We start from the raw sequence: 71,411 nt of genomic DNA, 5'->3' as shown, positions 1-71,411 counted from the left end.
AAAGCAGGCTAGTCTAGCTGCAGCCAAGAACAATCTTGGTGCTGGTGATACTACTGGTCGACCTGGAAAGCTCGAAGGTTCCCCATCTCCTCACTATTATGATTCTGATGATGCAACCTCTATGGACACTCCTGCAGGGCACACTCCAGTTAGATTTTCTAACAACAGCTTTGGTGTTGGAGCTAATAATAGAGAGGTTAATGGTGGTTTATCCTTAGTCAGCCACCTTAATATGGAATTTGAGCAGCGGAAGCAGAATTTTGATGATGAAGCCATGGCAATTGTTCAATTGAAGCCAGGGCAGTTACATTCTACTAATCCTGCAGATGAGTATCGGAGATTGAAACGGAGGTTTGAGGAATGGAAAAAAGATTACAAGATCCGGTTAAAGGAGACAAAGACAAAAGTACACAAGCTCGGTCATTCTAAAGCAGGGAAGACTCGTAGGAAATGGTGGGGTAAGAAGAGCAAGTGATGTTAGCTTCTCATTTTCTTCTTTAGGGTGTTAAAATGTATAGGTGAATCGAATTTCCCCAACTATCGTTGGTAATGTAGCAGAGTTGGTGGTGATTGGGAAATAGTATGTGTGCTTTGTTACGGATCCTCTGTGATCCCTTGGCTAGATAGTTAAGAGCTTGTTTGTGAATAGGCTGTTGTAAACAATGCTAGGTTTTGGAAGTACATCAGATAGCTTGCAAAAGAATGGGACTAGTTTTCTCTGTCCACATGCTAAGCATTAGCAAATGTTGTAATTAGTTGTTATGAAAGATGGTGATCAATTGCAGAAAAGTTATTACTTGATTGTTCACCACTCCACAATGAGTAGCCAAATGTGATGGTGTTTTGCTTATGAGCATTCTTCTTGTTTCTCCTTTCAACTCTTTTCACCAATGTTGACCTACTTTTATTATGTATGACTCTCTCCTTCGCTTTAAAAAGTGTTAAATCTTTGTGATGTCAGTACGTTTACTTCAAGTCCAATGTTTTTAATGAGTCTTTTAGTCATGTATGAGACTTTTAATGCTAGTAAAATATATAGAATATTTTGCGCTTTTATTTTTATTTTATGTAATATTCAATTGAGATGAGCTTGAATGGAGTGATAGATAGTGAAGGTTCATATGATTGCTTGCGATTGAAGCATATCTGTTGTTGTCGTAATAGTCAAATGAAATGCTAGTGGTTCTGAAACTAGTGGTTCAAGTGTATGTATCGCGCGGTAAAATAGTTTTCATCTGCCAAATATTTGCATTATGAATGATTTAAGTGGTACAAGCCTCTTATGGAGGAAGTTAAAATGTTAAATCTAAGATCCAGGAGCAAACTTAGTAGCAAAAACCCAGGCATTGTTGGCAACAGGGTTGTCAAGGTGATCCAAGAGGTTCTCGAGCGGGCCTTTTCCAGTTACAATAGCTTGAACGAAGAATCCAAACATAGAGAACATAGCCAATCTTCCATTCTTGATCTCCTTAACCTTGAGCTCGGCGAAAGTAGTTGGGTCATCTGCTAAGCCCAATGGGTCAAAGTATTGGCCACCTGGGTAGAGATTGTTGCCTTCACCAACTCCAGGTAGCCCATTAATTCTAAAACCTTCTACAAGGCCCATTAGAACTACTTGGAAGCCCAATACTGCTAGAATGCTTTGAGCATGGACAAGGTTTGGGTTGCCCAAATAGTCCAGTCCTCCATCACTGAAGATTTGGGCTCCAGCTTTGAACCATACTGGTTCCTTGAAGTCCACTTTCACCCATTTCTCAAGAACTTCTGGTGTAATGCAACCCAAAGCTCCAAGCATGGCCCATCTCCCATGGATGACCTAGAATTGTACAGTTTTATTCAGCATCAATCAATCAATTGCGTCTCATCCTATATTAGTCGTCAACAATTATATGGGTCTTATGCAACATTTAGAAAAGATCCATTATACTTGTACTCCTTCGGTCACATTTTATGTAGCACATTTCATTTTTTAGTCTGTCCCGAGAACATGACATATTTCTATGTTTAGAATAAGAATAATTTTAAACTTTCTATTTTATTCTCTATAAAATGATTATAGCCATACAAATGTCTACAGGTTATTTCAGATCATAAGTTTCAAAAATCTTTAATTTATTTTGTTTTAAACTTCGGTCACATAAAACGAAACTGAGGAAATACATTTCTACATGATTGTTCGATAGCCTTTTTCTTTTATCCGGACTTCGAATTTACTACTTATAAAAGAAATAGAAAGTACCTCAAGAGCTCTGTTCTTGGCAAACGCCTCAGGATCAGCAGATAAACCAGCTGTGTCCCATCCATAATCACCGGGGAATTCTCCGGTCAAGTATGAAGGAGTTTGAGCAGAAAATGGTCCCAAGTACTTGACACGGTCGGGTCCATACCATAGGTCATTACTCTTAACAACATTAAAAAAGAAAAACAAACAAGACAAACAACTTAGCAAAGACGAATACAATATAGTTCCAAGTTCCAACAGGTTCAACTGAATTCAGTATTTTATAATATATTTATGTAACATAAACATAGAGGTAAAATATCACTAAAACATTTACCATGGTGAATTTGGCAGAGCCCATGGAAACAACATCTCTAAGAGGGTTGACATATTTGGTCTGGCCCAAGAATGGAGTTGCTCTAACAACTGTGGCGGAGCTGCCGGTTGCTGCCATTTTCTCTCTTTCTTAATTTCTTTCTTGGACCTGATGACATTTGACTATGTTTCTTGAACAATATATATATAACTGCTGGAGATATCTGGAGGGGCCCACCCAACAACACTGGTTCTTGTGTTTAGAAAGTGACCAATATTACGTGGGTGGCTAAGTTTGCCAGGCTATGAAATTGTGGTGTGAGATACATTTGAAGTTGTGCATCAACCAATGAGAAGTGTTTAGTAGATTTTTGAGTATCTCCATGTCATATCCTCCTATCCAGAGTTTTATCTTGCTAGAGAAAACTGTTAATAACATGGTACAAAACAGAATTATAGTTGTTGTCCAAGCTTTTCGGATTTCTTTTTCTATAATCGTGGTGTTTGGATCAATTTGTGTGCATCTTTGTTAATTTCACTGAGTACGTGTGAGCTCCCATGCACCAGCATAGATACCAGGCAACTTTATTTATCAAGACATGGACAGATGGAAATCACCAAGTGTTTTTACCGCTATTGAATTTGAACTTGAAACTTCCTGGTTCTCAACTTACTACCTGAAACTTCCTGGTTCTCAACTTACTTTATTATCTATTTGTGACTAGACCACATCCTTATGTACAACTTTTCACTGATTTTAATAAGTTTAACATTATTGACCAAATTTCTGGAAAAGGATACTTTTGAGTATGAGCAGAAGCTACTTTTTCAACGTGGAAAATAAACCGAAAAAAATAGCTTCTCATGGCTTCCCCATACAAGTACAAACTATTCAACATGGACTTGGTTAGACAGGTAATGTTTTTTTAATACTAAAATGGCTAGGTTTTCTAAGTTATTTCCATTTTGATTGGTTAATATTTTATTTAAAGGGACGGGATAGTAACATTATATAGGGTCTCTATGAGCTAGACTGGCTTAACGTTCTTTTTACATATCAGGTGCCTTTTGTTTAATTCAGCAAATGGACAATTAATTTGGTATAACATATATATGTGGCCATGTGTAGTCCCTGATCTTCACCAAGAGAGAAACTGCAAGTTCTATCTAAACCAAAACAATTGATCTGCATTAGGCGATATAGTACATATATATCTAATCAAAATGCTTAATCAATCCAGGAGTTGAATCCATAATTTTCAGACCACTGCTACAAGTGCATTGCTCCATTTATATACATATGTGACGCAACATATTTTCTATACATATGTTTTTTAACAAGAAACTAAAGAGAAGCGCAAGCGAAATATTTTTCACCAAGATATATGGAGATCGAACCTAGAAAGCTCTTGCCATTCAATTGGCTTGGTGTGACAGAAATCATTTTCTATTTCGTGGAGTGAAAAAGAAAGTAGTAACTCATTACAATGAGGTTTCCCTCTTTTTTCCCCTTCCTATGTTACACGTATAATTCTAGAAGCCTTTAATTTTGTGCTATTATTACTAGTATGTATTATGTCTCTTGAATTGTGAAGAAATATTATTCAGAATAAAAGTCGGAAACAAAAATAAGACACTCAATACCTAGTAAAAATGATTTAAACAAAATGCTACTTGTAAAACAAACATCAAATCATTAGAAGTTCCTTGAGTTGACTAAATGCAACACAACCTCGAGTCAGAGGCGGATTCAGGATTTAAATTTTATGAGTTCAATCTTAAGATTTTTAGCATTGAACCCATTATATTTTTAAAGTTAGGGGTTCATATCTACTATATATTGCAATTTTAATAATATTTTACACATAAATTTAGGCTCCGTGTCGAAAGTTTGGGGTTCAATTGAACCCCTAACTTGTAGGCTAGATACGCCTCGGCGGCTCGAGTTATCTTTGTTTGTATTCTTATAAGATTTACATGCAGAAATGACAAAGATAATGAAATGTATAGTTTAGAATCAAGCACGTCAATCAAACACAAAATGATCGCCGCAATATATAATGATGATGAGGAAAATTTCCAAAAATAGAAAAATTTGGCCTCTACTAATTATAATGAGTAACAATGAATCTCAAATCACTCAGTAAAGAAAGGGAGCTCATTAGATCATAAGCCATGTAACCCAGCACTTTGGACAGCCTATTTTTTTCCTTTACCGATTATCGAGTTATTCTCAAGCAAGAACTTAGGCCTTGCAAAATACGATTAGAAAATTCAGTTCTGAACCACGTTTGGTTTTCGGTAGATTATTACGAAAAAATGGTTGGACATAGCCCTTTACAACTTCAATAAAAGATATGATCTAGCAAAGATTTCTAATGTATGATTTCAGATTTTTATGTATCAAAAAGATAATAAAGCAAAAAATGAAATTTCTAAAGAATTACAAAACCAATTGACTCGTACAATAACAAGTACCACACAATTGATTCTCAACATTCTTCTTGTTCAAACTCCAAATAAGGATGAAAAATATTACTCATCAAAGAATTGTAACATAGAATAGTCAACAAAAATTAAATTGATCGACGACCAGATCGAATTGACATATACATAACTCAAATAAGTTAAGAGACAAATGGAAAATAAATGTGAAATTATGGAACTTCCTAATTGTTTTTTTCATCTTTTCCTAATTAATATTGTACATGTAAAATGGAGAAGTGAGTTCAGGCGATTTCCTGTAGAGCTGAGAAACGATCAGCGTTAGCCTGAGCTTTGGGATCCTCGACAGCAGCAGAGCCCTTGAAGAGCAATATAGCAAGGCTCCCTATATAAAAATGGATAAAACAACCATAACAATGTGTTACAAATGAACCAAAATCTGTCCCTACTATGCATTGCCATCCTGGTCCATACATTGTATCAAATTCCTGCATCCAACATAACCAAAATCCAAACTCTTTTATTAATTGTGGTATGTTTAGTAATTAGCATATACATATTCATGACTAGGAGCCCCACATCATCAAATTGAAAAAAAAGGGGTTTGTTGGGGGGGGGGGGGGGGGTTGGTATTAAGTGAACGGGTTCATAAATCATCTGAGGCGATGGTTCGAAGGGTGTTTTATTAAATAGTGGTGAAGCCACATACAAGGGAATTCAATTGAATTGTCTTTGTCACGAAGTTACACCGAGATTCAAGTAAAAAAATAATGACAATTTCTTTTATATATATATTTGAATTCCTTAACATAAAGAGAAATACAGGTTCAAATCGCAGATATGACATTTTTGAATCCTTATGAATCCGCCAATCGAAATTAGTGGCTTCTCCGCGGTAATTAATTCCTTCCACTTAAAAAATTATACTTTGAATATGAGTAAATTATTTTCGTGTGTGTATCCCCTAGCCACACGAAAACTTTCTAGTGCAGTAGTAAAGATAACTCAAAAACTGTAGGTTGTAGGTTCGAATTCTAGTTGCGAAATTCTCTATTGTATTTGGATCCCATTATTAGAATTTTGATCCGCCAGAGTGAATGGCAAATATAGCTAACAGGGTATGGATTCAACTGAACCCAAGTTTTCGACACTGAACTTATACATGTAAATATAAATTATTATTTTTTGGCAATAAAATGTGAATTATTACCATACCAACAAACATTACACCTAAGGAGCACTCATAATCTCAACCACCTACTATATGTAAATATAAAATTATTAAATTTTTGATTAAGATATACTATATTTTAAATTCACAATAATTAAAATGCAATCAATAAGAACAAAAACATTGATCCAAATCCTAAAGTTGCTTCTAGCTACTATAAACCCTAGTCTAAGAAATTACAGAACAAGAAAAAAAAAATGATCTATCATTTACCTTCTTAAGGAAGCGGGCAATTTCAGTAGCCTCAGTTACATCGAAGATGTCAAGTGCCTTTGCAGCTAAATCTAAGGCATCTTGTTGCATAGTTGCAAGCATGTCTGTGTCTCCAATTACTGCTTTCCCTTCCAACATCTTGAATATTCAATCAAATATTGCTATCTAGCTATGATCAAAAAGAGAGAACGCAGTTTTTTTTTAAAAAAATAAAATAAAATTGCTAGTGGATGTGAACTACTATTTCTTTTTCACTTTCTCCCTTTTTGTGTTATCACTTTTTCTCTTTTCTGTTGTCTTATATAAGGATAGAGAGAAGATGGTAATTGAGCTGGTACATAGATGAGGATCCTGAATGTGTGGAGGTCAATTAGACTCATAGGGAAAGTTATGCAGTAGCATATAATTCCAAATGACCACTTGCTGACTTGCAGTAAAAAAGACAAATATAGTGGGCTCTTGTTTTGCCAAATACTTCTTCTAATAGTATATGACTACGAAATTGACTAATTATATACGCAGTTCCCATATTGGTACACGGCGGATGTGGCTGCAATTTTTCTTTCACTTCATGAGTTATCTTTTAGACTTGAGCTTTGTTTGGCTCAATCAACTTTTTTTTTTTTTATTTTTATTTTTATCATAGTATTATTAGAATCAGACCCATCCAATTTCTTATTAATTTACCCAATGTTGGACCCTCATATTATGTTATTCAAGTTTCAGTTGCCAGATCTGAGCATGCATAGAGGTGTTAGCTACCCCCAACGGTGGTGGAGTCAATCTGTCTTATTTAGTTTTGGACAATTCTCGCTTCATGAACTAGCTTTTGAATTTGAATTAACCGCCAAATCAATTTTCCTATTTAATAGTGTGATGTACTTTTACGAGATCAGCTTCTTAATTTTAACATGTAGTGGAAATGTGGAATAATAAATAACCGGTCTTATTTTCTCTGTTTAATTTGATCTTCCTTTTTATGAATGTTCATATAGTATTTTTTTAAGTGATTTGATAAAATATTTTTTTTGCATTATCAATGTATATAAAGGTAAACTATGGCTATGTTTATGCAATACTACAAGCATGCAGGTATCTGGGAATAACTAGTGAAGATGGAATATCCATGTATATGCGGTCTCCTTGAATCCTGGATATATACGTGCACATTTTTCTTGAGGATAATCAATCGGATTATTCTATACGTCTTTCACAAATCATGTTTGGCAGTATTGGCAGTATCTAATTCTCTATCTATTTTCCCTCAAATCATCACAACGCAAAGGACACGTGAGAAAGACGATGTTGGATTAAAAAGTGACTTAACCTCCAAAAACACCTCAACAAAAGCTCAAAAAAGAGATCACCTTTTAAATAAAATTGCAAAATTAAGGATATGAAAGCACCTAGCTCTTTCTGGGGAAAAAAAAAAAGAAGACTGACACGTAATAAGAAATTGCGTGTTTAATAGTACACCACTCAGTTTTTGTTGTTTGGCTCCTTCGGGGTCCAGGCAAGTTGTGTAAGCAAATTATATCTTGTTCTTTTTAGATTTTTTCCCCGGCCGACCACTCAATAATAACTAGTTTCTCTTGACTAGAAATTCTCTATATTTTTTACGACCACAGACCTGCGATTATTGGATCTAAAGCAAATCTATTGACATATATAAAAAATTAATCTTGACTTATTCCTTCTGCTTATATAAAATTAAAAAATTAATCCTGACATATATGAATTTCAAAAGATTGTAGGTTTAAGGATGACAATTTCAAAAGATTGTAGGTTTAAAGATGACTTGTTTCCATGTAACATTGTTCTCTTATAACTAAAGTTTTAGGCTTACTGAATACGGACCGGTACAACTAGAAGTTACCAACCACCTAAGTCTTTATCATTTATAATATCTTTGTGTGCTACTAGTATACTACACCTTCTGTCGAGTCTCATTTTTATAATCTTTTAATTTCTCTTATTTTTGGCTCTTTTTGTATCTGAATTTTCTGGCTGTGCCAATTACAGCCACATGGGCTTCCTAATTGTCCTTAGATCATTTTTTTTTGCACGGATTGCCCTTCTTTTGGGGTGGTCTTTAAATTTTGCCCTTTAAATTTGTGGTCTTTAAATTTTGTCCCTCATATTTGTGGTCTTTAAGTTTTGCCCTTTGCTTGAAAAAGTGAGCGAATACATGAAGTTCTGGGTTCGAACCCCCGCTCAGGCATAAAATAAAAAAATAATTTCGCCAAGCAGGACTGGGGGAGTGTATGCCGGATCCAACATACAATCTTTAAGGAAAAGCTAAAGTTATGCCGGATCCGGCATAACTAAAAGTCTGCCCCATAAGGCAGAATTTTTCCTAAGACATAATTTAGTTATGCCTTATGGGGCAGAATTTTAGTTAAGGCATAACAAAATTATGCCCCATAAGACAAGAACTTTTCTTAAGGCATAGTTTAAGTTATGCCTTAAGGAAAAGTTCCGCCTTATGGGCATACTTTTAGTTATGTCTTTGGGGCACACTTTTTAGTTAAGACATAACTAAAAGTTTACCTTGAAAAGTAAAAATAAATAAATAAATATATATATATATATATGCTTCAAGGCAAAGTCTGCCGGAGGGGGCAGACTTTTAGTTAAACACAACTAAAAGTCTGCCCCCTCCGGCAGACTTCTAGTTAAACACAACTAAAAGTCTGCCGGAGGGGGCATAGCAAAATTTAAACTTTGCCTTATAAGACAAACTTTTAGTTATGCCTTAAGGAAAACTTACGCCTTATGGGGCATACTTTTAGTTATGTTTTATGGGGCACACTTTTAGTTAAGGCATTACTAAAAGTTTACCTTGAAAAGTTTTAAAAAAAATACGTATATATGCTTCAAGGCAAAATCTGCCCCCTCCGGCAGACTTTTAGTTAAACATGACTAAAAGTCTGCCGGAGGGGGCATAGCGAAATTTAAACTCTGCTCTGCAATTTTTTTAAAAATTTTTGACTGAGCGGGGGTTCGAACCCGGAACCTATGAGTTTTAGCCGAATGGCAAAATTTAAAGACCACAAATATGAGGGGCAAAATTTAAATACCACCCAAAAAAAAAGGGGCAATTCGCATTATGCTCAAGTCGGTGCTCAAGTCGGTCAGCTACCTTCTCTGCACGACATTTGCACTTTTACGCCTAAATTGAGCAATTTGCACGATTGTGCTTCAAAGGCGCTGTTCTTTAATTTTTGGTCCCTGAATTTGCTGGTCTTTAATTTTTGCTTTTCGCTTAAAAAGGTTATTGAAAATACTCTGAATTTTTGGGTTTGAATTTTCACTCAGTCAAAAAATAAAAAATAAAATTCGCAAGGCATAAGTTCATATGAAATTATGCCTATTCGCTATGTAGTTACATAGAAACTATGCCGGACATGGCAAAAGTTTCTATGAAACTACATAAAACCTATGCTTATAGGCATAGTTGCGAAATTAAGGCAAAACTTCATTTCCATGAACCTTTGCCGGACAAGACATAGGTTCTATGTAACTTCGCTCAAATAGGCATAAGTTGCCAAATTATTATTATTTTCGACTTCGCTAGGGATTGAACCCAGAATCTCTAGTGCGAAAAGGTACTTTAGCCCACAAATTTTCATGAAATGAGAAGTAGGTCCAAAAATTAAAGACCAGCGGATTGAGGGCCAAAATTAAAAACCAGTCCGTGTGAAGGGCAGTCCACGCAATTTTTTGTATTTTGTGTTGGTCTTTGTCCGAGCTTATGCCTAGAAGGACATAAGTTACGTATCAAAATATTCACAAGTTATGTCCGCGCTCTTAAAGAACTTATGTCCCGCTAGGTATAAGTTCGATTTTGAAGGGCAAAAATTAAAGACCAATCCATTTGAAGGACAAACCGTACACTTATTTCTAACATTTGATCTTATTTCCTCCATTTGATGGGAGCCTCCCAGTATCTATATATAATATAAAGTTAGGCATAAACGAGGTGATGTGACACCTCTTTATGGCCTAGAAACCTAATTTTTTTTTTCCTTCCATTTATGTGTTATGTTAAAATTACTCAAAAGTCACTTTTGTTTTATGTAAATGGGTGCTCTAAATAACTTGTAAATGAGTGTTTTAATTTCCTCTATGTAACGTCAATGCACATACTATATTCCAAAATCCAAATCTCAAAAGTCATTTCTTTTGAGATTACTCAATGTTTAATACCCTCTTCACTGTCTTTACTACCTACTAGTATTATTTACATATTTAATGCTTGCTACAAGTGGTGCTCTACTTTCTGAATATAATATCTATTGGTTAATCTTTCTAATCAATTGTGTTAGGAGATAATGTGCATTCAATCAAAGTCGTAATATACTTTTAATTTTTCTCCTCTTATTTTTTAATGGCTTTTTTAATAATTTCAATATGGAATTAGAGGAGACCGTAGCTGTTTTGATACCCTTTCCCTTTCCCAATTAATTCTTTTAATATATATTAATGCCATGAATTTCAGGCAAAAGATTGAATTTGACAATGAAACATAAATGTAACGTTTATCGGTTGGCTCTTCTATATAGGAGGAGTTATTGAAGATTGATTCAAAGTATGACTTAGTCAAATTGAATCTGTTAGTAGTGTCCTATATTCCTGGACAATTAGCAGTAATGGTGCACTTTTCTAGTTTACTGATAGTGGATAGTTGTTGCTTAGTTAGTGGTAGTAGTGATCAACTTAGTGGATTAGTGGTTAGTTTATTTGTAAGCCTATATAAAGGCTGTACTTTGCTTTGATTTAATACACAGAAAAACAAGCTTCCAGCACATATTCAGTATTCTTAACTTTGAGCATTTGTTTTTAAGTTTGCTGTCTATTTTCTTCAACATATTTGGTATCAGAGCTATGACGTCTAACGGCAATTCATTGAGTGTGGCACAACCACTCATTCCCGTGTTCAAGGGAGAAAACTACGAATTCTGGAGTATTCGTATGAAAACTCTACTCAAATCTCAAGATCTTTGGGACTTGGTAGAGCGTGGATTTGTAGATCCTGACGAAGAAAACAGACTGCGAGAGAACAAGAAAAAAGATGCTAAGGCGCTGGTGATTATCCAACAGGCTGTCCATGATAGCGTCTATTCACGGATCGCTGCAGCAACCACATCAAAGCAGGCATGGTCCATTCTGCAGAAAGAGTTTCAAGGTGATTCAAAGGTCATCGTGGTGAGACTACAATCACTTCGGCGTGACTTTGAAACCTTGATGATGAAAAGTGGAGAATCCATTGCTGATTTTTTGTCAAGAGCAACGACAATTGTCAGTCAAATGCGATCCTATGGCGAGAAGGTTACTGATCAGACCATTGTTGAAAAGGTATTACGAAGCTTGACTCCAAAATTTGATCATGTAGTTGCTGCGATAGAAGAATCTAAGGATTTATCAATTTTTTCCTTTGATCAACTAATGGGGTCTTTGCAAGCACATGAGGCAAGAATTACTCGATCACTTGAAAAGAATGAAGAAAAGGCTTTTCAAGTGAAAGAGGCAGCCATAAAAAATGCAGAAAGTGAACGTCCAGCAGGTAGAGGCCGTGGAAGAGGAGTATTTCGTGGTCGTGGTCGTGGTAATGGAAGAGGCAATGGACGAGGCAGAGGTCGCTTTGACGGGCAATGGCAGTCCGGTGAACAGAGAAGCAACAAGAGTTATATTCAATGCCACCACTGCCATAGATATGGGCATATAAAAGCTGATTGTTGGTATAAAGACCAGCAAGTTAATTTTACTGCAGAAAATGGAGATGAAAGTAAGCTTTTTATAGCTCATTCTAATACTAATTATAAGTCAAGTGATGTATGGTTTATAGATAGGGGATGTTCAAATCATATGACGGGCACCAAAACTATTTTTACTGAGCTTGATGAGACACACAAGATGAAAGTACAGCTTGGCGATGGCAAAGAAATTCAAGTTGAAGGTAGAGGGACAGTAAGCATTGAAACAACCCATGGTAAGGTTAAGCTTCTGCATAATGTTCAGTTTGTACCTGATTTGGGGTATAATTTGCTAAGTGTTGGACAATTAATGGCTAGTGGATATTCGATATTATTTGATAATTATTCATGTGTTATCAAAGATAAGAACTCAAGCCATACATTGATTAGTATCAACATGACTCACAACAAAATGTTCCCGCTGGAAGTTTCAACCATGGGGAATATTGTTCTTGCTGCTAAAGGAAAGGATGAATCGAAGCTATGGCATTTACGATACGGACACCTAAATGTCAAGGGTCTGAAATTGCTAAGTGAGAAAGGTATGGTTCTTGGACTGCTTAAAATTGATTCTATTGAATTGTGTGAAGGGTGTATTTATGGGAAACAAACCAGAAAGTCCTTTCCTGTTGGAAAGGCTTGGAGGGCTTCAAATTGTCTTGAATTAATACATGCTGATTTATGTGGACCTATGCATACTATATCTTTTGGTGGGAGTCGTTATTTTCTACTCTTTACTGACGATTGTAGTCGCATGAGTTGGGTATATTTTTTGGAAAGCAAGTCAGAGACATTTCAGAAATTCAAGCACTTTAAAGCCAAGGTTGAGAAGCAAAGTGGTCTGTGCATCAAAACTCTTCGCACCGATAGAGGCGGTGAATTTCTGTCCAAGGAATTTAATCTTTTTTGTGAAGAAAATGGCATTCACAGGGAGTTGACAACACCTTATACTCCAGAGAAAAATGGCGTCGCTGAGCGGAAAAATCGCACTGTTGTGGAGATGGCAAGAAGCATGTTACAAGCGAAGGGACTTCCAAATGAATTTTGGGCTGAAGTTGTGGCAACGTCAATCTATTTATTGAATATCTCTCCCACAAAGGCTGTCATGAATCAAACTCCATTTGAAGCTTGGCATGGTAGAAAACCTTCTGTAAGCTACTTGAGAATTTTTGGGTGTATTGCTTATGCTTTGGTAAATTCTCAATTTAGTCATAAGTTGGATGAAAAATCTGAAAAATGCATTTTTATTGGTTATTGTCCACAATCCAAAGCATACAGATTGTATAACCCTCTTAGTAGCAAGATTTTAATTAGAAGGGATGTAGTATTTGATGAAAATGCAAGCTGGAAATGGAGTGGCAGCGAGGAGAAGATGCAAGAACAGATTCATATGCCCACCGGAATCACTTTTGATGGAATTCAACAACCAACTCCTACAGCTGCACCAACTGGTTCTTCTTCAACTTCTCTAGATTCATCTGCTTCAACGTCACCAAGCAGAAACTCTTCATCTACTACTCTTGAAGAGTCTCAAGATGAGCCAATTACATTAAGAAGATCGACAAGGCTTACAAAGCCGAATCCCAAGTATGTTAATGACATGTATGCAACTTGTCAATTTTCATTTGCTGTTTCAGATCCTACATATTATGGAGAAGCAGCTGAAATGGAAGAGTGGCGGAGAGCAATGTTAGAAGAGATGAAATCTATCGAAAGGAATGACACATGGGAGATGGTGAAATTACCAGAAGGCAAAAATGCAATTGGCTTGAAGTGGGTGTTCAAGACAAAGTTTGCAGCAGATGGGAGCCTACAAAATCATAAAGCTCGTCTTGTAGCAAAAGGATATGCACAGCAATATGGTGTAGATTTCGAAGAAACATTTTCTCCAGTAGCTCGGTTTGAAACTGTGAGACTTGTTCTAGCATTGGCTGCACAGTCGCAATGGCTAGTTTATCAATTTGACGTCAAGTCGGCATTTCTCAATGGAGACTTACAAGAAGAGGTGTATGTAGCTCAACCAGAAGGTTTCATAAAGAAGGGCGATGAAACAAAGGTGTACAAGCTAAAAAAGGCATTGTATGGTTTGAAGCAAGCTCCTCGAGCGTGGTATAGCAAAATCGATGGGTATTTTCAGAAAAAGGGATACACGAGAAGTGAGAATGAACCCACATTGTATGTGAAGAAGGAAGGTAATGATTTCATCATTGTTTGTCTTTATGTTGATGATATCATTTACACTATCTCTTCTACTTATCTTGTGGATGAATTTAAGTCTCAAATGATGAATGAGTTTGAGATGTCGGATATGGGTTTATTACACTATTTCCTTGGCCTTGAAGTCCATCAAGCTGAAGATGGAATATTTATTTCACAAAGGAAATATGGCAGGGACCTTCCCGTTAAATTTGGTATGCTTAATTGCAAGCCGGCAGCTACTCCTATGAATGTTAGCGAAAAATTGCAGCTTAATGATGGAGCAGAGATAGCTGATCCTAAAACTTTCAGAAGCCTGGTCAGAGGTTTAATTTATCTAACCCATACTCGCCCCGATATTGCATTCTCTGTTGGTGTTATTTCCAGGTTTATGTAACAACCTTCAAAGGTTCATTTTGGAGCAGCAAAAAGAGTTTTGCGTTATATTGCTGGAACTATGGACTATGGGATTTGGTACTCAAAAGTGTCCAATTTCAGATTATATGGGTTCACTGATAGTGACTATGCTAGTTCGTTGGATGATAGGCGGAGCGTTTCAGCTCATGTTTTTACTCTTGGATCGGGAGTAATAAATTGGAGCTCAAAGAAGCAAGCTACAACAACCTTGTCCACCTCTGAAGCTGAGTACATTGCAGCTACTTCAGCCGCTTGCCAAGCCATTTGGCTAAGAAGGATGTTAGCAGAACTTCAACAGAAGCAAGAAAATGCAACAGAGATATATTGTGACAACAAAGCATCGATCTCCATGACAAAGAATCCAACTTTTCACAGCAGAACAAAGCACATTGATGTTCGCTTCCATTTCATCCGTGATTTGGTTGCGAAGGAGGAGATAATACTGAAGCATTGCAGCACTCATAAGCAATTAGCTGATATACTGACGAAGTCTTTGGCAGCAGACAAGTTTGTCTATTTGAGGGCTTTGCTTGGTGTCTGTAACTTTGAATCAAGGGGGAGTATTGAAGACTGATTCAAAGTATGACTTAGTCAAATTGAATCTGTTAGTAGTGTCCTATATTCCTGGACAATTAGCAGTAATGGTGCACTTTTCTAGTTTACTGATAGTGGATAGTTGTTGCTTAGTTAGTGGTAGTAGTGATCAACTTAGTGGATTAGTGGTTAGTTTATTTGTAATTATAAAGGTTGTACTTTGGTTTGATTTAATACACAGAAAAACAAGCTTCCAGCACATATTCAGTATTCTTAACTTTGAGCATTTGTTTTTAAGTTTGCTGTCTATTTTCTTCAACAGGAGTTACGTTCGATATTTCCCAATTCTTGAGCTCGCTTTTTAGCTTTTGTAGGGATGGCGCCAAGCTATTTTTTCTCCCTTTTACGTCTCCAACAATGGACAAGATGAAAAGTTTTTTGGCTTCAATTAATTTGTCACTGCAGTCTATACATGTTATATAAAATGTAATAGTACTATTTTCCATTTGTTTTTCTCCTAATTTTGTTCTTAATTAATTATTTCCTTTCTTCCATTCTTGAGATAATTGATATTATTTAATCTTTTTAGGAACGTTCTCGTGTTTGAGAAGATGGACGAACAATTATAGAATACAATGTGAGATCTGAAACAAGAGTGTTATAATTCAAGAAAGAGATAGTGAATAAGATGTTTGTTTCTTCGTGAGAAGTACTTTTGTGACGATGACACCAACAGATGAAAAAACTCATGACGACTTCTGCAGCTCTGCATCCGTTGAAACTGGTTTAGTTTTATGGATTATTCTGCTGCTTACACTCGCTTAGACTTCACTATAAGCCCGTTTGGATTGAATTATAAGTTGGTCAAACCAGCTTATAAGTTATTTTTAACTTATTTGGGTGTTTGACAAAAATAGAAAATAACTTAAATTAAGTTAAAAAGTGTTTAAAATAAGCCAAAATCAAGAAGTTGCTCAACCCCAATTTTATTTTTTTGGCTTAAAAGTCATTTTGGTTTGATCAACAACTTTACCCTTTTATCCCTTATATTTCTATTAACGGAAAAGGGCCAAATATACCCCTGTACTCTCAGAAAAGGGTCATATATACCCTTCGTTATACTTTGAGTTCAAATATACCCCTACCGTTATATTATTGGTTCAAATATACCCCTCCTCCGTTAAGTTTGTCCAAGGTGGACATTCAATCCTACGTGGCATTGACATTTGATGAAGTGGATACCACGTGGCTTGTCACCTCATCGCCCCTAACCCATTTTACCCCTCTCCTCTATTTATTCTTCCACCACTAAAATTCTTTTCCCCTCCATCACCATTACTGCCGACCGCCACCATGACCACCTCTATTTATTTATCTAACTTGAAAGATGAAACTTTTAAGCCTAGTAACATTTACTTGCTATTGTGAATAGCTTAGTTAAACATTGTGAACTGTTTTTGTAGAAGTTTTATCCGATTTAGGTTAAGCACCATGTTTATGAAATTTTATCAAGATACATGAATGGATAGAAGGGAAAACAGCAGCTGGCCGATGAAGGCCCGCCGATGGGGGAAAGTACGGACCAAAAGAAAAAGGAAACTAGAGGAAATGAAAAAACAGAAGTTCTGTGCATTCATGTTTTTTCCTACTCTGTTAACATTCAGTGAAGGATGGATGCAACCTTATTGATTGGATCCAGTTAAATCTAATAATGTTTTAATACAATTAAATTCTAAATTCAAATTCTTAAAAGTATGGATTCAATAGAATCTAATATTGAACTCGTTAATGTCTTGCAATTATGATTGAGGGGTACGGGTTAAAGCTTGTTCATTGTGGATATCTTAGGTATCACTAAATTTTCCTTTTTCTTAGTTGTATGAATTCGTTTTTTTTTTTAAAAAGATATAGAGATGGTTATAATGGCGGTAATGGTGGTGGAGAGGAAGAAAATTTTAGTGGTGGAAGAATAAATAAAAAGAAGGGGTAAAATGGGTTAGGGGCGATGAGGTGGCATGCCACGTGGCATCCACCTCATCAATGTCATTGTCACATCGGATTGGTTGTCCACTTTGGACAAACTTAACGGAGGAAGGGTATATTTGAACCAATAGTATAACGGTAGGGGTATATTTAGACCTAACGTATAACGAAGGGTATATATGACCCTTTTTTGATAGTACATGGGTATATTTGGCCCTTTTCCAATCTCTTAATTCCAATATTACCCATATTTCTAAAACCCTAAGCACTTTTATCCAAACACGTAACTGCTTATTTGTAAAATAACTTTTCGCACTTAAAAAGTACTTTAAGCACTTATGCTTAAAAGCCACTTTTTTCAGCTAATCCAAACAGGCTCTATATCTTCTATTAAGTTCAAACTGATCATGAGTTAAGTTTTAAGCTTTAAGATTTGTATCTTATCTTTGTTTCTTCGTTATCAACATGAAGCATAAAGTTTGATATTTTTTAAGGATTTTATTTTAAAAGCATCCAGGTGCACAAAACATCGTGTGTTAGTAGGATTGAGGATATTCTTTAAGGAGTCGTAGCAATGGGTCTGCTTTAATTAAATTTCAAAGGTTTGGAATCAATTTCCGTAATAGTCTCCTAAAACAAATCATACTTTAAAGTAAAAGGAAAAAGAAGGAAAGTGAATTCATTTTTTTTTTTTTTTGTTTCCATCCCCTTTTTACTTTTCTTCTAATTTAAGTTTGAGAGAAATGAGAAAATGTCAATTTATGAAATATAAGTGTCAATAATTCAAGTAAGAAACACTATAGTAAAAGAAAAGGATCTTAGAGGAAGAAGATAATATCTTTTCTCATTTTTTTATTTTTATTTTTTAAATTCAAGTTTAATTTGTATATACTGATTTTTATGGGTTGTTCATATCTCACTTGAAATTTTGTAGGTAAAATATGAAAATATTTTTTATTAGCATAGATAATTTTCTTTTACATTATTTATGACATTAATAATCAATTATATCTATTTTTTTCTACGGCGTGCGGGCAAGTACACTAGTTTCTAGAATAAAGGTACGGTCAGACCTCTTTATAACGGCACCCGCATATAACAACACTTCTCTATAATAGCCAACTTTTTTCGGAATCAATTTTTATGTTATATTTTACTTCTCTATAATAGCATTTCACCTATAACAACAACATTCAACTTTATAACTGTACACTAAAATTTACCCCCATATAACAGCTATCTTCTTTCTTGATAATATAATAATTAACTATCTTTAAAAAAGAAAAATAGAATACCTATGATTATCAATGATAAATGTAGAGATTTTGACAAAATATTTGATAATTTAATACACTATTACACCAAAAAAAATTATATGAATATATATTCATCATTAAATGATTTTTCTTCGTTATACAAAGTGTGATTAAGCTTAGAATTTGGCAATTAAAAATAAAAATTAGATTTTATGCATCTTTTTTGTTTATAACAGCGAAATATTATTTAAATATCAATGCCGTTATAGGTGTATAATAGTCATTCTCTATAACAACTGAAAAATTTCGAATTCAATGATGTTGTTATAGAGAGGTTTGACTGTACAATCATTTTTAACTACCAGATTCATCATCCACGAACAGAAAAAGAATGTAGTAACTGTTCTATGCGGCACTGTAATTTTTTTACATAGTCCCTCTGAATAATCATGAAAAAACCTCTACTATTTTCTGTCTTTTATTTTTTATTTTCTATTTTAATATGAGGAAACTAATGGTCAACATTATAAAATTGTACTCCTAATTGATAATTGAAGAGATTCCTTGTGAAGGCATCGCAGATTGTAAGTGGACAGATGGTGAGACGTCTGAAAAATCCAACTCAACTCTCAACCTAACCAAATTCCAAATAATAACGTGTCACCGACTCCTCCTTCGTGTCGGTAACGACATTCAACCTGCCTTTCCGGCAATGCCACTGCACCTCACATTTTACTTTTCTTTTATTGCCAAAACCATATAATATCGATTTGCTATTTCAAGTTAAATTATTTATATATTTTGTCCTCACCTACATAAAAAAGATATTGCTATAAAATGACGGTTTGTGGAAATTAATCAATTAAATAGTGGTACAAGATAATTAAGATCTCTCCATCTTTTATTAGTGATTTCAAAGTCGAGTTTTATATATATATATATATATATATATTTCTACTAAAGACCTTATGCAACCTGAATTCGGAGAGATCTAATACTGATGCTGGACAGGAAGTAAAAAATAGAAAAGGAAAAGAGCAGGGGAATCTTGTTGTAATAAAGGTGTGAATATGAATATATAGCACATTATTGTAACCAACTGCTCCGCCACCTTTTTCTCTCCACCATTTCCTCATATATTTTTACTATTCTACACTTTCCTTTTTCGTTTCTTTCCTATTCTCATATATATTCTTCTTCTCTTCTTCAACACCCTCCTAAAAACCCCATAAAACATCATCTAACCCCCCCCCCCCCCCCCCCCCCAAAAAAAAAAAAACCAACAAATAACATCTCTTCCAAGAATTACACTCCATCATAACCCTCTCCATTAAACCTTTAACGTATCATAAGGTCGAGACGACACGTTAAAAAAATGGGGTGCCGTCTCTTCACATGTTTCAGTAAAGGCTCTTCTTCGAAAAATAACAGCTCTAAAAATAACGACAGTGCAACGTCAGACTTAACGTTAGAGGAACAAAAACGCTGTGGGCCAGTAGTTGTAGAGTTATTCTCATCACAGGGTTGCGCCACGTCACCTGAAGCTGAGCTATTGTTTTCAAGAATTGGGAGAGGTGATTTTAATCTTGAAATGCCTGTGATATTGTTGGCGTATCATGTGGATTATTGGGATTATATGGGATGGAAAGATCCTTTTGGGTCGAGTTTATGGACTGTTAAACAAAAGGCTTATGTTGAAGCTTTAAATCTTGATACTATGTTTACACCTCAAGTTGTTGTTCAAGGACGTGCCCAATGTGTTGCCAATGAAAAAGACACTTTGTTCTCTTGTATTAATTCAGCTCCCAGATTTGCTGCTCCATCCTTCCAGGTTTGTTATTGTTGGTTGAAACACTGAAAAATATAGGAATTAGCTATGAAATTCGTCGCGGATCTGTCATAAATAGCTCGTATCTAACATGATTATTTGATAATTTATGGCTAATCAATCAAAAAAATAGGATTAATGACAGAAGTTGACTGTTGCTAATTTTTTTTTTTTTAGTGAAAAAAATTGCTTTAGATCATAATGAATTATTTTGAAGAGTTTATGGTTACAAGATCTTTATGTTCAATGATTAAATTGGATCATGAGTACATTCACAATGAATGATTGATAATTTATGGTTACCAGAAAACTTTGATGTACAAAATGTTGCAATTTGGTCTTCCCTAGATCTTGATCTTTGTTCATAAGCTTACTATCTTTCAATGCAAATCATGTTTTTATATTTGCCAATTTGTCTTTGGTTATTCCTTCTGATCAAAACAATCAAAAATGGATACAGAGAATTGCTATACTAGATTCCAATTAATTTGGGATTGATTTAATATTCATGATTTGATCATTTTGATCTGAAAAGTGTTCATGTTATCCCACTTGATATCATAATCAAGAAAATGTAATTAAAATTTGACCTCAACATAATATCTGAATCTTTAATTATTGAATCACTACTCTTCTGCATTTGTTGGATTAGTACAATTTTTTGGTGTGCCAACTCTAATGAAAATAGATGCTGAAATTTAAACTTTTCTTAAATTGAACTCAATGCACTTTTGAAATTATGAGTTCGAAGTTTAACATTTGTTGAAACTTTAGTAGTTTTTCTTATATACTACGTTCCGTGTTGAAAATACTGGGTTCGTTGAACTCATTGTATAAAAAGCTTCATCGGCCTATACATGTTGCTAATGCTGCAAAAATATAATCTTAACAGGCGACATTCGAGAGGCCAACAGCAGAGTCCTTGCAAGTATCTCTAGTAGGATCTCTGAGGAGTAAGGTGGAAAACAATGGCGCGAACATCATGATAGCTCTGTACGAATGTGGTTTGGTGACTGATATAACTACTGGAGAGAACAAAGGAAAAATGCTTGCAAATGACTATGTTGTTAGGAAACTAGAGAAGCTCTGTTCTGTAAAGGATGTTACTGCAAAGAAGACAATATCTGGAACTGTCAACTTCTCTCTTTGGGATGGCTTCAATAGCAGCAAATGTGGCGTAGCGCTCTTTGTGGAAACTGGCTCTCATCAAATTTGTGGATCACAGAACTTTAAGTTGCCGGAAAATCTCTGAATTCTTTGATGATATCACGGATTGAAAATTCTTGATGATTATATGGCTGGTTGTAGCTTGGATTGCCTGTAGTGTACGTGCGTTTCGGATAAAAATTCTGCGACAACATTTCAAATACCAATTTGTTCCTGGTTGTGTGAGACTGTCGATATTAGCTTCTTCATCCTTTTTTTTTTTTTTTGAAAAAAAAAGAATCCCTTTTTTTTTTTTCGATTTGACGTAGTTATTATTTCCTTGTACTACTATGTACTAATTGGATTATTAGAAAATGCGGCTAGAGATATTTTAGTGCAATTGGTTTTCTTAGCTTCTTTTTTCTCTTTGAGGTGCTTGTAAACGCTAATGAGATAAAGCTAATCTGATATACACTTATCCTTAGCATGTGTTCACACCAAATCATGTATTTCTACTATTTAGAAGAGTAATTTTACTCACTCTTCCGTCGGTGGGCCCTCTATAAATAAATAAAAAAAAATTGGGCCCCCCTACATAAATTAAAAAAAAAAAATTGGGCCCCCCCACACAAAAATAAAAAATAAAAAATTGTAAAAAAGATAAAATTTTTGGATCCCCATAAAAAGTGAAACCCACACATCCAAACTCACCGGAAAAAAAAGTAGATCCCATATTAATAAAATCAAGCAATATTAAAAAAAAAGTGAATCCCGTATTAAAAACATAAACAATGTTAAAAAAAAAATTATGGGCCTCATATTAAACACCATGCGTATTCGTAGCAAACACTAATATAATAAAGTTTTAAATACGGAGCACAAACTACAATGTTATATTAATCGTGTTTTGAACATAGTATCCCATATTGACAAAATCAAGCAATATATATAAAAAAAAAAAGTTAATCCCATATTAAAAAATAAACAATGTCAAAAAAATTGTGGGCCCCATATTAAACACCATGCGTATCCGTAGCAAACACTAATATAATAAAATTTTAAATACGGAGCACAAACTATAATGTTATATTAATCGTGTTTTGAACATAGTATCCCATATTGACGAAATCAAGCAATATATATATAAAAAAAAAAGTTAATCCCATATTAAAAAAATAAACAATGTCAAAAAAAAAAAGTTCAGACTTTGTATTCTTAGCAAACACGAATATAATAAAGTTTTAGATACGGAGCACAAATTACAATGTTATAATCGTGTTTTGAACATATATATATATATAGTGCAAACTAATAATGTTCAAAACGGTGGGCCCCATACTAAACAACACCAAGCAATATAAAAAATAAAAATAAAAAAAGAAGAAACTATATAAAGCATGGGTTTAGACCCATGCTTCATCGTCTGTTGTTCCTTAAAAAAAAAAAAAAGGGTGGGCCCCATACTAAATAACACCGAGCAATAAAAAAAAAAAAAAAAAAAGTGGCACTCACCACATCCAAACTCACGGGAAAAACAAAAGTGGACCCATATTAATAAAATCAAGCAATATTAAAAAAAAAAAAAAAACTATATGAAGCATGGGTTTAGACTCATGCTTCATCGTCCGTTGTCCCTTAAAAAAAAAGGGTAGGCCCCATACTAAATAACATCGAGCAATAAAAAAAAAGGAAGAAAAAAAAATGGAACTCACCGCATCTAAACTCACGGGAAAAAAAAGTGGACCCCATATTAATAGAATCAAGCAATATTAAAAAAAAGGTGAATCCCATATTAATAAAACAAACAATGTTAAAAAACAAATGCTTAGAAAATCAAACAATTAAATCAATAATGATGGACTCATTGTCACATGCGTATTAACTCATTAGTGGGAGCAAATGAAATTATTGTATAGCAATATACTTAAAATACTTATATATTAAAATAAGATATAATTTAATTACTTTTTCATTTTTTCCTTACTCTAATAAATGTGAAAAGAGATTAATGTCATAAAAGAAAAAAATAATATTAAATGGAGATCAAATAATTAATAAGCTAAATTAGTGAAATTCTAATTCTAATTGACGTTTCCTTAAAAACCATGTAAAAAACAACATGACAAGTAAAATGAGTTAAACAAAAAATATTTACTAAAAATTAAAAAATAGAAGTTCTTCATGGCCCCATATTAAACACCTACCAGTATTAAAAAAAAAATAAAAAAAAATGGAACCCACCACATCCAAACTGTTGGGAAAAAAATGTGGGCCCCATATATATTAAACAACAACTAATATTAAAAAAAAATCCCATATTAAAAAAAAATAATGTTAAAAAAAAGTGCTTAGAAAATCAAACAATTAAATCAATAATGATGGATTCATTGCCACATGCGTATCAACCCATTAGTAGAAGCACATGAAATTATTGTACAACAACATACTTAAAATACTTATATATTAAAATAAGATAGAATTTAATTACTTTTTCATTTTTTCCTTACTCTAATAAATGTGAAAAGAGATTAATGTCATAAAAGAAAAAATAATATTAAATAGAGATCAAATAATTAATAAGGTAAATTAGTGAAATTCTAATTCTAATTGACGTTTCCCTAAAAAACATGTAAAAAATAACATGACAAGTAAAATGAGTTAAACAAAAAATATTTACTAAAAATTAAAAAATAGAAGTTCTTCATTTAAATAGAAAATCAAATTTCTACTTCGTTTCATCTTAAACATATAAAATTAATATAATAATTTGAATTAGAATTATCCAAATCAAATTTTGATAAAAAAAATTATATGTATTACTTTACTATTACTACTATATAGAAGAGTCAGTTTATAGAGGCAACATCGTCGTCCGTGTTCGGTCCTTTTTTTTTTATTTAAAACTAAAAATAACCCTTTGTGGTCCCACCCACTTTTTTATTTAAGGCAAAAAAAATGACGTTTTATACTTTATATTACCAACTCTTCTAAAAAGTAGATAGAAATACTTTATTATATTTCTATTTTTCTACTATATAGAAGCATCGGTTTACCCATGCTTCGTCGACAGTCACTCTTAAAAAAAAAAAAAACTGGACCCCACCCTCCCCAAATTCATGGATAAAAAGTGGACCCCACCCTCTTCAGACTCATGAAAAAAAAATGGACCTCATATTAAAAAAAAAAAAGGCAACGTCAAAAAAAAAGTGCATCCCATATACTAAAAAATCAAACAATATTCATATAATTCCCAAAGTATTCCATCAAGTCAATAATAGTGGATTCATTGCTACATGCATATTAACCCATTAGTGAGAGCAAATAAAATTATTGCATAGCAAACAATATGGACCTCATATTATTACTTTTCTTCAAAATATTTAATTGTTGTATTTTCTATTCCGCCATATCATTTATTTATTATGTTTACCAAAATAAATATACTTAAAAATATATATATTTAAAAAATAACATACAATTTAATTACTTTTTTATTTTTATTGTTACTTTAATAAATGTGAAAAGAGATTAATATCAAATAAAGATCAAATAATAAATAAGATAAATTAGTCAAATTATAATTCCAATTCGCGTTTCCTTAAAAAACCATGCAAAAGACAACATGACAAGTAAAATGAGTTAAACCGAAAATATTTACCAAAAATTAAAAAATAGCATTTTTTCGTTTAAATAAAAAATTAATTTCTACTTTGTTTCGTTTCAAACGTATAAAATTAATTTAATAATTAGAATTATCCAAATCAAAATTTAATAAAAAATAATAAGTATTTTACACTTTTAAATTAATCGAATTAAAATTGAAAGTATCAACTAATGCTTAAATATTGCTATTATTTTATCTCAAAGACAAGAAAATAGTTTTCTTTTAAATAAATCTTCTCTTTTAAAAAGTATTAATAAATTTTCGTAGCAAACACGAATAAAATAAAGTTTTAGATACGGAGCACAAACTATAATGGTATATTAATCGTATTTTGAACATAGTATATATATATATATATATTATCATTATCTAAACACAACTACATATACATAAATACACTATAATTTAAAATGTTGGGCACGTGTGCAGCACGGTCATACGCCATCTGCTAATTAGATAAGCTCATATGGTGCAGATGCATGTTAATTAATCAGACTACATGTCAAGTATCTATTGGCCTAGTGTAATCATTGGGTGCTTTACCAGCCTTACAGCTCATATATGTTTGATAAGAGAGATTCTCTTAAAAGGGTCGTTCTTTAAGTCAATTTCTTTTCATCTTTCATTTTTTTTTTTCCATTCTTAACTGGCACTATTTTGGTTGAACATTGTGCTGCTCTGTGAACAGTTGGAAATAAATAGATCAAAAATCAGAGGCAACAATCCCTCACTTCGTTTCCTCTTCGACGTTTTAGTGGAAGTCTAGCCTTGATTACTTTGCAAAGAAATTGGCCTTCCTACACGTTTCCACGAGAAGTTATATAGTGAAATGGTATTTTGCATTTCCTTTTTGTTATCAATGGACAAAATAGTTACGCCTCTTTTTAAATCGTATAGTTGCAGTTCACCAGAAAATGTGTCCACGAGAGCTAATCTTTTACCATTATGTGTTACTTTAACTTCCTAGTAGCGAAGAAGTGCATGAAATACCTATAGACAACTCCAATTTCCAGCTTTAAGATCTCAACAGTTACCATGAAGTTAAATGTAAACAATCTACCATACTAAGGAACATCTTAGTTCCTGTCTCCCTTTGGAGAACTCATACAAGCAGCATTTGGATACATTGTGGCTACACAAGCAGTATTGCTTTATGTTTGAAGGCACCAAAAGAATATGTTTTAAGCAAAAAGGAATGCAATATCTACAAGAAAACAACCAAGCAATTACATAACAAGCTTTTACTCCATGAAGAGGAAACTAAACCTCCACTGATTATTTTTCTTTACAAGACGCACCGCACCGCACCACCCCTTTTCCACCGTCTTCCAAAAGAACCAAAGAAGAAAAGGGGTGGATCTGGTTTAACATTTCAATTTGGCAAAAGAGGCACTTGCAAAGTGCTTTACACTGAATCAACGGCCTCAACTTGCTGCCGAGCCAGATACTTCTCCCTTCGCTCCTTCTATTGAACAAGAAGCAGATAAGACACTGTTAGAGGAATAAACTAGGAAAGTAACATGCTTTTATATGCAGAGACAATAGCCTTACCCATTCATCTATAACTAGACCTTCACCCACAACTTTTGGTCCAGTTTCAACTGGAGGTTTCTTGCGAGATTCTAATGCTGCCTCAGCTTCAGCTAACTGGCGTTTTAGTTTTTCCAGTGCCTTAACCAATCAAGTTACTTAGTTGGAGAGTGAACTTGGAGAAAAATGTATAAGATGATAAACAGTAACAAGTCTAATTCTTACTGGAGAAGGGCGTTCTGGGTCCAAAAACACCACCCGTAGGATACGTTCAATAGTCACTTGATCCTTTTGTTCTTCAAACTGCATCAACATGAATCAACCGGGTTATAACACGGTTGAATTTATTGACAAAAGATTCAAGTCACGCTATAGACTTATATTCTCTAGTTACAAATCAGATTCCGCACACACTGGTGATTGGGGCACGTGGCTCCACATTTAGGTTTGTGAGCGCATGTGCCCAGTCGCTCTCCAAGGAGAGAACCCAAGTCAAAAGATACCATACGGTTACACCAAGACTGCCCTCCAAGGAGTATAGAAGGATGATGAAAGAAAGAAAATCTTCAGTAATCCCAACTATGGCAAAAATAAGACAGGAAGAAATGCATTATGTCTGACACTATGATGACTCCAAAAAGAGCCGGATCATTTCAAACATGGGAGTTGCAGGCAAAAGCAGCTGTTCATAGCTACGTTGTAAAAAGCACCTACTCTCAACAGCTTCATCTATTCATAGTCTATGCCATTTTTCAGGATGTTCTAACTGATAAAATATACAATAAAGAGAAGCCCCATATCAAGCACCAAATAAATTACACCGGATTATTCAAAATTTGTTGAAGGGCTTTGCATTGAAGGCATCATCAAAATATGTTTTTACTGAAGGTTATGATTTTAAGATAAGAATACAAACAAATCTGTAAGATTTTAATAATTCCTTTCTGGGAATATATCAAAAGCATCTTATCTAATGTTTTATGCTACTTTAATAAAAGGAAGGGAATCAGCTTCATTATCCTTTCTTAAACAAAGCCTACTGGAAAGAGCTTATTCTAAGTTCTAACAAATTATTAGCACTTCTAATAATATAAGACATATACGAGCATGCAAAGAAGATTTCATATGATAGAGCTCCTTATTTACCCGCATCTTATCATAAAATGCTCTATTTGTATAAGCAGTAAATAAATCCCAGCTGATTCTCATAAATATGTTCGATGGATAGGACAGGGTCTATCCTGAACAAGGAAAACTATATTGAACAGATAGACAAATAAAGAACTCATGACTTTCAGCACCAAAAGGACAAAAAAAAAAAAAAAGTCCAGGATCAAGACAAGTCCATCTACACCTTTCCAGTTTAATATGTTTAGTTAAAGTGCATGAAATCATCAGGAAGAAAATTGATGTGTTGCAACGATCAGTATAAAGCTGAAGAAGACATGATAGCCTAACTTACTTTGTGATCAAAAGATGCAGCAAATCCATAAAATCGCCTCTTTTAAAAAGACTTAGGATGTTCAGTTACTTACCAACTCAGGTACGTAATCTACTCCTCCTTTCACCTTCAAGCTCATGATCTTGAACTTTACCTTGCTCTTTTGATCTACCGGCTTTTCATTGTTCTCAGGGTGCTCAACAAACTTGAATACTATCATTCAGACACATAATCCATAGCTAAGTTAACCTTTTACATCCAAAAAGAATACTGGAAACAAAGAAACTTAGCAAACCAATTACCAGTAGCAATGATGCTTTCACCGGGTTCCAGAATGCCTCCAGGAGGTCGCATGTAGCAGCTCTTTGGTGCAGTAGTTTGAAACTTAAAATGCAAAATGAAGAATCACAAAGAAAAGGAAAAATCAGAAGCTTACACCACTGCTTATATGGTGAGAAGGCAAACATAAATGAAACTTCCATATTTTTAGATGAAGTAAATAAAAGTTCCATATTACAACAACTACTCCTGCTATGTCTCAACCTCAAACAAGACGAGGTCAGCTATATTATTTATAGAAACCTATGTTGGTCGGACTATCCAAAAAATCCTCCAAAAATGCGCTACTTTTGGAGGATCTGACACGTACCCATTGACATTTTTTAAGAGTCCGAACGTCATAGATGGAAACACCAGTAAAACAATTTTGACTTGAAGAATCTTGCTAGATTCATCGTGAATTTATGAATTTAAGACAAATTATAACTCAAATAGCTTCACTGCCCAACAAAGAAATGATTTTCTTTATTTATTTTTTTTAATTTTTTTATTTTTTTGGTGTGTGTGTGTACAGACAGATATACAGTACAATATCGCACATCTGTTACAATTATATAAAATAAAAGTAATAAGCTAGAGGCCCTTTTCCGACCTCAATGAACTCGCGAATTTTGTAAATGTAAGACTTGCTTTGCTAGATGCCAAACACTTGACAGGGCGCATAAATTAAAAGGAGTAAAAGAGATTTTGGAAAATTACAAGCACCAAATTATTTTTTGAAACTATAAAAAATTAAAAAAAAATTGGTGCTTGTAATTTTCCAAAATCTCTTTTACTCAAGAAAAGGATTTTCAAATAGATTACCTTAAATGCGACATAAGATTTGCTAGTGTTCTTAATCTTTACAGCACTCTTCACCTGCTTCCCCGGTTCATCTGCCAAAAAAAAAAAAAACATATAAAATTAAATAGATAAAACCAGAACACAATTCCTCCAATTTTTAACACTGAAAAAATATGACCTAAAAAACCGGAATTGTCCACGTTTGACTTGTTACACCCTTGACACAATTTTACTATATCACCTTCAATTATTATAAATCATCTAACTAATTGAAATAAATTAAATATACTTTAAAAAATTATACACCCACTAATAATTTCTGAAAGTTTCCAACTCAGTATTAATATAATAAGGATAAAATAACAATGAAACAGTAAACTATTTCTTGATTTTCCAAACTGGACATCAACTATTAGTATACTAAACAAATAGATATAAAAAAATGAACGGACTGAGTAATTGAAATCAATCAAAAATAGATAAAAATGAAGAGACACAATAAAAGAAAAGTCAATTTAGTCAACGACGAGGTAGAAAGACGCACAAGGAAAGTAGAGACTATTAGCCGGATCAAGTCGAAGCCTATGCCGAGCCGGAAGAAGTGATCTGGCAACAGAACTAACAGACGTGGAAGCACGAGAACCGTTAGATCCAACACCGTTTTGATGATGACTATGATTCTGAGAGTGAAGATTCTGTGTAGACGAGGTAGATGAAGAAGTAGTATTTCCTGATTGCCACAAAGGACAAAGTTTCCAAAGTTTTTTGTCGGAATTATGTGGTTTGTGGTTGTTGTCGGCGATGGCCATAAGGCGGTGTTTGGCCGGAATCTAATGGAGTTGTAATTTTCAGGTTATGAAATTTCGGGTAGGTTGTAATTGTTGTTCTTTTTTGTGAGGAATTTAATTTAGGACGTTGACTATTATGGTTTTTGAAGGTCAGAAAGAAGTCACGTAATTACTTATATACTGAAGTCTTCGGGTTGATTTGTTGCTTTCTGCAAGAAGTAGATTGTCGTATTTACTGTTCGAGGAAAGTGTGAGCATTTTTTGTTTTTCCAACTAATTACTTCTTTTGCCTTAAAAAAATATTAATTACGAGGAATTTTACCTATTTTGCTCTTATTTATTTCTTACTCCCTCCGTCTCAAATTATGGCTTAATGCATATGCGACCTCTAAACTTATCTTTTTTTTTTATTATTATTTTGGCATCTTAACTAAGTGTTGTTCCTATTGAACCTTTGAACTTGTCTTCAAGTGAGTCTATCAAACCTCCCTAAATCTGATTTTTATTAGAAGCAGAATTAAATTAGGGAAATGAAGATGGAGTAATAATTTAGACATGTGGTAAGCTATTCTTTAGGTCATTGACGTGTCGGTTTCTGCTGGTTCTGCTCTTCCACTGTCAGTTTAATTTAGAGCTACTCTTTTTTCCCTCTTAATTATTGTTAATCTTAGCTAAAAGATGACATAATTAAAAATAGAATATATATATATTAACATGTTGCTAAATGAAGATGGAATACTATGTAAGTGTTATTGTGTTTGATAGACACGCTTGAGGACGAGTTCAGGAGTTCAATAGGAACAACACTTAGTTAAGGTCAGTGTTTTAAAAGGCGTTTTCCGAGCTAGCCCCAGGGCGATAGTTCGAGGCGAAAGTCTCAAAAGGCGTACGCCCAACAATTCGGGGAGTACGTCTAGGCGTTTGGGGCGAGTTTTTTGTTGTTGGGGCGTAAGCCCAAAAAACTTCTTCAAATTAAAAAAAAAATGTTAAATAAGTCCTTAATATAATGCCTAAATTCTCAAAAGTCAACTAGTAATGACTCAAATATTTTAAAAAGGAATCGAAACATTAAATTTAAAAGTCACGACCTTTTTTTATTGCTAGAATGCCCAATATATGTTCTTTTCCAATTATTTATCTTGTTTTCTACTATCTCAAAAAAGTAACGAGCAGTCACTTGTGCTTGTAAGTAGCGTGTAATAAATTGTTCTGATTAATTTTTTTGTGGGGATAGAGCATATATTTATAGTTTTCTTCAAATCTTTATGTTATTTTACCTATTTAAAAGTATTTATTATAATTATATCCTTTTACGAAGTACTAAAAATTAAAGTCTCATGAGGCTTACGCCCCGTGCCTCCGGACTTACGCCTCGCTGAGGCAGACGTAAAACGCTTCGCCTTACGCCCCCGCCTTTTAAAACACTAGTTAAGGTGACAAAATGGAATAAAGAGGCAAGTTTAGGGGGCCGCATATGCATTACACCTTTTTTTTACACACCCCTTAAGAAATATTAATTATGAGAGGTATTTGACTAACTTTATCCTTATTTATGTGTAAGTTATAATTTTTTTCCGTTAAATATTTACTCTTTTTACGTGTCATCTCTATTAATGACAAAATTCTACTAAGGGTAAAATATATTCACTCCGGATAAAAAAAAATGTCCACTTAACCTTTTTTTCTTGGGTCAAAAAAAGTTTTTACTTATTAAATCAAGAAATAATTAACCTTATCTTTTCAGATTTGCCCCTATTTAGTGTTATGTGATCAAATTTCAATGCCATTTTAATTAGTGGTAATTTAGTCAAATCTTTTTTTCTTGGAGTGAACAGTTTCTTAAGGGGTGTGCAAATACCTAAGTTGACTCTTTTTTTGATCCGGAGGAGTAAAAAAATAATTAATTGTGTCTTGAACTCCTAAAATGATAAATAATTTGGCACAACTATTTTTAATAACCACAAAAAATAATTTGAGACAGAGGGAGTAAGATATAATCTATCTTCATCTAATATTTATTATATCTAGGGCAAAGGGGCAAATATACCCCTCAACTATAGGATATGGAGCAAATATACCCTCCGTTAAAAAAAAGGAGGATTTATGCCCTCGTCGTTAATGAAAAGGGGCATATATACCCCTCAACTATAGGATATGGAGCAAATATACCCCTCATTACAAAATTGGGGTATATATATCCCTGCCATTATAAAATGGTGCAAATATACCCCTGTCATTTTAAAATGGTGCAAATATACCCTTTTCACTAACGGATTTTAAAAAAAAAAATATTTAGGTTATTTTTTAATTAAAAAATATCACGTGACTTTAAAAAAAAGTCTACCCATTTTTTTGTGTAGACATACTTTTCTAAGGCCACATAGTAATTTATTTTTGATTGGTGGGGTCTGTTCGTTTAAATAAAATATGTCCGTGACTTTAAAAAAAATAAGTCTACGCATTTTTAAAAAAAAATAAGTCTACCCTTTTCACTGACGGATTTTAAAAAAAAAATATTTAGATTATTTTTTAATTAAAAAATATCACGTGACTTTAAAAAAAAGTCTACCCGTTTTTTTGGGTAGACATACTTTTCTAAGGCCACATAGTAATTTTTTTTATAGGTGGGGTCTGTTCATTTAAAAAAAATATCTCCATGACTTTTAAAAAAATAAATCTACCCTTTTCACTGACGGATTTAAAAAAAAATATTTAGGTTATTTTTTAATTAAAAAATATCACCTGACTTTAAAAGAAAGTCTACCCATTTTTTTGCGTAGACATATTTTTCTAAGGCCATATAGTAATTTTTTTTTGATGGGTAAGGTCTGGTTCTTTTAAAAAAATGAGTAGACTTATTTTTTTTAAAGTTACGGAGATATTTTTTTTAAACGAACAGACCCCACCTATCAAAAGAAAAAATTACTATGTGGCCTTAGAAAAGTATGTCTACACAAAAAAATGGGTAGACTTTTTTTTAAAGTCACGTGATATTTTTTAATTAAAAAATAACCTAAATATTTTTTTTTTAAAATCCGTCAGTGAAAAGGGTATATTTGCATCATTTTAAAACGACAGGGGTATATTTGCACCATTTTATAATGGCATAGGTATATATATACCAATTTTGTAACGAAGGGTATATTTGCTCCATATCCTATAGTTGAGGGGTATATATGCCCCTTTTCATTAACGGCGGGGGCATAAATCCTCCTTTTTTTTAACGGAGGGTATATTTGCTCCATATCCTATAGTTGAGGGGTATATTTGCCCCTTTGCCCTTATATCTATATGTCATCTCCACGTAACTGAAATATTTATAGTCTTCAAGAACAACATTAAGAATAAAATAAAAAAAAAAAAAAAAATAGTTTTGAATTTCTATAATAAACAAATAATTTAGGATGACTACTTTTAGAAAGCACCATAAACAATTTAAGTAAGTATTTCCAAGTTGATCGAAGTGGAAAGTGCACAGAAACAAGCGTGTTTTCGGATTTCAAATCACAGTTTTAAGTGCAGTTTTCTTTTTGTTTTCACGTCCATTTCACGCTTCCCACTAATTTAGTACTTACTAGAAAAATCTTGCAAAATTAACATTCTCTGCTGACAATTAAAGAGTACGAGCCAAACAACCTCGAGATCATTGTCGGAGCAGTTGTTTAATTTAGTTTTCTTTTGGGTTATTAGTTACATATGATTCTGCACATCATCATGGAGTTGTTAATTTTGAGCTTGACATGAGATGATTTTTAAAATTTGGAAGGAAGTTTATGTATTTTCGTTGCTTCTAATAAATAAAATATTTCTATTGTTATGTTTAATATATTTGGATTTATCTGTTGTTGAGTCTCACATCACTCTAGGGATGACATTTGTTTATATGATCTTGGACATTGTAATTTCAAAAGTTAATTTTAAAGTTTAGTCAGGTTTAATGTTTGTTTCTTTATCATGGTATTGGAATCAAAATCATCTCAACTTTTAATTTACCTAATATTGGATTCTCATATCATATTATTTACGCTCTAATTGCTAGCCATCGCATACGAGGTTATTGAGTCTCCATATCGGCTCTTTAAAAATGAAATTAATCTCTCTTTATATAATTTTAGACCATTCTCATTTTATGAGTTTGCTTGGGATCGGATAAATTCCAAGATCCATTTCATAATTAACTGATATCAGGTAATTGTCTATAGAAATTAACTGACATCAGGTAATTGTCTATAGTCTACCTATAAATCTCATCTAGAAATTGGGTCAAAATCAATGCATGTACACGTGTGAAAGATATTTTAGTTTTACACATTCTTCCTCACCTTTTTTCATTAAAAAGGTGTAAAAGCCTATAACTTTGGAGTACCATTTAAGTCATTTAGTAAAATTATCATATTTCAACTATTTCAACATTGTGACTTCTTTTTTTCATCTCATCTCTTTTAACGATTCTTTTCATAAGTTATTCATCTTATGGACCTTGTTTCCATTTTTCATAGCCACAAGATTCTATTTTAATCCAATATTCTAAAATACCTTGCTGACAATTTATCTTAGATAGATCTAAACTCGTAGGAAAACAATAATTCAGTTGTACTGCGCAATCAGATTATTATGAATTGCTAAATTTTATTTTTGTCGCGAACACGTATCGTTTCTGTTTCAATAAAAAATTTAATTGATTCAAATCAATAATGACATTCAGTGAATAAGAGAGTTTATCTTTTTTTACAAGAAAAATTATTGAACGTGTGTAGCACTAAAATTGAAATGCATACAACATCTCTTAATAGAAAAGAAAAAAAAATGTAGCCACACATGCAGTAAAGAACAGTTAGTACTAAACGCTCTTGATAGAAAAATTATATTAAATACATAAATAAAAAATTAAACATTATGAATTTCTTATTTAGTGTCAAGTTAGACAGAATTGGAGGGAAGGACAACATGAGTAGACAGCTAATTTGAAATGGCACGACATGGTTGTTAGTAAGTGACAAAAAACCATAATGACCAGGCACACCTACTCGTTAGCAATGTAATCAATGAGCATGAGGTATGTTAGTATTAATATTATTCCCTCTATTCATGGCTAAAAATATAAAATTGCTTAAATCAACTTTCAAATATTTTTTCTGATTTCAACTTCAAATACTTAATTCTTTCAGGTCCACTCAAATGTTTAGTATGAATTCAAATACAAATTATTCGATTCTTATATTAAAATTACCATGTTCAAAATTTACATGTAAATTATTGTGAATCACAACAGTTAAGGATTCAAATATAATTTCAAAATATAGTTATTAAAATCACGATGAAATGACTACTCGACTTCATCAATAGTGTATAGCATAAATGTAACCGATAACTTGTACCACAAAAAAAATGTATAGGCAGCCCGATGCACTAAGCTCCCGCTATGCGCGGGATCCGGCGAAGAGCCGATAACTTGTACCACAAAAAAAATGTATCTTCTCCCTTATTCTTTACGGAGGAATCCCATAAATTCAAATAAAATATTTCTCCACACCGTCAAAAGCCTAATTGAGACAAATCAGTTCTTTCTGTTCTCCGGTAAACATTTATTATGAAAATATATTTGGACTTAATATATGTAGTATTCCAAAGTTTATCAAAAGTGTAAGTTTGAAATGAGGCTTTGATAGTTGATAGATTTATGAGTGAAGGGAATTTTTGAAAAGTTGAAGGGGGACTGGGGGAGTAATAATTGATAGTACCAAAATAATAGGTGGATAATTAAAGACGAAGGTGGCTGAGTGGACGTAGCTCCTATACAAACATTTATATTTGTCGGCTATGTTTGTTGGCGCTGGTTTGTTGGATGGTAGGAATTAATTAGGTAATTAGCCAACACTTTTCAGGTGACTTTGACCTCCAGCCTTTTTCATTCCCTCAACAAATTATTACTCCTACTACTTACTCCCAGTATAGAAAGATGCTTTTCTTATTCTATTCGATTAACTTAAATTCACAGAAAAAAAAAAAATTGGTTCGCGTAATAAGAAAATTAGAGGAGTGCATTTTCTCGTTTTATAACAAAGCAAAATTAGGAGAATGTTTGGAAGTTCGAATCAGCTTTCAAGACTATGCTATACTATAATACTTGGATCTAACGCGTATGCTTTATCACCAATGTTGTTTTCCTAGCTATATTAGTTGTAATTTGGGCACATCTGATCTAGTCATCTAGTTGGTGGAAACTGCACGTATACAGCTGCCCAGTGCCCGGTACTCGTTATTTATTTATTTATTTATTTATTTATTTATTTTTATTTCTAATATTTCATGCAATATTTGATATTCGTTTTGGGGGCTCAACTAGTTCAATTTCGCGTTATATAATGTCCATTAAAAAGGAAATCACGATTTACATAAAATTGTCCTGATCGACTATTCACAGAATATGAGAAGCAGATGATCAACCATTTGTTTATGAAAGAAATCGAAAAACTTACAATATCCATTTGTTCTTTTTTTGTCCTTTTTTCCTAATAGATTGGTCAGAACATCATTTGAGTTTGAATCCTACTAAGAGGTCACTAGAGATAAGAAATTGTTGAAGAAATAACAAGATCTTTCTTTTATCCACTCGGAACCTCTTATTAAAAAAAAAGTGAATGAATCTTATTCGTCTTGTAATAACCTCTTTTAAATTTTAATAGATGTCTAGTGCTAGGTTGGAAAGGTCTTATGGATATTTTCTAATAAATTAGATAATTATTTAATGTTCGAGACCAAAAATAAATACTCATAATTTTAACGAGAGAATATTTTCTAGTACTCTACAACTAAAGAACAAAATTTAAAGCAGCAGCATCTTTCAGAGTTCATAGTTCTCTAGAGATTAGATTATTATTGCACAACATCGATTCTCGACGACATTGAGACTGTTCAAAACCATTTTTTGGTTTGATAAAAGAAGAGTATTGAACTAGTTTGGCTAATATGCAAAAGCACTAAAGTTAAAAAGTGATCTTATTTTAAAAATAGAACTTAGAAAATGAGTTATGAACATCAAACCAGGTCCTCAGGTTTGGTAATTCACCCAAATTTTCAAGGACTAGTGAAACTCTCCCCGTAAGCTAATTAGGTGAATTTTAAAATTAGAAGTTATACTGTAACATCAGTGCAAAAAATGAGAGTCATGAAACCACTTACGGAAAATAAGACATTCAACTTCTTAAAACATATCTAATTGAAAAAATCAGAATATTTGTACCTTGAAATTATCTCTATGTAGGGACAATGATTACCCAAGAATTTTCGAATCTTGAGGGAATTAAAAAAGGAAAAAGATTTCATTGTCACGACATTTTTTCTCGGCACCTATTGTTTTTCCATGTGTTTTTAGGAGATCGGGTCACTGTCTATTTAAGAAAAAAACACTAAATAAATCGCTTAAAAAGTAAAATTTCAGTTCCTTGTTAGAGCCAAGTGTTTTATACATTACTCAAGATTGTTTTACTTTATATGACCCCCTTATATTGTTTTTTAGTTGAAAATATTTTTCTGACTACAACTTTTATGTTATAAATTATTTTGTCAAGTCGTAGTTTGAATGTATTATTAATAATTGTACAACTTAAAGTGTAAATTGTACCATTTGCACTTAAAGTGACAATACAACTTACACTTGCAAATTGCATCTTAGTTGTATTCAAGTTGTTGATCAACTTAGAAAAATTGTATGTTGTATGTTGTGAAGCAAAAAAAATTCATAATTAAAAACTTTGCCTTCTCATTTGGGACACACCAAAAAAATGAAAAGAAAGAAATAAACATTTTCATCTAAATATTTGTCTTTCTTTCTATTATCAATTCTAGTAATTTAGATAGTTTTTGCCAATATTACCTTTGTTTTATAACATTTTATAAAACTCTCTATAACGCTACACCATTTATGTCGAGCGAAAGTAAAAGCCTATCAGCACTTTTACCCCATATCAATAATTAAACCCTAATATTAATAATTATACTTAGAGCTCATACTACTTTACTATGATTAACTAAGAGTTCATATTACTTTACTATGATTAAGTGATAATTGTGTGTATAAAAGACATATCTTGCGCTTGATGTATTAATATAAATACCGAGTGCAAATACAATTAAAATACTGAGTGCAAATAAACTATTAAAATCAAATCTTCATTCAAATTGGTTAAACATTATGTTCTATTCACTAATAGATCAATACTAACATCGAACAAGATTACTACCAATCGGTATTCGATAATGATTTTAATTGATAAAGAAATGGACGTTGATCCTAACTCAACCCCCAAAACTAGCTCATGAGAGGAAAAATATCCAAAACCATGTTAGGACACCAAGTCCCCATCCCTTATGTTGACACCCAATTTTGTCCCGCCTCTCCTCCAAATTACCTATTTACGCTTCTAATATTTGTTGGCAAATTAAAAAAATATATTTATACTATGATTATTAGCCTCTTATCAATATCGGCATTTCGTTATTCTATTACAGTTACTAGCTATTGTTATTATTATTATTATTATTATTATTATTAGTTCAAATACGAGCCCAATTCACCCCCAATATTTTTGGATTAACCCAAAATAATTTTCATAGGCCACTACCCATTTTAATTCACCCTAACCCAATTTTCAGACCAGCCCACATTTAAAATCGACCCAGTCCAAAATGGACCCGACCCGGCGGCCAAATTCCCGTCCAACATAAGGGAACCATCCCATTTTTCCTCTTTCATTAGCCGCCACTCCCCTATCTCTTGTCTCTCCCTTCCTTCTCTCCTTCTCCCTCCTTTCTCCCTCATCTCCCCCCACGTTGCCACTGCCACCCCCACTCCTTCTTGTTCCCCACGCTCACTGTCACCCCAATTCCCTCTTGTCCCCCCGCTCCTCTCTCTCTTCGTCACAAACGAAACCCTAGCTGTTTCTACCCCCTATAAATATTTGCTTCAAATTCGTTTTTAGAGGAGGATTTTTGATTGGTGAAACCCCCCAAGAACCGAGAGGTTTTCGATTCAAAAAAATTCCCCAAGAAACTGAGGTTTTTCGTGTCGCAAGAAATCCCCATAGATGACATTAATTCTTTTAGCCGTATTGTTCGATATCGAGTCAAAATCCACACCATTTTTGTTCTATTTTGCACTTGGCATCTGTTTGGATTCGAAGGGTATACAAATTCGGGTTTTCTTAGTGTTTCGAAGTAGATTTGAAGTGTTCGAGGTTAGATCGAAACCTCCGCTTCACGTCGCTGCACCCGAAGAAGGTAATTTCTCCTCCTTTAAGCCATTTTGCTTACATTCAGGTCTATATGTATGTCTATTCTGTATGGTGGTTGGAAGAGTTTGTTTTAGTATGTGCTTATTTTACTTCATGTCTATTATGTGGTTATTAATATTTGTGAGTAATTGTTAAATCAATGGTTCGTTCAGTATTGCTAGCAGTTTTAGCATTATAAGCTTGTTCTGTTTTAGTTTAATATAGTGTCATTTGCTTATATGTCAGTCTAGTGGCTATTGTATTATTACCTTAGTATAGTCCAGTTTTCAGTTTGGTGCTAGTTTTAGCTAATGTTGTCGTGATTTGTCTTTAAGTATGTTATTAGTTCATATGTTAGTCTGGATCAACCTTAGTTTAAGTCCAATCGTTTGTTTGCGTAAGCATGCCATTCATTTACTGTAAAAAAATAGCATTAGAAATAACATGGTTGTCTATTTAAATTAGTTTAGTTACTTAGCCATTAATTACTCATTTATCTGGCTTGTCTATCCTGTCCCATTATTGGTTAGTAGCGGTCCATTACGATTAACATCTAGATACAATTGGGATTTAGCTAAGTATACTGCAATTTGATTCTTAAATGGTCTAATCTTGAATCTTTTAGTGTTTAAGGCTACTACTAGCCTGACCTTGTCACCACCATGCTTAAAAAATCTACTTCACCCCTGATTTGCTTAAACTACTCATGTGGTTCCTTATTCATTTGATTCATTAATGGCATAAGGGCAATCAACTGTTCAGATATGGGTTGGGTTCAATCATTTAGGGTCTCTACATATCTAAAAAAAAAAAAAAACTTGAAATGGCAGGAAATTGTTTAATGTGGCTATTTGAGCATTGGCTTGAATCATTGACAGAAAGTTGTTTAATGCTTCTGTGTTAGGTTAATATGCCTTTACTTAAGTCTTTTGATGAATATCCCCTGCTTGCCTCTAATTAATTTGGGTTCAGTCTATTGTAGGTGTTTATTTAATTCTATAAATGCTCATATACTGTCAATATTGGTCTGGGTACTTGTTTGATGTCTCTATGTGACTCATGAATGCATCAGTGCTAGTCTAGGTCACATAAAAGGGGTCTGTGGAATTGTTTGGGTTGTCCTTATATGTCTTGTGTCCTCATAGGTGATAATCTGAGTCAGAGTTGGCCTTGTATGTCATTGTTGTCCAAATGTAGTCATGTCCACCTGTTTGCTTGAGGATTAGCTTGTATCTGATGTCTAAGAATGTCTAAACACCTACTTTACTGATATATGAGAGTTGTCATATGTTGGAGATGTTTACATGAACGCTTGGGCTTTGAACTTCTATTTCATCTTAAGTGTTGTGTCGGTTTAGTCCTGAAACATGCTAGATAAGACTATATTTAATGACATCACCTGTGTACTTCTGTGTTTAACCATTCCTGTGATTTGAATACTTGCCTTTGTCTAAGTTAAACAGGGATCTTATAGGCCTATATGCTATCAGTGCTAGCCTATAATTTGCCCCTTTGTGAAATCAGTATTCCTCATGCCTATTCTTGCTCTACATTGTTCCAAAATGTTTCCAAGATATAGATGCTCTGTTACTGAACTTTGTCTCAAATGAACGACTATGTATAAAGTGTTCAGATGATAGCATTCATCAATCATGTTGCTTTACATATGGTTAACTGTAGCGTATTGTTAACTCCTGTATATTTTTCCCCTTCTTCCCTTGCTGTTCAGCCTTATTTGAACGCAGTGTTTTGCATTTCCTGTCTGTTCCCAGCTTTGTTGCTATCTGGGAAGTTCTAATTAATTTTTCTGGTTAAATATCTAACCATGCCTTATGCTTGCTTGGAATGTTTGTTCTAGTCTGGAATATATGAGGAGCTCGCGAATTTCCTTTTCTCTTCCTGCGTTTTAAATCTGCTTGTGTGGGTTTGTCCCCTCTGATTTTTTCTAGCATGGTATACGTCAAAGTATACATGGTATACAAAACCTTAGTGTACGCCCAGCGTACACAAAGGTCGCTGTTACACCCCATTTTGACCCGAGAGTTAAAGCGGAGTACAACATATTAGAGATTCTTTTCTTGCTTGTTTTAAAGAGTCGCCACCTAATTGATTTTTACGGTGAATTAGGACACCTAATTATTAACTAAGATAAAGTTAAATCTAAACCTCTGTTAATAGTCTGCTAAACAGTATGATTCTAGGTAAGGGTTCTATATTATCCTAAAGGGAAGGGGTTAGGCATCCTTTAGAATCCGTTAACTCACGGTTATCCGACTAAACTTAAGTTAATTAATCAATGTTGGATGTAATATTTAAATTCTAAAAGAAAGCTTGTGCAAATAAGACTTGTAAAAAATGTGACAATTTATGCAAAAGAGGATTTTAAAAACGTCATTTTTTATATAAAGAAAGAAGATTTCAAATAATGTCGTAAAAAATGGGATTAATAATTCGCATAAGAGGGGGGATTTTCGAATACTATTTGAAATAGAAGTTCGTAAATGTTGCTAAGATTTAAAATGAGATACTAATAAAAAAAAAAAAAAAAAATTATATGAAAGGAGATTTCAAATGCCATAAAATTTATAAATATTGATAAGGTTTAAATATATAAAAACAAGTGTTGTTTAGAACGAAATTTGAAAAATATAATAATTCGCGTAAAAGAAACTGCGAATGCCATATAAAAAATAACTTATAAATGTTGCAAAATTTAAAATGAGACGCATAAAGTATATAAGTAAAAAAAAAAAAAAAAAAAGTGAGTTCGTGCAATTTTCTTTAATAAACAAGCTGAAATACCGGATATTGATTGATTTTTGCGTTTTAGAAATTCAAAGATCTTTAATTCTTATTTGTACGTCAGTGGCGTTTCAAAATTCTCAAGATAATAATATGCGAATCCTTTAATTTAGAACATATATATGGCCATATCATTTATTTTTTTTACAAATTGATTATTTTAAATAAAAAAGCGTGAAGAGAAGGAAATAGTTTATGAAATTGATTGTCAGTTCTTTCTTAAGTTAACTACCCACTACTAAGATATCTATACTACTTTTCGATAATTCAACTAAGCTAAGGAAGAACAGAAAATATGAAAAAAAAAAAGTGTTAGTCAAATCATACATACAAGTTAAAAGCATAAAATAAAGCAAAGGAACAAATAAGATTAAATGGGCTCGGCCCATTTTGAGGCTGCTGTTTGCTGTTGGGTTTCGGCCCAGCAGTCTCTTCCCTTTTTGTGGGACCTGGGTCACTGCTGGGCTTCGGCCCAGCAGTCCTTTTGTTACTGGTTTGCTGCTACTGTTGTTGTTTACTACTAGGCTTCGGCCCAGAATCTCGTTTCCCCCTCTTTTATATGCTACAGATCTGTCTTGCTATTGTTGGGCCTCGGCCCAGTAGAGATTTTGTGCGGAACTACTGTAGATAGGCTGGACACGGAGAAGATATCATTGGGCTTTCAGCCCAACACTGAATATGGGAGAGAACGAGTCCCTCGGACTCGTCCGCGATGGCCTGATTCGGGGGGCAGCGAAATAAGGCGAAGAATTTCGATCTAGTCTCGAACACTTCGAATCTCTTTGAAACAAACTCGAATCTTCGATTTATATGTTCTCAGATTCGTGAAAAAATAGAACAAAAAAAAGCGATTTGGACTTGGATGAGATTGCTAGTTGTAAAGGGGTTTCGATTTCTTTTTTTTTTTCTTCTTCGTTCTCCTTCGATTGTTGTTTTTCGATCTGTTTTGTTTTCTTTCTTTTTCGATTTGCAGAAGGTTTCAGATGACAAAATAAGCTCTTTTTTTTTAAAAAAGGGGTTTCAATCTTTTCTTTTCTTGCCGTCCCCGATCTCCTCCCCACTCTCTTGTTCGTGTTCTTCCTTGTTTTTATAGGTTTTTTTTTTTCCTGTGTTTTCGTTCTCAAGAAAGAGGGAAGGAGGAGTGGAGGGGGACAAGTTTAAGTGGGGAACAGGGTGAGTGGGGAGCGGAGAAGGAGGAGGGAAAAGAGGAAGTGGGAGGAGCGGCGGCAAGGGTTTTGTGGGAGGAGAAAAGAGACAGAGGAAAAGGAAAGGAGAAGAAAGGAAGAAGAAGAGGCGGAGGCGGAAAAAAAAAAGGGAAACCCTAAGGGTTTCCCTTATTTTGATGAACATATGTCGGACCCGGTCCATTTGTGGACCGGGTCAATTTTAGACTGGGTTCTAAAAGGATAGACTAGTGAATTAAAACATGTACTGGTTTTAAAAATTGAGATAAAAACATGGTCTAGTCCAAAAAATATTAGGAGTTAATTGGACTTTGGTTTGGGGTCCGGTAAGTCAAAAATACGGACTGAGTGCCAGAAATAGTTTGGCTTCTAAATTTGAATAAGAGAACATCTTGATTAACGATGTACTAAGGGTGCCAGAATATCACCTAATTGCGAAAATAAAATGCGATGAGTATGCGGGAGTTGATAAAATGCCGAGAAATGCAAGTTTCAATAATACTAAATAACTGTAACGAATAACTAGCGGTAATAATACTGCTAATAATAATAATACCAATAATTAACAGCAATGATAATGATAAATGATGACGAATATTGATGCCCATAATAATGATTGTGCTGGTAATAACATTAATAATAATAATAATAATAATAGTAATAATGATAATAAAAATAATAATAACAATAATAATAATAATAATAATAATAATAATGAGAATTAGTAATAATAATATTTTAAGGATAATAGTAATAATTAATAATAATAATAATAAAAACGATAATAATAATAATAATAATAGTAATAATAATAATAATAATAATAATAACAATAGCTGCAGTGGAATAATACAACGTGGGTGTTAATGAAAGACTAATAATTATAATAAAAATACATATTTTTTATTTTATTTATTTATTTGTTTTTTTTTTAAATGCCAGAAGTATAAATTGGTGTTTCGGAGGAGAGGCGGGACAAAATTGGGTGTCAACAGTCGCATATTGATGTATACCTTTCAAGTATACCAGGTATATTCTGAGTATTATGCGCTACTGCATCTGTCCGAACCTTGTACACATTTATGTATGACAAACATCACATTGTGGATGTTGCCTATGTGGGAGGGTGGTCCTGTTTTTCTATGCCCCAAGTGTATAATGGCTGAATGGTGTATAAATACAAAATATACCCAAATATTCCCAGAATATACACAACTTATTGATTTCTTTTGAATTCATATTCTACATGTTTAACTTATTCATAGTTTAGATACTAATCATTTTCTTTTCATTTTATGCATGATCATTGCACACGAGTCCTAGGGACTCGTTCTTCTTCCGCATTTGGCATTGGGCTAAAAGCCCAACATGACTCCTCTCGTGTCCAGCCCAACAGCAGCCCTTGAACGCAGCATTAAAAAACGTGGGCTGAGCCCACTCCCACTAGCAGCACAATCAGCAGTCCGAAAATGGGCTGAGCCCATTTTGATATCATTTGCTCCCTTATTTCATTTTTATGCACTTGATTTGTATTTGTGCAACTAACATTTTACTTGTTTGTTTCCTTAGCTAAATGAACCTTAGTAGATTAGTATAGAATTTAGTTTTGGTTAAAGGGTAGTTAATTTGAGAAAGACTAATTAATTCCATAAGCTTCTTTTTTCTTTTATGTCAAAACTATTTATAGCATCTAACATTTATTTTATTTATTAATTCGCAAATAGCGTAACTATGTATTTTGAGTTAATGGAATCATATTTTATTATTACCATCTTAAAATTTCAAAACGCCACTAATACACAAATATAAATTCAAGAACTTTTTATAAATAATTTATTCAAGATTTATCAAATTATACATATTTTAGCCGAATATAACTAAATAAAGTTAAAGGAAGAAAACTCATTATCTTTTTGCATTTTATTTTAAAAAAAAGATAAATAAGTCTAGCTTTTCTACATTGCTACATTCATATAACATAATTTATTCAAAATTGCTAAATCTTTTCTCAAAAGCTATTATTTATGGGTAAATTATCATATTTCCTACAAGTCTCATCTTTGAATAGCATTTACTATATTTTCATTTAAAGTTTAAGCGACATTTATAAGTCTTATTTTAAAGTAGCGTTTAAAACCCTCTTTTGTACAAATTATTATATTTTCTATAAATCTTGACTAACATTATTTTTCTTTGAAATCTCAGCAATACTTGTAAGCTATTTTTATATTTAGCCTTAATTAATTAACCTAAGTTTGGCCGGATAACTGTAGTTAACGGATTCTAAAGGATGCCTAACACCTTCCCTTTAGGATAATATAGAACCCTTACCTAGAATCACACTGATTAAGCAGATTATTAACGGAGGTTTAGTTAGTTTTAACTTAGTTAATAATTAGGTGCCCTAATTCACCTTAAAATCAATTAGGTGGCGACTCCTTAAAATAAAATAAATAGGAATCACCAAAATGTTGTACTTCCAATTTAACCCGGTTAAAATGAGGTATGACACCTTAGCCAATATGAGTCCCACATCGGCTAAGGAATGGGGATTTGGTCCCCCAATATGGTGTGACGACCTTCCTGATCGTTATGGAAAGTCTAGGATCACCCCCCCCCCCCCCTCCACCCCAATAGAACCTTTCCAAGGGTAGAACGAGCTAATAGAAACTCAAATGTGGAATCCTAAGAACTGAAAACTTGGCTTGTTTGTGATCATTGTTTGGTTGTATTGAGTCCATTGGGGGGGGGGGGGTGACGTAGGAAATTAGACCTCCGTTGGGGATTCCGAGCCTACGGGTGAGTCTGTATGATGTTTTTACATTGATGTGCATATTTTGTTTGTGTTTGTAAAGCCTCGGATGAATTTGGGAGACTAGAGTACAAAACTGGTGGAATTAGCGAGCTAACTGGTTCAGTGGCACCGCTGCGGCGGACGGAGTACCGCCGCGGCGGGGCCGTTGTAGCAGCGTACTCTTCGTCGCCGCGGGCTTATGGGAAATAGGGTGTCCGCTATAGCGAACACTGGACCGCTATAGCAAGACCGCCGCAGCGGCCGACGGGGGCAGAATCCCGATTTTTAAACACTTAGTCTGAATTCTTTATTCATAAAACTCCAAAATGGTTTCTAAGGAGCACCTAGGGCGAAATTCTAAGGTTAGGGCAAGAATATTCTTGAGAGGTAAGTCTCAACCCTTCCTTCCTTCATTACGCAATCATCTCTAAGATTATCATCATTCTAATGGGTCTACAATGGTGAATTGAGGACTAGTAACCCTAGAACTTAATGGACCTTTAATAGTTGGTGGGTTATGAATATTATTGATTGGTTATCATCAAAAAACATGAATTATTACTTCTTACTTGATAATTCAATATCTAGATACTTATTAATGGTGAATTGAGACTTAGGGTTTCGTAATGGTGACAACATTAGCATGGAGATTGATGATAAAGGGTTTAATTGAATAGAAACACCATAAATTAACATATTGTGACGTGTGGTAATCAATACTGGGCCAAATTTATACCTAGAGTTAGATTCGCCATTAAAAGGGGTGGAATTGGTGGGGTTTCTTCCCCAAAATTGACATTGTTACTGATTAGATGAACAATTGCTTACTTAGCCTTATGTATTCTAGATTTTGAGCGTTCTGAGGCATTAAGGACGGGAAAGGCTATAGCGGAGTGATTCGCATTGTTCCAGCTCTGCAGTTGAGGTAGGTTACGGTTTACTTGATTTACACTTTGGTTAGTTGATTGTATGTGTTATGAGATTGATAGGAGAAATCATGTCTAGTCTTCGGGCATAATGTGTGGTTAGAATTCCTATATGCTATTGATTGAGTGATAATGTGGGCTTAATACCATTACTCGATGTGTTGTGATCTATAATTTGATGACAATTGTGGTGAGAAGTTAATATGATCTTCTTGATAAAAATGAGATGCTACTTGATAATCGATCATTGAAAGTGATGTGACAATATATATATATATATATATATATATATATATATATATATATATATATATATATATATATATATATATATATATATATATATATATTAAAAGGCACATTTGATAGGGGATGAGGATGTGACCTAGATTATGGACACATTTGACAGGGGTGAGGATATGACCTAGACTATGGGCTCGTGATCCGAGCAGTTCTGGAGAGAGTGGTACATGGATACCATGGGTCCCTTGCAAGTCATAACTATTAGGAAAAGACACTAATTAGCATGTATGTACACGAGTGATCAGTGACTGAGTAAGTGAGAATGTTGTTGTAAGGTTTATTCCATTGCTTGCTTCCGTTGACTTGATTGTTAATATCATTGATTGACTTGGTGTTGGCTATCTGATTATGTGTTGTTGACTGGTCTGTCTATTTTATTGATTTTATGATTCATGCATGATACTAATCTTAGTCGGCCTATGATATCTACCGGTACATAGTGTTTGTACTGATACTACCTTGCTGCATTCTTTTGAGTGCAGATTATGATCCAGAGACTGCTACTCGACCTCATAATTAGTTTGAGGCCATTTGCTGACAGATTGAGGGCGAGCTTCTATCCGTGCTAGGCCACCCGAAGATCTTCCTTTATTTAATGTCTCTTTCCATTCCAGACATTGATGTTTATTTATTTCAGACAGTATGGATTCCTTAGACATGTTTTGGATTAGAGTTCTTGTACGGTGACTTTCGAATTTTGGGGTTATAATAGTTAGGACTTCTGCATTTACATTATTGTTTGATGGCATGACCACTTTTGACTTAATCTTGCGTTTAAATTATTGTGAACTGAATGAATTGACTAAGTAAAAATGGACTTTGAATGAGTAGATGGTTAAGCGTATTGGTTCGCCCACTAAGAGTTAGTGTGGGTGCCAGTAATGACGGGTTGGGTCGTGACATATGCTCTCAGGTAACCATCTGAGTTAGGCTTAGTGTTCGTTTCTTTATTACAGTAATTTAGAGATGTGTACAAAAATAAGAACTGAGAAAGTAAATATAACACTAAAATCTAACAGTTCTGAGACCCCAACAACTCAGATCTACAACTTTGTTGAACTTAAGTTTAATTTCATCTAGAAAATCCTTGATCTTTTAATGTCTCTGCTGCTCCAATAATTGATGCTACTATCCATGCTGATCCTTTTCCTGCTACTGTTGCTACACTCATCTTTTTTCTCTGTTTTTTTCAGGTGGAAAGTTAGAACTCTGTTTTTGGTTGGTGGATTTGAGAATGCAATTACATGTTAATTGTGTGTGTATATATAGGGGAGAGGTAAATAAAATGAAGGAAGAATCTGGACGCAGAGTGAAAGAAAATGGAAATATAAAATTACAGGCGGATTTGCCTATGGTTTAAGAAATGCCCAAGGTTTTAGATTTACTGGCATAATAAAAGTAAGGAATTACTAATTAGTAATGACAACACTTTAAAGCGGGTTTACAAACTACGACAGTTGTGCACACGTTTTTTTTTTTTTTTTTTTTTTGGTGTCATTTGCAATTTTGTCCCTATTTTAGGCTGGTCTTTAATTTTTGGCTATCCTAACACACAATTTTTTTTGCGGGAATTAAAAAAGGAAAAAAGATTCCATTGTTTGTTACGATATTTTTCCTCGCCACTTATTGTTTTTCTATGTGTTTTTAGGAGATAAGGTCACTGACTATTTAAGGAACAAACACCGAATAAATCGCTTAAATTTTTAAATTTCAGTTCCTTGTTAGAGCCAAGTGTTTTATACATTACTCAAGAATGTTTTACTTTATATGACCCCCTTATATTATTTTTTTAATTGAAAATATTTGTGCGATTAAACTATATTGTCAAGTCGTATTTCGTAATAATTGTATGATTACTTCTTTAATCTTAGATTTTTGTTAAATTTGATTGAGAAAATAGTGTATTAATGTCGTTTACTTTTATTTTACAAGTTCTATGTGATTTAAAAGTGAATGAGAAGAAACCAAGTGAAAATGAGGCAAAAAGGGGCTAAAACAAAGAAAAGAAAAAACTGGCTAGAAGTGCAAAAAATGGCCAGATTTGCAATTTCGAAAATTTGAAATTGTGAGAGCTGTTTTGTCATTTTTCTAGTGAGAAAATGGGGGAATTACCAAAGGAAGACAAGGGAGACATTATTCTTGTCTTTGGCCACATTTTCAAGCTTGGAAAGCGAGGGTTTCATCACCAACACTTTGGAAGAGAAAATTGGATCACTTTAATGAGCAAATTCTTTACCCTTTCTTCAATTTCATGTTATGTATTGAATCTTGTTTATGATATATTCATTGTCCAAGTTTTGGGATTGAAACTCTTGTTATGCTTATGTATTGAATATGTTTTTTGTTATCCCTAATGAAGTGGGTTTTTGTTTCTTTAATTAATCTTGTGCTAATGTTTCTTATGGAATACTCTAGGACTCACCCATTTACTTCGATTTGAGCTCGAAAGAGAAAAATTGAGATTGACAAAGATTAATTAACAAGAATTTGGCACTTTAAACCTCATCTAATAACTTGAGGTAGGAATAAGAAAGTTAACTTGAGATTCAATTGGTAGTGCTAATATCACACTCTAAAGCTTGGAAAAGTTTAGAGTGAAATTCATTGATTTGGTTGGAAGACTTTCATTGAGATTTTAGAAACCATTATCTATTAACATAAACTCGCTCTTAGTTGTAAAATACATTGGATCGTTATTTGAGATTTCGCTTTTATCCATGCTTGTGGTCATTGATCATTTTACCCGCTTTCTAGTTAGTTTTACCCTTTCTCAGTTCTTAAATCAAAAATCAAATATTGAAAAAAAAATTTGGCTTAGTTTAGTTAGTGATAAATCCCTTACTTACTACTTAATCGCCTTTATATTGTTTTCTATGAGATTCGATCCCGACTCATTGTCAGGTAAATTATATTGCATACGACCGTGTACACTTTCTCTTTAAGGAGTGAATTTGGATGTTATCATTGTACAACTAAAAGTGTAAATTATATCATTTGCACTTAAAGTGACAATATAACTTGCACTTGCAAATTGTATCTAAGTTGTTGATTAACTTGGACAAATTGTATGTCATATGTTGTGAAGCAAAACAAAATAATTCATAAATAAAAAACTTTGCCTTCTCATTTGGGACACACCAAAAAAACGAAAAGAAAGAAATAAACATTTTCTTCTAAATATTTGTCTTTCTTTCTATTATCAGTTCTAGTTAGTTAAATAGTTTTAGCCATGTTACCTTTATTTTATAACATTTGATAAAATTTTGAACATCGTGATTCATAGTACTACACCATTTATATACTAGAGTGCGAAAGTAAAAGTTTATCAGCACATTTACCCCAAATCAAATAATTAAACCCTAATATTAATAATTAAACTTAGAGTTCATATTACTTTATTATGATTGAGTGCTAATTGCGTGTATAAAAGAGATATCTTGCACTCCATGAGTTAATTTAAATACCAAGTGCAAATACAATATAAATACTGAGCGCAAATAAATTCTTAAAATCAAATCTTCATTTAGAATTGGTTAAATCGCATAACACTGTTCTATTCACTAATAGATCAATATTGTTCATGTTCTATTCACTAATAGATCAATATTAACATCGAACAAGACCACTATCAATTGGTATTCGATAATGATTTTAATTGATAAAGAAATGAACATTGAGCCAAACTAAACCCCAAAAACTAGCCAAGAAAGGAGAATTACCAAAACTATTTAAGGAAACCAAGTCCCCATCTCTTAGCCAATGTGAGTCTCACATCGGCTAATCCTCCTCTCATGAGCTAAATTTTTAATTTAGGATTGATCATTTCTTTATTACAGTAATATAGAGAGATGTGTATAAAGCAAATATAACACTAAAGTTCCTTTGGTACAAGGGATAAGGATAAATAATCTCGAAATTATATTTGAAATGAATTTATTCCACATTTAATTGGAATAAAATGGTGATATAACTAATCTCGAGATTAGTTATCCCGAGATTGTAGTGTTATTTTATGCCCATAAAAAGATGTAATAACTAATCTCAGGATAAGGTATCGTGATTAACTTGTTTCCAACCAAACTACCCCTAAAATCTAACAGTACTGGGACCCCAACAGCTCATTTCTACAACTTTATTGAACTTGTCTTCAGTTTTCCTAAACTTCTCGCCAGAGATCACCGTTGAGAATCTGTGAGGCGATGTATTATTGGGAGCAATTAAATTAGTCTTAGCATAGTGATGAAGGGACCTTAAGGCATAATTCCATCTAGCAAATCCTTGATCTTTTAATGCCTCTACTGCTCCAATACTTGCTGCTACTATCCATGCTGATCCCTTTGCTGCTGCTGCATTCATCTTTTTTTTTTTTCAGGAGGAAATTAATGAGTACTTCGATTTGGTTGGTGAATTTGAGGATGCAATTAGTTGTAAATTGTGTATGTGTATATATAGGGGAGAGGTAAATGAAGTGAAGCAAATGGGAATATAAAACTACTGGCGGATTTGCCTATAGTTTAGGAAAACACCCACTGTTTTATGAATTAATTAGTGATGACTCATTAATTTTTTTTTAAAAACTACGGCAACTGTGCACGCGGAAATACTTTTCTCTTTTGAAGTCAGTTTCCTGGTTAGGTTGACCCACGGATTTTGGACTTAAAAGAGTTGTTTGTTTCAAATCTCCAATGTATGTATGTGGACCACGGTAACATGAGAACGAAGAGGTGGAATTAAAATATTTAATTTATACATTTTGGGTTATAATTATTTTTATTTATTAGGTTTTAGATAAATATAAAGTTTGACTAAAAATAATTGGAGTCTGCTTAACCAATAACTACTCCCTTCGTCTCAAATATCTGTAGTAGTTACTAAAAAAATTGTCTATAATTATTTGTCGTTTTTAGAAGTTCAAATCACAATTAATTATTTTTTCTCGTTTTATCTTTAGTAGAATTTTGTCATTAGTGGAGGTAACACACAAATAAAGTAAACATTTAATGATGAGAGGTTATAACTTAGATATAAATAAGCGTAAAGTTAATCAAATACCCCTCCTAATTAATATTTCTTCAGGGGCGTGTAAAACGAAAAAACGACAAAGAATTTGAGATGGAAGGAGTATAACAGTAGTTTCGCCCTCGATAAAAGGGTGATTTACAAGAATGATTTTGGAGGTAGTTGGTCTTAATTTTTTAGCTCTCTTGTTTTGCAGGCAATATTTTAAGTTTTAAAACTTTTGACTTTTGATCTTGAAGGTCTGTTCACACGGCAAGCGGGGATTAAAGTTTAAGACCACCCATTTCAAGGTGATTAGGTGTAGTTTCCACCTTAATGCGTGGAAGAAATAATAGCAGATAAAGATATTCCTTTCTTTTCAATTTATGTGGCATACTGTTATTTTTAATCTGTCAAAAAAAAAATGTCATACTTTCTTATTAAGAAAAATTTTAACTTTTAACTTTTCACTTTACCCTTAATGAAATATTCATAACCATAAATATGTAGAAGGCTTGTTTTAAACCACCACTTTTCAAAAATCTCTATTTCTTTCTTAAATTTTATGTCCAATCAAACACTTTACATCAATTGAGACGAAGGGAATATTAATAAATGAATCATTAAAGGGAGAGGTAATGAACATGGCTAGAGGGATTCTAATCCCCTAAACTAGTATTAGGAGTAATGAAACATTGTGTGATGGTTTGAAATGGGGAGAGTACACAGGATTAGCTGTTGGATTGAATACTAAAGTCTTATTTCTCAAAAGTTATATTGAAATCCTTTTTAACCTTAGTTGAGATAGTATTGACTTTTAGAGCCTGTTTGGATGGGCTTATGCCTTTAAGCTGAAAACAGCTTATAAGCTGCTTTAGATAAGTTAAGTCAAATGAACTTAATTATTTTGTTGAGCTTATTTTAAGCACAAAATGACTTTAAGCTGGTCAGTCAAACACTCAAAAAAACTAAAAACAGCTTATAAGCCAACTTATAAGTCAATCCAAACGGGCTCTTAGTTAGTTGAAGATATTGGAACATTAATTAGTATACATAGCATTTAATTAAACACAATCAATTTATAGTTTTTGCTTAGATTTGTTGCGATATATTATCTTTTCTTTGTTGAGCACTTCTTCTATTATTTTAACAAACAATCGGCAATTAAATTTAACATTTGTATTTAAAAGTAGATTTATATTTCTCAAATATAATAATATTGCACGCAGGTACAATGTAGTTATTAATATAACTAGACAATATATAAATCATATAACATGAGAATATTCTACAAAGCTGATAATGATTACAACATCCAATAACAAACCGATCGAGAACAATATCGATTTTAGAAATCGTATATCTAAGTATACTTCATTTTACTTAATAAATTTCCTTTAATGATCTATATGGAATTTGTTCACAGAATGAAATACCTAACAATTTAAAATAGTAAATAGAAAACATACATAATTAAGGAAGTGCAGTTATGAAGATGTATAAATTGTACTTTTCTCTTTGCTTTTATATTATATAATAAAATAATGCGTGTACGTAAAGATTAGTGGAAATGTTGGTGCTGATTCTCATTTTGGGGGAAGAAATTCTCAATATGGGTTGTTAACTTGGACCTAACTCTCAATTTTTGTTTCCTTTGGCATCTAATTTTCCTGTCTTGTTTATTGAAGAATGTTGTGACAATAATAAGTTGCTTCACCTAAAATAAATTTAGAACCACCAACAATGATACACAAAGTTTTCGTTATATCAAGGAGATTTAATAATATTTATATATATATATATATATATATAAAAAAAAAAATATTTTCAAACTATTTGCATAGCATAGTTACACAAGAACTCAATTGAACCCCTTACAACCTTGCCCCTGCTTACTATATATGACAAAAGCACTTGCATATTGTTAAAGTAATAAGAGATATACTTCATGAAAAGTTGTTAAATGTTGGAAATCGCAAATCTGAAAGTGTACAATAAGATGAAATGGTCAAGCATTTCTCCCTCGATAATTCGTAATAAAATTACATGTACGTCACATGTGATATTTGGAATTGCTGATTGTGGTATATCGCATCGTACCCGACTATACAATCGTATCTGGAAGTTAGTATGCTGGAATTGTTTAATCTTATTCTATGGCATTATATACGCAAACCACATTTATCTGTTTCCTTGTTTACACTCAATATTGATCAGCTCTGGTCTAAGAGCTAATTGACTGCTTGACAGTTGAAAGACGTTAAAAGATACATTATGGAATATCAATTTGGTTTTCTAGCTGTGAGAGTAACCAACTTTGCATTGACTTAATGAGATGGACGCTGATTCATTTTATTCAATTCTTTCACTCATAGCGTACATCTCTAACATGGGAATGGAATAGTTATAAACGAGTTGCTTGCAACACATGCAAAATTGCGTTTTAGATGCGTTAGGATTAGTCAAGCCATACAAATCAAGATTTCAGTCTCAGAAACTTATCCGCACCCGGTGCTTACACACCAAACCAAGAACGTGTCTTGTATACGCACATTTATCATTTAAGTGATATGCATATTCACTTTATTTATTACTATTTACTAACTACTCAGATTAAATTATTTGATTTGGTGCAAATATCTGGTGCGATAAGTATGTACCCATACTTGGAAGTATATGAGAAGAAGTAGAGATGGGGTATCAAACCTGCAAGATCTGCAGTAATCTACGGTAAACTGTTCAGTCAGAGATTAAAAACAAGATTTGAGTGCAGCGTAGATGAAAATGAATTGGAAAATGAGGAAATCCCAAATGCCAAATTAAGGACTTAGTAGAAATTTTCAGATTTGTCATCAACGCTGCACTCAATCATGTTTCTAAGCTCTACAATATTCTGCTCCTCCAATTGCTTTCTCCTTTTTTTTTTTTTTTTTTTTTTGATATTTCAAATTATTTTGCATCCACCCTTTCTACTTCCTTTTATCTTAGTCCAATCTATTAATTTAATAGTAGAATTATTGAAGTACATTATAAGTTTGGGAGTTTTTGTAGTAGTACATTTGAATATGAATATATGGTACTTCCAACTTTTAGCCATCTTCAGATAGTACTTGACTCGTACTATCCACTTGCAGCTATGCTTTAAGTTGTACTAGACACTGTACTTCTGCTACTGGAAACCTACTCCCTGCCTTTTTTAATTTTGTTTATTCAATCTGTGTGTTTTAGGTAATAACTTTAAGTACGTTACGAGTTGGGAGTATATTCAAGTAATTAAACGTTCCACGATTAAATTAAATTTATTGTTATAATCTGGATTTTCCAACAAAATCATGCTCCGAGAGCCTGTCAATAATTTAGAGTCTGTAGATACTAGTACAACATCCACTGTTCTGAGAACTACATTGCTTTTAGCTGGAAAAACCATTTGACGTCTTATAGTAGACAAACAAAATAAGCACCCCCTCCAAAACGGCGAATTGCAATTCTGCATTTGTACTTGAAGGGCTACTGGTTCCAAAACTTGGTTCTATAGGCTAGGGTGGAGACGTCAGTCCAACCCCATCTTAATGTGATTTATATGAAATCTGTATACTGCTTTCCCCTCCACTAGTGTATATTTGAAAGTCTCAATTTATACCAATTGATGTCTATACATATTTCAAATACTCTGTTACCTTACAGCTTGGCCAAAAGAAACTAAAGAAGTGGTTGGTAAAGGAAATGGAAAATATAGACCAAATACATAAACAATCCCTAAGTTGTCCCATCTTTTCATTTAAACACCCTATATTATCTGTTGGTGATTAGACACCTACCGCATGCCCAAAATATGTCTATTGAACAATCAGCTACTACCGTTTAAAATAAAAACAAAACAGCAGAAAAAAGCGTAGAGAGAAAAAGGAAGCAAAAAACGAATCTATTAGAACCAGTACAACAAAACGACCGCTACATGTATGGAAGAAAAATCTTTCAAAATCCAGGTCCTAAAGAAGTTTATACTCTTCTACTTGAGATTTGAATTTGTCTAAAGATTAAGGCATGTGAGGCATGCCATGAGACATCTGTTGTATGTATTCAACCTGCGAAACAAATGAGAATAGCAAGCTATGATTCCAGAAGTTGCTTGCTCCTGCATGCGTATCCCAACATTTCATCATGTTCCAAGATGTCCATCGTTCAACTCTGAAGTCTTTCAAAAAAGTAGAGGTATCCCATGTCCAGAGGGGGATTTTTCGAGACCCCAACTTTGTCATCATTGAAAATCACCCACCGACCATCTTTGTGAATATGAGCGACATAATGGCCACACTGGGTGGATGTGCCGATGTGGCTCACGAATCCAAGAAGCCTGTATTCTGTTTATTATCCAAGAAAACTTGGTCAGACCAAGTAACATAAAATAATATAGAAGTAAAACCCAAATCTCACCATCAAGGGTCGTCATTTTGCATTGGATGAAATATATAATACAATTTAAGGATTAAAACCCTTTGAAAGAAAATTGGAGTAACTGGTAAAGTTGATGCCATGCGACCAGGAGGTCACGGGTTCAAGCTATGGAAACAGTCACTTGCAGAAATGCAAGGTAAGGCTGCGTACAATAGACCCTTGTGGTCCGGTCCTTCCCCGGACCCCGCGCATAGTGGGAGCTTAGTGCACCGGGCTGCCTTTATCATCCTAAAACTAAGGGTTAGGTCAAGTCCCATTAGTCCTTACTCTTAGACGTTCTGGATATACGCAGTTGATTCAAACAAATAGTGGTGACTTTTCTCTAAAAGAGGTCAAGTATCAACAAAGCAAAACCAAAGAAACAGGAGCCATAAATAAATTAACTTTATCCAAATCTAATTTGCAGTCCTTAACAGGAATATGGTTTAGTGAAAGCAACCTGTGCCCCCTTCAACCAAACAACAATTCCTGTTTCCAAACAAGAAACTAGAAGTTCAGATCAAGAAAAGCATATGGAGCACCTATCCTGACCATTTTCCAACCACTAGAAAGTAAGAAACGATGGAATGAAGCTATATGGTAGAGCCGTCTCGTCAGACAGTTAATTGGAGGTTCGAGACCCCAAGGGGCAAAAAGTGAGAAAGCATGGCAAAGAGCTACCAAATCACAAAAAAGAGAAGAAAAATAAACCTACTACTAGATTTAAAGAATTTTGAAAGAAAGGAGACCAGAAGGAAACTAAGCTCAAGTGTGAGTGAAGGAAAAACTAGACAGTAGATATAGCTTAATGGAGAAGCTTAAGCAGTAGAACTAGCATTCTATATATAAAATCCTAGACCAAGCTGTTTAAGCAGGATCAGAAATATGGAGCTAAAGAAACATATTAGTAATACTCTACAGAGGCTCTTCACCTACACCACTTAAAGGATAATGTCCATTGCCTCATGGATTTGCTAAGAATATATCATCGGATCTACATAAAAGCAAAAAAGCTGTATATCAACTAGTAGAACCAGAGATAGGGAACTAACTTCCTCCTCCATCAGGCATCAAGGGATCAACTGCAGCTTCACTACTAGTTGTAACATCCATGTCTGATGCAGTACTAGCACTAGGGTTGCTGAATATCCATTCAGTAGCTTTTTCAACATCACCTCCCTGTGAACAGATAGAAACAAGGACAGGACAAACATTACACCATAGACAGTGAATAGCACGGAACCTTGCTTTTAGCTCTAAATGTCAGCAGAAGTGAGAGATTTACCGATGTCTTCAGGGCCTTACGAGCAAGTTTCTCTTCAAAACCAAAGGAAACTAGCGTATCAACTTTAGATTGATCAACGTCAGGATTTTGCGTGTTTTCTGATATAGGAGCATCAATATCTGGGGAGGAAATATGCATCAATATACCCTGTATCTAGTTGAAAAAAACTTGGGCAAACCTTGCTTGAAAGGAACATCAATGACTACCTGGATCATTCATGTGATTAAGTAACCAATCCATTGCGGCCTCTACTCCACAGTTGGAGGTATTGATTGCAGCCTTCTGACAATGAAGTAGATTAAATCCCATTGAAACAAGTTGTGCAACAATATCCTCGTCAGCCAGAATCTTTATTGACTGCTCCTGCTCACCAGCCCCAGCAGCTGTTCATGGACAAGTAACGAAAAATAGGAGCAATTTAGTACTTCTAAAAGACTAAAACATGAGCCAAAAGTTTCAAACCCTAAAGGAACTTAACATAGAAGTAGCACCTATAGCTAAAAACTTCTTATGTTAATTTATGCGATGATCACACACCCACTAAATAGCTGTTAAGACAACCACCCCCAAGCTTGCAGATCCCCAGAATTAGAACAATCATTAGCTGGGAGACTGAGAAGCAACACTAATTACTCGCTTACTAAAAGAAACTATTACTTAGAGCAGGAATTAGATTAAATGGTGACTGGAATTCTATTTCATAAACTATGTATTTCTGAGTATACACTGTCCGTTAAATAGGCTCTATGCATACACAACTTTATTCTATCGCTACTCCCGCTCATATAGAAAAACTAGGTCATAACAAAATATCACTTCCAAAACACTTGAACTGAACGTCTTAAAGTTGACTGCATAACAAAAACAACTGACCAAAAAGTCAAAAAAAAAAAAATGAATATGATGCCAAATCATTTTTACATGTATGATCAGACAAACTAAATAAGGCTAAGCGATGTTCAATGTTGTCTATAACAAACAAAAACTGAGCAAGCAATTCACTGAATGGTTGAGAGAAACTAACGCAAGCTAAAGAGCAAACTCATATGATTCAGAAAAAAAACACATAGCAGTGTGCAAATAGAAACAATAGCCTCGAATACAGACAACAGAATAGAATCACAAAAAAAAAAAATGTCGAATGGGACACATACAAGTCGGATGCCCATATGGTACATTTTCCACACCAAAAAGACAACAAATATTTCTTATGAGAAAGATCCCACGCAATTACTTTTATTTCCAAAAGGTCTTTGCCACACTTCTCTCAAAAAGCCAAGACTTCATGTGCTCATCATTTAAGTATAAGAGTGACAGTCCTAATACTACGAAGAAAAATTCTTGAAATAATTGAATAGCTACAAAAGGGAGGCAAGGCAGAGAATAAGAAATGTGACACAACCAGATAGACATGCTCATATTATTATTCACAATACAGCACCATCGGCTGAAATGGAACAAGATCGCTATGAATTTAGTAAGAGACAAGGTGATTCATACCACTGTCAGGCAACAGCTCTTCTCCTGGTTGAAGACCATTACTTCGCATGCCGCTTATGTCAATGGTTTCAGGGACATCTATGTAGACATCTAGAAGGACCGTCACAGAAAAAGATTAGCAATTTAACAAGGTGGAGCAGTAGGACTCATTAGAATTATTTCAATAAAGCAGAAGTAACATACCAAGCTTCTTTGGCACCCAGCCTTCCTCCATAACAAATTTCCGCATATGCAAAACCAGATAATCTGGAAAAGAAGTCAAACCTGCAGTTCTATTTACATACAAAATTAAAAAGGATAAAAAGAAGTAGCCTCATCAGGTACGACGGTCAAGCAAATAGATAAAGCTGACAGACACTAGCCATCCACTGCTTAGAACCAACAACAACAACAACATACCCAGTGACTGCTTACAAACAAGACATCTATAATTTCTACAGCCAACTATAAGTAGTATGGAAGCCAAAAAGATAAGGTACTGGGCACTCACAACTTTTTAACCAAACCCTACTAAAACAACAGAAGAAATGCAGGTAAACTAAATTTGAGATGCCGTAAGCAGACTGAGAGGAAATTGAAGAAATTAACTTTACAGGGAAAATAACAAGCTTACTTGATAGCTGTTGTCTTAGCCGTTAAAGCTGTGCTGTAAAAATCATGCACCTCCTCAGGAGCTGAAAAACAATCTAGGCAATCCTTCAATGACACTCTTGGGCGAACAATTTCATCAGCAGACCTGCAAAAAACATACATTTAGCTAAAGTACAGGGAAGGCAAGCATGTATTAGTCACTCAAAACTCACAGTTCTTTTCCTTCTGCAGCTCTCTCAGCCTTTAAATTTTGGAACTCTGCTAGTTCTTCTGAAATTTCATACAAAATGAACTATAAGAAGAGATGCAGTATTGGAAACTAAACTATTCGTTAATATCAAGCTCTGCTGGTTATAATGAACAAAATATAAGAACTAAGGTCAGGAAGAGAGCATTAGATAAAAGAGAAAACTCACTTTTATTTACAGCCTTTTCCAAAGGAATATTAAGAGAGAGAATATAATCATTCCTTTTGTTGTACGTAACTTTGCCTGAGGAACATTGTAGGCGTTCTTCAATACCGAACTTGAAGCTCCTCGATGGATCAAAATCAGGTGTCCCAGAGTTTATCCGTTCAACTTGATCAATAAAATGCAGGAAGAACTCTAAGGCATCCTAGACATAAGTTGCTATCAATAAACCATAAGAATAGCGATAGCCATGGCAAGGACAACAAACTAAAATGAATGTAGTCGCCAGACAGAAAGAACAACCCACTGGGTTTTAAGGGCAATAAAGCGAAGGGACCATGAAACCAGTATGAGCATGCACAACAGTTCTGACCATATCGGTGGCAAACTAAAATGAAAAGAAATTTGGTATATGTAACCATCAAGCTAGCCAGACAGTGCATCAGCTGAATGAAAAGAGCTAAAATGGAATTTTAAAGCGTGAAGCAGCACCGAGAGATTGCCGGACTTCTTTTAGTAGTGAAGGATTATCATGCATTAATCTAATAATCTTAAATTAAAAACAATCATCTGGGAATAGAAGATTCCAAGAATGTCAGCGTACCTGTTGTCTCATTGTTGAAAATTCAGGGTGACTAGCAGCTATTACTGACTTGAACATTCGAGGGCGGATACCCTCCTGTTTCTGAAAAATGATGAGAGCAAGTACTTGTAATAAGAAGAGGGAGATAGATAGGAAGTGAAAAGACATGCGATGAAAAGAAAGAGAAGGAAAAAAAAAACTTGTATGAGTTGAGTACTAAAATTATGAAATATGTATAAGAGGAATATAGAAAATGCCTCACACCTGAAATCCCATGAAAAATTAACAAAGCAGCTAACGATGTTACAGTTCGACTGCACTATCTCTAAGTAATGAGAAGCATCTTAAAAATTATTTTGCAAATTACTTAAAAGAAGTTGTCATGAACCAGATACCAGAAGTTCTGGGAAAAAATTTGCAGTCAACTTCCACTTTTAAGGTATTGTCATCAAGTTCAAGGCAAAATACATCTAATTACTAAACGGGCAGCAAATTTATATCAAAATTTTCATTAAAAATAAATGCGATGGATCACTCTACAAGTCCACTATGTAAATGAAATCATCAAATATAAGTTCATAGGAGAAAGTTTACCTGTGAGCTAGCAGCATTCGCCGTATCATCCTTCTGAATCACCAATAATTAACTATAAGCAATGACGGAAAAAAAGATGTGACAAAAAGAAACAAAATGCTCACACATACCTCCAGAACAGGAGCCGAATATTTACCAGAAAGCAAGCCATGAGCCAGCTTTGTTCTGCCAAAATACAGGTCAGCCGTCAACAAGTTGAGCGCGCAAGCAAAATTCATAAAAATAGCTGCTATAACGTGATCTCTACCAAATATGAACATCAAAGCATGGAAAGGCTCTCTACAGGGATCAGTGTTTATACTAAGCAACTACGCCTCAATTCCAAACTAGTTGTGTTGGCTATACGAGTCCTAACCTAGGGATGACTATGTATTGCACCAGAAAATTCAGCTAACAGCAAAACTCTAACATAATAAGTATGGTACAGCCTGAATTGCAGTTACAGGGTATGATTAAAAGACCTACTGGATAACCCCCCCGGTCCTGATGAAAAAACCTAAACAGAAAAAGGAAAAAAGGGAAAAGAAGGTGGGGGTTAGTATCATTAATTCAGTCAAATCTGCTTTGCTGAATGCGTAGTGTGTGCAGTGAGTAGCTTCCGGTAACAATGGGAAACTTAAGCACAACTCAGTATCAAACATGACACATTTTGTTAAACAACGTATTTTGCTACAGCAGAGTGCACAACTATTGCAATAGCTAGTTGAGATGTAATGGAAATGGTAAACTGGTAAATGAACAGATCCAAGTTACTCACAGCTGCATGTTAAGGTCTACAGTCGGATCAGCAGGAGCCGTACTGAAAGCTTCTTTCAGACGTTGATTCAAGTAGTATCTGATAAGGATATCACATCAGATGATAAGATGTAAAGAAGGAGGAAATCCTAAAACCATTTTAACTTAAATGACATTTTTCTTCAATAAATGAACATCAAATTCAATTATCACAGGTATATTTATCTTACCTTGAACAAAAGGAACGCGTTGAAAACATAACCTGCATTGTAGCAGCCAAGTAGCAACTGCACAAACGATATATGAGACCAGAGAATTTCACATGTTCCTTTCTTCAAATGAAGGTAAGAAATGCCATGTTGGCTAACCAGCATTAATAAAAGGTTATCCGCACCTGTTACCAAGATTGACTAATCCAGTGTAACCAGGGCCAAAAAGTGGTTCAACATCCTCACTCGTTTCTTGAATCCGGTTCCAATCATAATTAATATTTTGGTCTAGTTCTCTCTCAGCAGTTGTCATTTCAGTCTGGGAAAGCAAAAAAGGATTAGTCATAATAGTAGGAACAGAAGTAACGATGGGACTACTAACGTATTACTTGGTTTTCCATAAGAAATATTGCATAATTTTTTTTATAAGTAAAAGTTTTATTAATATGATAAGGACCAAGTACAAGACAAAGCTATCACATCTCCACAATCATTCCCCCCCCCCCCCCCCCACACACACACACAAAAGAAATAGTGCATAAGTGATAGCTCAATCACGTCAAATGACAATGACCACAAAGTAATGTAACCTGTTAAAGGATAACTTCATTTAAAGTTTACATAATATGAACTGCTGATAAGGGAAAGAAATCACAAAAAATTTGAGTTAAGAAAGTAATCATTAATAGGCAAGGGAATGTCATTGTCTTAGTTGGCATCTTACTCAGATTTGGGATGAGCAACACCAAGTGAAAGACTCATAAAATGTTGAGCTTGCTCTAAGGCGCGATTATTTTGCATAAGAAATACAGCAGAATCGAGAATACACGTGTAACATTGGTTAGACTTTAGCCATGCACATCATGCATACTTCTTACAGGAGTAAATACTACAATGTTCATCTATCATCTATGCAGCTGCTAACCTTTTGCAAAGATGAGAAGTCGATACCAAAATGTGCTAGATGTTGTGCTAAAAGTGGGTCAATAACGCTGTCATCCTCTGGATAGGAGAAAACATCTGAGCTGCCAAAGTTTGCAACAATTAGTGATCATTCAAGAAAAAAAGCACTGCATCACATTATTAGCAAGGTGCTATCACCAATGTAGTAACCGGTCCAGCAAAGTCCAGTTACAGGGCCACATTCCATTACCAGGATCTTTAACTATATACTTCTGCATGGCTCGTCTAAAGCACATGTACAGAGCAGTTAATAGCAATTCCATGGTGATGAAGTTAGATATCTACTAAATACATAGACAGAAAAAGTAGCTCGTTCTTTAGATTTTTTTTTTAATTTTTTTTGGGGTGTTGGGGCGGGGGTTGAATGTGGGGTTAGAAAGTCCACAATTTCCACCTTACAACAAAATGGGCGGGGGTTGAATGTGGGGTTAGAAAGTCCACAATTTTGGGAACCTCCACCTTACAACAAAACTGGAAGTCTCTAAAAGAAATCAAAAGCAAATCACATCCAGAATGACAAAATTTAAACAGTCTAGCAAGCTGTTAAGTTCAAACCCAATGACTAATGCCTTCGTTTGACAATAGGCTAACTAGAAGTGTATGACTAAAGGCATGGTCATACTTGGAGAGCAACTTAAGTCTTCAAAGCTCTCTTACTTTGAATCGCGATTGCGAGGAGGACTAAGCTTTGTTGACCAAACAACCACAAAGTAACATCAATCACAAATCATAAACCAAGCAGCTTTGCAGTTAAAAATAATTGCAGTACTTGTGGATGAACTGGGAACACTCCGGAACAAAAAGAAACAAGATAGGATGATATTGTGATCATGATCAACCAAAACAAAAAAGAAGAGCCACAAAGAAATTTCAGTCAACCAAAACAAAAACAAAAGAGCCACAAAGAAATTTCAGTCAACCAAACAAGAGTTAAGATGCAACTGTGGTCAACCAAAACAAAAAGAAAAGCTAAGCAGCGAATCCAGTCAACCAAAAACTGAAAGCAGCAGCAACTTTCTTAGTAAACAACTTCTAAGCATGAAGATACAACTTATAAGATAGCATTACCTGCCCCCTCCAAATCAGCAGTTACGGTCCCGAGCTTTACAGCAAGTGGATAACCAGTTTCCCTGTAATGGTTAACAGCATGGTCATTACCACCAGTTCCATCCCAATTTTTCCTACCACATAGGATAGTTCCATCAGTTAGATTCAGCCAAAGATTCTCAGTCTTATCACATTTGGCACATTTCCAGCCCGCAGGTGGAACAGTAACACCATTGTCAAGCTGTTGAAGATCCGTGGCATATTTACTGACAAGCTTCTTGTCAGCAGTCCAGGAAGCAAGTTGCTCTTTTCTCTCAGCACCTTCAGCTAGTAAAATAGCATCAACAGCCAATCTTACCTGCAGGTTTTAGATGAACGTAAGCAATATTTAAATGTTTCATTTTACCCTAAACAAAAGGAAAACTGTGAAAAGATATTCAAGAGTAAACGTACCTTTTCAGGCAATTCCACTGATGGGAAAGGAAGAGTGACATTATCAGGCAACATAACTATTTCATAGACTTCTTCGTACTGGGGTTCACTATTGTCAAACCCTCCGTCAAGACCTAGAAGGAGAAAGGATAAGCCAAGTCAATTTATCAACAAGCTCCAATGCCGAATTAGTTGGGATAGGCTAAACTCTGTCAAATGATAGATATAAGAAGATGGAAACTATTATGGTTCCTTGTTCTTTTTTTTTTTTTTTTTTTTTGGCGCTTGGCCGAGTTTGGAAGCTTGAAGCTATACTACATGTGAAGTTTGTAAGTACCTATAGCCAAGAGAGTGGGTTTTTTGGAAGGTCTATCTTCAGCATCTGTCTTCTTTGTCTGCGTTATATGCAAATAAACTGGGTTCCCAGTCTTCTCATAGTTCCAACCAACATAATCCCTTCCAAATGCAAGAAAAGTATTCATATCAACAAACAGCCCGCCCTCGGATTTCTGGAAAAACAACAACGAAAACATTAACAATTGTAACTAAATCAATAGCAACTACTTCATAAGTGAAGATATATATCCTAAATGAGCATGAATGAACACAGATGTAAAGATGAACCTAATAAACACAGCACCGGCATGGCATTTCATAGCGACTGTACCACTACTACTATGTGTCAATCCCAAACAATCTGGGATAGGCTATATGAATCCTCTATATCTATTCCACTATATTTGACCCTGTTCTACAACTGCATAGCTGCTTTACGAAAACAAATCAATCGCAGTACTTGACTGATCCAAAAAAAAAAAAAAATCACTCGCAGTACTAATCAATCGTGCAGGCGACTAACCAAATCGAAGTGAACCATAAACCCTAGAGTAAACCCTTAAACCTTACGGATTAGCATGCACTGACCTTCCGAAAAATGGCACGAAGTTACGAATTACAACCTTGAAAATTGAGTGGACGACTTCTATTTATTAGTACTAGTTAAGGACTACGGGTATGAATCTTCTATATCTATTCCGCTCTATTTTGACCATGTTCTACAACTTCATAGCCTTTTCAGGAAAACAAATCACTGGCAATACTAATCAACTGCAAGCTTCTAACCAAATCTGAGTGAACTACAAACCCTAGAAAGCCTTGAAAATTGAGTCGACGACTTCTATATACACTAGTTATTATGGACTATGCGTATCAATCTTCTATATCTATTTTCACTCTGTTCTACAACTTCATTTAGGAAAACAAATCACTCGCAAAACTAACCAACTGCAAGTTTCAAACCAAATCTGAGTGAACTATACACTCTACGGGACTAACATGAACTGACCTTACAAAAAATAGCACAAAATTAAGTCGAAGAGCGACGACTCCAACTAAACTCTATAATCACAACAAATTCCAGCAAATAAGCAAACGATAATGAAGTAAAATTAAAGCGAAATGATAATTTCAGTTAGGAATTGAAGATTACCGGAGTATCAAAAGAAATGCAGCATTCGTGTTTTTAGTGAACTATAAAAAAAATCAGTCGCAATACTAATCAACTGCAAGCTTCTTGAACTATAAACCCTAGACGAAACTCGAAAACTCTATAGGATTAACATGAACTAACCTTACAAAAAATAGCACAACGCCAATAACTACAACCTCGAAAATTGACTCGATGACTCCAATTAAACTCTATAACCGTAACAAATTGCAGCAACTAAACAAAGGCTAATGAAGTAAGATTAAAGCGAAATGACAATTTCAATTAGGAATTGAGGATTTACCGGAGTATCGAAAGAAATGCAGCATTCGTGCTTGTAGACACGAGTAGTTGGTTCAGGAATACGAACACGGGAAAGGTTCGATCGAAGGACCTCCATAGGGTTTTCGATTTTTCTGTTACAATCGCAAAGAGTAAGGGTCGTATATAAGAGAAATGAATGAATTGTTTACAACAAACAACAAGATTCTTTGCTTAAATGTTGAGTAACCGCCTTTCTCCCCAAGAATGAAGAAAGCAAAGCTAAAGGAGTAATGGACTTTGTTAGTATGTACTAGTCTTCGATTTATTAGGTGTCTCAAGACCCACTAAAGCACTTGTGCCTTTCTCAGCCCCCAGAATTAACTAAGGTGCTTTGCATTTAAGCTTAAGCTCAATTTAGCCAGGTTAAAATGGATTAAATTAATAATTTTATGGGTTAATTTTGGTTATACACTTAGCTCAAATTAGTTTGATTTTTAGATGAACAGCTTAATTTAAATTGGTCAAAAAAGGCTGAATTAATATATGGATGAGTCGGTTTGAAGGGTTAAATAAATTATATTTTCATGAATTAATTTTATTTTCCGTAACTACGTCGTCAAGCATCAATTTCTTTTTCTTCTGAAAGATCTTTTTTTTTCTTTTTCTATAACTATAATCTTAAATACTTTTGAATGTAATTAACATAAAATCTTGATTTATACTTTGTAGTATTTTAATGTAACTTATAAATACATAGACATTTCTTGTTTCGCTAATCTTGACTAGACAAATGTTGTTATTTTCATAATTTTTTTTTTTTTTTGGGGCAATAAATTTGAACTATTATCATCCACAAATTATACTTTACTTATATATAAGCAAGAATCTTAATTTTTGTCATCCTAACAGCCAGCCCATAGGAACCCACAGGGGTAATAAAGTTGCATAATTGATTGTCGTTGTTGCTTTCTCACTTTTGCAAATTCTCACTTTTGCAAATTATCAGAGCATACGTGGCCTTTGTAATTGGTCATATTGATATCAAAGTAATTTTTTGTGAATCTCTTTTAAATTATTATTACTCTTTCATCTCAAAATACTTATCATGTTTCATTTTTCGAGAATTAAATTACATAATTTTAAATAATATTTTCTTTTAAAAATCATTATATTGTTAAAAGTATTGCAATTCATAGTATTATTCATATAGTTTTTAAATATCTAAATTTTAAAATATTGAATTAATCTAATTCAATATAACTCTGAAGATTAGTCAAATTGCCTTTCAAAAACAAAATGTGACAATTATTTTGGGACGGTGGGAATATATTATTTATTTTTATATGTTCTGGAAAATATTAGGCAACTTTAGAGTCTTTTTTATTTTTTATTTTTTTACAGTTGGCAGTTATTAGGTCTTACTATATCTTTTATTAAACCTCCAGTATTTTGCTTCTTTAGCGAGCTCATATGAGGTTATAAACATCTGTCCTAAAATTATGTTTAAGTATAGTTTTAAAATATTTTACTTTATTAATGTACTTTAATTATTATTTATTAATATTCTTGTAAGATCGTTAGGTTTATTTGTGTAAAAACTTGAAACTAAGATTATAAATATTGTAATATGAATTTGGAGTTATTGAATTTTTTTGGTGTATTAGATGATTCCAGAAGATGAAAACATGAATTTTTCTAATACAGGTGAAAATAAAATACATTATTAAATTTTAAATGAGTTCAAGATAAACACGAAATGAGTTTGAAGCAGTGCAGAGTTAGAGTGTTGGCTACGAGTTTGGTCGGATTCGGTAGCGCTTTGGTTAAAAACTTGTATGTGTCTTAAAAATTCATTGAGTATGTATAGATTATTAATTTATAACTAAGTAACTTAAGAAAATTATTATTCGAAACTCATTCAAATTCTGGCTCCACATCTAATCTGAAGTAAATAATTTCATCAAAATGAAAGTTAAAAATGTTAAAAGGAGTTAAATGAAGGTTTTCCTTTTATATATTGGAAATATTTTTATTTGAAATTTTAATTATTATACAGTAAGAAGTGTAACAAATATTATATTTTTTTAATTAAAATATCTGCGTTTATATTTTGAGTTAAGCCTGGGCCTCGTGAAACTAATAAATTAATACACTTAAAGAGCACCTAAAGGCTAAAGTCATGACCACCTTCCACGAAGGGTGCTATGAGCACTTAGGCCTCTAGAATAGTACACCTATATATGAGCTTTCTTGAGCCCCTCAGAATATTAATTACATATTTCTTAATTGGATTTGTCATCATTAGATTATTATGTAACTAGTGCACCCTATCAAAAGATCCTTGAACGGAAACCTCTTCTTATATACTAAAAATAATAAATATTAAGTTAAAAGAGACTAATTTATGAAAGCTCAGTGAACGGATTTGAAATACTAATGATATCAAGAAGGTCATTGTTAGAGGTCTTGAACCCAAAACCTCTAATTAAAGTGAATTTTTTAAAATTATTTCATCACAGTCCTTGATAGTGATAGCGGAGGAAGGACTATGATTATGGAGCAACTTCATCAAGGCTAAATTTGTTAGTAGCTCACTCATTTGGTGTAAACTTGGTTGAGGCCTAGACACTATAATATTTGGGCAAAATTAATGGACATTAGAGCCAATTTGGAGGAAATGATTAGTATCTGAGTAATTGAACTTTCTATTTTGTTTTTATATGTCATGTTTTCTAGCTTCCTTTTTTTCGGGTTGATAATTGAACAATTTCATCAATTGTATCAGTAGTCATGATTCATGAATATCAAAAGTTGTAGACTATTGCTATGGTGGAACATATTTAAAAACAGTGTTGTGGCCAAGTTAACATATACCGCAGCATAGAAGAAAACATTTGAAATATGAAAATGAGTAGAAGAACACAAAAACAAACACTGAGCACATTTTTTTTATAATACAAACACATTCCGGTTTCAATACAACGTCAACCTTATTTTTCTATAAGCCGTCAAAATTGTGTATACATTGGCTCTCCTCTTTTTTTATTTTTTCCCTACATCGTTCCAATTTTGTCGGATATCCCAAAGGAAACGCATATTGGCACTCTTTATCTTTCCTAAATTCGCGACATAATTAGTCCAGAGACCTTTTTGTCTTTCTATGCCTATCTCCTTCCTCCTTGCAACGCCCATCTCATTCTATATATGTTTTATACATTGGTCATGGGCAAATGGCAAAATTAACAAAAAATCGAGGAAGGAGTAGGTTTTTCAATTGTTGTAGATCACCCTTAGTTTTCAACGATGACACCACCATAATTAAACGGAGTCATGCATATAATTCAAAAGAGCTATCTAATTTGAAGCGTGTAAAATCACAAGAAAAGTTGGATACAATGTTGGGAAAAGATTTCACCAATATTTTTCGACAGAGTCGAAAGGAGAACGTCTTTGGCAGGAGTTTCTCTCATGCATTCAAAAATGTGTTTTCTGAAACATCATTGGTAAGTTGGAATAATAATAAAAAGAAAACATAGAATGAAACTAGAAAAAGTTAGAAAAACCTGTCCAGAATATGATGATATTTTTGAATGTGTATGCACTTATTCTTGCATTCTTCTTTATTAACGATCATAATTGTATTTTTATTAGTATAATTTTTTGATAATTGAGAAAATCTCAAAGCGCGGTTTGAAATCAGTGGATAATGATCCGAGAAATTTCCAGGGATAATAGCTCACCGTTTGAAACACGGTGGCTAATGGCCCGACAATTTTCTACGACAGTGGCGCACGGTTCGAAACTCACTGGACAATAAACCTACTCTCTACCATTTTCCACTTAAATACCAAGTTTTTATCTGCGACAAGGTCCTAGCCTGTGACGTGTGCCGACTCCACAAATCATTGTTGCGCTTTTATCATTAGACCAAATTAAATGTTGTATCATTTTCGTTCGGTGAAACTTACAATTTGTATCATTTTTATGTAAGTTATTACAAATGAAATTGTTTTGCAGGGGAAGAAATGCCAGAGGCCTAAGTGTTCATTTGGATCATGTAAGAAGTTGTCAACAAAATTGGAGAAGTTATTTCATTCTATGAATGAAAAAAAGTCTTCATCAAAGGACTTATCAAATATTAATAGGATGTCCAGAACAAGCACGGATGATTTTTCCTTATTCACGACTTCAACTGCATCCTCTTCATTTTCTTCGTCTTCGTCTTCTTCTAGTGCATCTTCGAGATCTTCATCGCAGAGAAAACAATTCCCGTCTTTTCACAGATCACAATCGGTGAACAATATACAAGTTTATGACAACATAAAAGAAAAAGAAATTGCCCTGAGTTACAACAAGAATGTTGGGACGTATTCTCTTTTAATTTGTTTAGTGGTTATGATCTTTTGCGGGAAAGTTTTTGCCATCATTTGCACTTCAACGTGGTTCTACTTTGCTCCTCGTTGTTTCAAACGCATTGACTCGTCAATTAAAGGACTTCAGTACTCATGCTCAT

At 33.8% G+C, this 71,411-nt stretch overlaps 7 protein-coding genes across 13 annotated transcripts in view; 3 read left to right on the top strand and 4 right to left on the bottom strand.

Annotated features, from left to right (window-relative positions):
* Positions 1–850, top strand: part of LOC132620447 (myosin-2-like) — an 11,350-nt gene extending 10,500 nt beyond the window's left edge. For 3 of the 6 annotated variants that reach the window (XM_060335122.1, XM_060335120.1, XM_060335123.1), the window contains one exon: positions 5–850. In XM_060335122.1, the coding sequence (XP_060191105.1) occupies positions 5–475 (471 nt within the window). In that variant the 3' untranslated portion in view covers positions 476–850. The remainder of the gene's footprint in view (positions 1–4) is intronic. The other 3 variants (XR_009574915.1, XR_009574917.1, XM_060335121.1) reach the window with 3 other exon arrangements.
* Positions 851–1,225: 375 nt separating this feature from the next.
* On the bottom strand, positions 1,226–2,719 carry LOC132620448 (chlorophyll a-b binding protein 13, chloroplastic). Its single transcript, XM_060335124.1, has 3 exons — positions 2,559–2,719; positions 2,240–2,401; positions 1,226–1,816 (listed from the first exon to the last, which is right to left on the bottom strand). Exons 1-3 carry the CDS (start codon positions 2,673–2,675, stop codon positions 1,307–1,309), a joined length of 789 nt encoding a protein of 262 aa, XP_060191107.1. The 5' UTR covers positions 2,676–2,719; the 3' UTR covers positions 1,226–1,306.
* Positions 2,720–5,094: 2,375 nt separating this feature from the next.
* On the bottom strand, positions 5,095–6,788 carry LOC132618925 (uncharacterized). The gene is made up of 2 exons (XM_060333916.1): positions 6,426–6,788; positions 5,095–5,469 (listed from the first exon to the last, which is right to left on the bottom strand). Exons 1-2 carry the CDS (start codon positions 6,561–6,563, stop codon positions 5,266–5,268), a joined length of 342 nt encoding a protein of 113 aa, XP_060189899.1. The 5' UTR covers positions 6,564–6,788; the 3' UTR covers positions 5,095–5,265.
* Positions 6,789–19,817: 13,029 nt separating this feature from the next.
* LOC132618365 (uncharacterized) lies at positions 19,818–22,025 on the top strand. Its single transcript, XM_060333424.1, has 2 exons — positions 19,818–20,398; positions 21,288–22,025. The coding sequence occupies exons 1-2, from the start codon at positions 19,943–19,945 to the stop codon at positions 21,645–21,647; spliced, it is 816 nt and encodes a 271-aa protein (XP_060189407.1). The 5' UTR covers positions 19,818–19,942; the 3' UTR covers positions 21,648–22,025.
* A 4,216-nt stretch (positions 22,026–26,241) lies between these two features.
* On the bottom strand, positions 26,242–30,253 carry LOC132617311 (vesicle-associated protein 4-1-like). The gene is made up of 7 exons (XM_060332284.1): positions 29,843–30,253; positions 29,320–29,390; positions 28,479–28,560; positions 28,271–28,389; positions 26,961–27,038; positions 26,757–26,876; positions 26,242–26,670 (listed from the first exon to the last, which is right to left on the bottom strand). Exons 1-7 carry the CDS (start codon positions 30,105–30,107, stop codon positions 26,611–26,613), a joined length of 795 nt encoding a protein of 264 aa, XP_060188267.1. The 5' UTR covers positions 30,108–30,253; the 3' UTR covers positions 26,242–26,610.
* Positions 30,254–56,271: 26,018 nt separating this feature from the next.
* On the bottom strand, positions 56,272–67,263 carry LOC132620376 (ubiquitin carboxyl-terminal hydrolase 14). 2 transcript variants are annotated; one of them, XM_060335037.1, is made up of 20 exons: positions 66,939–67,263; positions 65,486–65,657; positions 65,170–65,282; positions 64,738–65,074; positions 63,632–63,726; positions 62,892–63,025; positions 62,728–62,784; positions 62,520–62,597; positions 61,873–61,927; positions 61,763–61,795; positions 61,190–61,270; positions 60,592–60,790; positions 60,388–60,445; positions 60,198–60,320; positions 59,768–59,856; positions 59,585–59,674; positions 58,291–58,467; positions 58,085–58,203; positions 57,852–57,978; positions 56,272–56,726 (listed from the first exon to the last, which is right to left on the bottom strand). In XM_060335037.1, the coding sequence occupies exons 1-20, from the start codon at positions 67,032–67,034 to the stop codon at positions 56,548–56,550; spliced, it is 2,412 nt and encodes an 803-aa protein (XP_060191020.1). In that variant the 5' UTR covers positions 67,035–67,263; the 3' UTR covers positions 56,272–56,547. The 2 variants fall into 2 exon arrangements, with proteins under 2 accessions (XP_060191020.1, XP_060191022.1); XM_060335039.1 differs by having other exon boundaries at positions 61,763–61,792.
* Positions 67,264–70,051: 2,788 nt separating this feature from the next.
* Positions 70,052–71,411, top strand: part of LOC132618889 (uncharacterized) — a 1,684-nt gene continuing 324 nt past the window's right edge. Inside the window, exons 1-2 of the mRNA XM_060333886.1 lie at positions 70,052–70,401; positions 70,916–71,411. The exon at positions 70,916–71,411 is cut by the window's right edge and continues 324 nt beyond it. Of these exons, the coding sequence (XP_060189869.1) occupies positions 70,129–70,401; positions 70,916–71,411 (769 nt within the window). The 5' untranslated portion in view covers positions 70,052–70,128. The remainder of the gene's footprint in view (positions 70,402–70,915) is intronic.

Source organism: Lycium barbarum, chromosome 11, assembly GCF_019175385.1.
Source record: "Lycium barbarum isolate Lr01 chromosome 11, ASM1917538v2, whole genome shotgun sequence".
Taxonomy (NCBI): Eukaryota; Viridiplantae; Streptophyta; class Magnoliopsida; order Solanales; family Solanaceae; genus Lycium; species Lycium barbarum.
The sequence above is the reverse complement of the archived record's forward strand: the minus strand, read 5'-3'. Positions and strand labels throughout refer to the sequence as shown.

Excerpts from the sequence above, each read along its gene's own strand:
- LOC132618365 (XM_060333424.1), top strand. The coding sequence starts at position 19,943 with ATGGGGTGCCGTCTCTTCACATGTTTCAGTAAAGGCTCTTCTTCGAAA. Across the intron at positions 20,399-21,287 it reads TTGCTGCTCCATCCTTCCAG|GCGACATTCGAGAGGCCAAC; the intron begins GTTTGTTATTGT and ends TAATCTTAACAG.
- LOC132617311 (XM_060332284.1), bottom strand. The coding sequence starts at position 30,107 with ATGGCCATCGCCGACAACAACCACAAACCACATAATTCCGACAAAAAA. Across the intron at positions 27,039-28,270 it reads TAGATTACGTACCTGAGTTG|TTTGAAGAACAAAAGGATCA; the intron begins GTAAGTAACTGA and ends ATGTTGATGCAG. Across the intron at positions 26,877-26,960 it reads ACCCAGAACGCCCTTCTCCA|GCACTGGAAAAACTAAAACG; the intron begins GTAAGAATTAGA and ends TGATTGGTTAAG.
- LOC132618925 (XM_060333916.1), bottom strand. The coding sequence starts at position 6,563 with ATGTTGGAAGGGAAAGCAGTAATTGGAGACACAGACATGCTTGCAACT. Across the intron at positions 5,470-6,425 it reads TTGCCCGCTTCCTTAAGAAG|GAATTTGATACAATGTATGG; the intron begins GTAAATGATAGA and ends TGTTGGATGCAG.
- LOC132620376 (XM_060335037.1), bottom strand. The coding sequence starts at position 67,034 with ATGGAGGTCCTTCGATCGAACCTTTCCCGTGTTCGTATTCCTGAACCA. Across the intron at positions 62,598-62,727 it reads ACGCGTTCCTTTTGTTCAAG|ATACTACTTGAATCAACGTC; the intron begins GTAAGATAAATA and ends TATCCTTATCAG. Across the intron at positions 58,468-59,584 it reads AGAGCTGTTGCCTGACAGTG|CTGCTGGGGCTGGTGAGCAG; the intron begins GTATGAATCACC and ends GTCCATGAACAG.
- LOC132620448 (XM_060335124.1), bottom strand. The coding sequence starts at position 2,675 with ATGGCAGCAACCGGCAGCTCCGCCACAGTTGTTAGAGCAACTCCATTC. Across the intron at positions 2,402-2,558 it reads GCTCTGCCAAATTCACCATG|AGTAATGACCTATGGTATGG; the intron begins GTAAATGTTTTA and ends AATGTTGTTAAG. Across the intron at positions 1,817-2,239 it reads CCAAGAACAGAGCTCTTGAG|GTCATCCATGGGAGATGGGC; the intron begins GTACTTTCTATT and ends GTACAATTCTAG.